General features: G+C 40.5%; 1 long non-coding RNA gene across 1 annotated transcript; it reads left to right on the top strand.

Annotated features, from left to right (window-relative positions):
- The first annotated feature begins 37,965 nt into the window (after nt 1-37,965).
- On the top strand, nt 37,966-57,893 carry LOC103888179. The gene is made up of 4 exons (XR_004178985.1): nt 37,966-40,370; nt 52,504-55,921; nt 56,402-56,463; nt 56,764-57,893. It is a non-coding gene; the product is annotated as an uncharacterized LOC103888179 (long non-coding RNA).
- Nucleotides 57,894-72,089: the final 14,196 nt, after the last annotated feature.

Consider the following 72,089-nt stretch of genomic DNA (forward strand, 5'->3'; position numbering starts at 1 on the left):
CATCATGGAGTTTTAATTTCATTCACCCAGCATTATCAGTCTAGGGTGATGGAACGATTATCGCTTAGCGAATTCCAAACACAATCGCTTTTCTACAAGTCACTAAAGCTTTAATTTGTCTAGAAAATGATAGCAACTTATTGTTCACATGCTAGAAAGGATAGCATAAAATATCGGTAGGAGTAATGGTATGAAATGGCATTTGTCTAGAAAGTCACAAGTTAACTTTTTACTGTGCATGACCTAATCTGCAGGAAAGATTTTATACATAGATTTGTCCATCCATGCTCAAAGAAAACCCAGAATAAAAACTTGAATATAAAGTAGATGGATTACCAAACATGACTGAACACAGCGAGGAATTCCTCTTCATTTTACTTTGGCAATAAACCTTTCTGATTTAGAGGTACCTGGAACAATCCTCTTTTTCCTGGTGGTTGTCCATGTTTCCCAGAAATATACCCAATGGATCTATTGCCTGATCCTGATCCCCCGTCTTTGGTAACACAATGAAAACCAACATCAACAACTATGTGGAAGGGTTTGTTTGTTGTGAACTTATTTTGACTCCTGATGCTCATTCCTTTCTAAGAGATCAGAAGTTATACGATTGAAATTTTATTCTTGAATTTTCCTAGGATCAACTACAAATTTTCTTAGCATTTCCAGAATGCAGCATAATAATTCTTTGAAGAATATGGCAACATTTGCTTCTCCCTAGCCTTCTGACAATTCTCATGATTGGTTTTTCCTTTTACTTACCAAGTAAAGCCCTATGATTTCAACTGCCGGAGTTTTTCCTTTTACTTACCAAGTAAAGCCCTATGATTTCAACTGCCAGATCCTTCCATTTCCATTTAAAGTTGGATAATTTCTTAGCCTTCACCAATTCTGGATTTTTTGAATCTCTCTTTCAAATTTCCAATTTAAAAGTCACTCTTCTTGATAGATTATTAAACCTATATCCAGTAATGGGTTCGGCCCTTCTTTGTTTGTCTTTATCTAAATGTAGCAAAATAAACCCTTCTGGTGGTTCTTAGATTTTTGTTTCTTGAAAGCATCTAACTAACACCTAGTCATTGGTTTCTTTGAAACTCTTTGGTGGTGACATAGTTCTGTGTCTGTCTCTGTCCGTCTTTTGCATATTTTAAACAACACAAAAGAAATCTCATTGTCCAGACACAATCGTTTAGATGCATTTATCTTTACAAACATATATATTCCAACGTTTTTCAAAATGAAGTCTTATAATCAACAACTCATAGGTCTTACATAATTGCAAATTTTCATGAATAGGATATATACCTAATCAGCTGCCCTTGTTATTTTAAATACTTATTCTATTTACCAAAAATGGACTGAACCAACCTGCCAACATGTTTTTAAGGACACATGATTATATTATATCTGTGTATATCTCTTTCACGCTTCCCCAACCATTTGAGCTGCCTTTGATCATAAATATCATTTATAGAATCCCATAACTCTTTTGTATAGTGGTTAGCTACACGCATTGATATGAAATGTGTAATAATTTTACAACGATTCTTGTCAAACAGAAGCCTTTTCTACCTTAGCTCATAAAACTTAATTTCCAATTTCCTCCTCCCAAAGAAGAAATGATCTTTGCCCCCAAGTGGATAATTGGATCATGGAGGCAGGTGACAGCTTAACAGTTACTAGGTAATATTACCTTAGAGGAGGTGGTTAAGGGCAAGATAATAACTCTGGCTTCTGAGGGGATGGGTGCAAGGGGAGCAGCAAGAACTTCTATCTGTTGAACATTTGTGCTGTGCAGACATTGGTCTAGTGGCCTTGTTATTAGCACTTAGCTCATCCATTCTCCTCTTGCCTCCTAATTTCTTCTCAGGCCACTCATTCCCTTGCTTCTTGCCCTTTAATTGTTTCCAATAGTTCTTAGCACAAAGACCAAGCTCCTTTGAAGCTTGGTATGGTTTCGTTCATGCCAACATCGTCAGCCTCAGTTTTTTGTCTTCATCTCTTTGTTTTCTCTGTCTTGCTGCCACTAACCTTCTTTCTTTTGGCCACAGCTGTTTGGTTCACCTGGGTATCCCAAGCCCAGTCTGTTTCTGGCACAGAGTAGGTGCCAAATAAATATTTCTTGGTTGAAGGAACAAATAAGTGAATGCATTTAATCCGTTCAACCATCCTAGGATAAGGAAATAGAGAGTTTTACGGATTCAGCCACATGCCTGAGTCCCAGCTCATAACAAGGAGAGGTTAACAAGGTCTTAGCCATGCTATTTAAATTGCTCTCAGAGCCTGCATCAGATCCATGTTAAAACCCTTTTGTAGATGAAGAAGCACACGCGGATGAACTGGCTGCCCAAATGCAAGGGAGAGATAGTGGGGAATATGCCCGCTAACTGCATCCTGAAGCAATTTTCTTTCCCCTCAGATGTGTTTACCACCTACGGTGTTCCTTTAGAGGTTTTATTTATCTGTGGATTTTCTTTGAAAGAAGGCAGCCAGAGGAGGTTTCTTAGAAGCCAAGGTGAGAATTAGTAAGATGCATTGATATGGCACCTTTTATAACATTGAAAAATGATCATTAGACTCGCTCTCAAGGATGAGGGATTTGCATTTGGCTTGCGTTGTGCAAACAGGGCTTTTGTTGACTTATCAACAGGACTTCGCTTGGGGTTTTGGATTGGATTCCAGAAGCTGGCACCTATGCTCTAAAAAATCTAAACAGAAGGAGAAAATAAATCACCAACTGGCACTTTAAAGACAAAGATTTACACCAGATTTAATAAACTTCCTGTCTTGCTGAGCATGAGGAAAATGTCGCGTTTACCCCAATGCTCTCTGCTCCCGGCAGTGTGTGTGCTGAGTTGGAAGGGCTGCAGAAGTGGGTCACACTCACCCAACTGGAACTCAAAAGACTCATAGAGAGCAAGCACTGGACAATGGCCTGATGTCCGTGATGTTTCCCTGCCTGTAGTTAGTAACCCTGCTCAGGGCCAAGCTGGAGAGAAATGTGAATCAAGTCACATTGTCTTGTGTGGGTTCCCTAAAAGCAGACCCAAGTCAAGGATTCAAGCACAAGCTGTTTATTTTGGGAGCGATTCCAGGAAACAGTGGTCAGGGATTGGGGAAGTGAGAGAGGAAGGCAGTCTGGGAAGGTTATGCCACGAGGCCAGTTTCCACCATGGGTGCAAGCAGAGCTTAAACTTGCTGGGGACCTCTAGGAGCCAGCATCAAGCATGTGCTTAAGATTTATCTCAACCAAAGGGCGAAGGAGCTCATGTGCTTATCTGCTAATTCTCTCAGGGACTGCTCAAAGGCTGCTCCCAGAAGCGTTAATTCCCCAGGACATTCAGTCTGTAGCACCTTTGGACAGTACAGATGCCAGCACCAGACAAAGTGCTCGAGCAAAGGGATGCAGTTTGGAAGTGAGGGACACTCACTGAACTGTTACAGATCTTGGAGCAACAGTGACTCTGACTCAAAACAAATCAAACATCCACCACAGTTAAATCAAATCCTTATTTCTTTGTGACTTCTTTTAGTATTTATGGTGGTTCACACACATTGTCTGGGAGGTGTAAACATCTTACCGTATCTCCCATCGTACATAGTTAAACTTTCTTGCACTCAATCATCATATTTATCCAAAAATTATTGACTTTCACCACTAGTATTGCAAGCAGTCCTAAAATTACAACTACAGCTCTGTATGGTGACAAGGAGCGTGCACTTTCCCACTGTCTCCAAATTAACAAGTGAGAAACACCTGGATCAAAACTGACATAAACAATTGACATGACATTGGGTTTTGAAGTGTAATATGGACCCGATTTACTTTCAGCTGGGAAATAAATCTTTTTGCCAAACTAAGTATATACTCACTCATGTACTGAAGAAGAAATGAGAAACAGGGCACATGGTTAAACAGTTTAGTAGTTACAAAATTGTTGTTTGTAAAACGACTGACTGGATGATCTGTAGATCTGGTGGCATCATGGAGACTTAGCCATCATTTGGGATATTCACTGCCTTGTGTGCAATACAGTCCCCCTAAAGTCTTGTTGCTTCCACTAAAGTAGCCTCACCCTCCCTTTCATTTATGGATGACCAGCTCTTATGAGGCTTATAGTCATTCGTTCCCCTCCTTTACCCTTTAGGCTGCCTTTTTTTTTTTTTTTTTTTTTTGATGGAGTCTTGCTCTGTCACCCAGGCTGGAGTGCAGTGGCATAATCTTGGCTCACTGCAAGCTCTGCCTCCTAGGTTCATGCCATTCTCCTGCCTCAGTCTCCCAAGTAGCTGGGACTACAGGTGCCCGCCACCACGCCAGGCTAATTTTTGTATTGTTAGTAGAGACGGGTTTCACCGTGTGAGCCAGGATGGTCTCGATCTCCTGACCTTGTGATCCACCCGCCTCGGCCTCCCAAAGTGCTGGGATTACAGGTGTGAGCCACTGCGCCCACCCTAGGCTCCCTTTAAAGCCAGATTCACTGCTTTATCTTGACACCAAAGCCTTTTTTGGTTTTCTAAACCGGTGTCAGCTTTACTTAAACTACCAAGGAGGATGATCTTTGCATTTTTCTCCTTGGAAGAACATTGAGTTCAAAATTAAGGTGTTTGGTGCTAGTCACAGGAGGTCTATCTGCTAGTTTTGTTTGTTTTTATCTTCAGTTCCCTCCTCTTTGAAGTTGGAGTGAGATGTGATTTTTCCAAAAGTGCATTATTCTGGATGATTTGTTTTTAACATGTGTTCTTATTAACTTGCCTTTCCTAACAGCCTTCATTATTGTGACAAGAAGGTGGCTTTGACTATATTGGAGGGCTCTGTTCACCTATTTTCTCCATTTGGAAAATGATTCTGCTTTCTATTCTCCCTTTGTTTCTGGAGATAGATTCAGTCATGAGCATCGGTCAACTTGCAGTGATACCTTTGTAAGAGATTTGTTTCTGTTTCTCTATGGATGAATCAATTGATTAGTGAGTCAGTCTTACATTTTAGAAGGCAAAATGTATAAAAACTATGACCTTCTCTTTGAGTTAGCCATGCTTATTAAAGACATGGCTATTCATTTTATGTTGGCAAAAGTGTGCTTCACTAGATGTGTCAGGTATTACAGAAAAAAAAAAAAAAAGTACTGCTCACAGGAAATCCTGGGTTAGAGCAAGTAAAACAGGTTTGGGAAATGCTATAACCTCTAACTCCAAATAGTGAATCAAAAGAACTGCAGCCTATTTAAGGAGCTGGAGAGTCCTACGGGGAAAAAAAAAAAGGCAATCCATGTGAAGACAACATGGAAAAACATTGGTCTATAAATCGTCTCATACCCAGGAGGCACAGAGGCAGAAAAGTAAGTTCAAGAAATGATACAACACCTTTTAAACATGTCCTCAGGTCGGAAGGAAAGCCACCACACTCGCAGGGTTTTGGCATCTGGCCGACCCTCTCTCTCTGGGACTGTGAGAAAGAATTCACTCTGGGTTACGTGGTATGTCGCTAAGCATTGTAACATCCAATTTTTTTGTGTAGACAGAATACAAATTAGAGTGGAAACAGACAATCACAGAATAAATTTTCTTCATGTACGAAGAGGGAAAGGATACTCATTGGTGCAGGATAGTGAAAGTAAAATTCCTCCAGCTAAGATGTGAGGGAGAGGAGGGGCCTTACAAGGCTCACCATCTTCATGTCCATCTGTGCTGTTACACAAGTCACAACATGTGATGGTCAGAACGCTGGGATTTTCAGCCCTGGCTGGTATTTCCTTATCTTGCTATTAAAACACCTCAAAGTTGAAGAACAAAGGTCAATATTTAGGCATATTATGAAATCACTTCAGTTCTTCTTGATTGGAAGTTTATTTATTTGGATTTGTTAAATTAATAATTTCTAAAGTTGGTACTCAACATTGTGTAAGCATGACTTTTGGAAATATTACCAAGTAACATGTCACGAACAGCTAATAGAGGGAAATTGCAGTTAAGTGGAGTCTCATTCATCCACTTATTAGAATAAAAGGAAATTAAGTAGTTCCCCAAGCAGAAAGTTTTGGATAAGAACTGTAGAGAACAAAATAGATCTATCTATTAAAATATTCTTTTAGTAATATATTAATACTGAAAATTAGACACAGATCCTGAAAATAAATATAAGGTTGTATTCAAGTTATTAATATTGGTTGCATTCATGTGTACTCACAAATCTCCAATACATATTCTTTGTAATGTTGGTATTTTAATTTATTAACAAATGACTGAGTTTAATCTGACTGAGACTCACCTACGTGTTTTCAAGCCAGCATTGAGAATTGGCTCTCAGTAAAGGGATCTCCTCTATCTTCCAATTCAGCAGCTCACCTAACCCTATGCTCATCATCCTACATGCCCCCAACAGTTCCTTACAATTTTGCCCTTATTTTCATAATCACTATTTGTGAACAAAATAATAAAGCAATTGGCCTACCCTACTCACTCTCCCATCCTCCACCTCACACCCAATAAATCAAATTTCTTTTTTCTTGTCTCTCAAATAGCAAGTTGGAAATATTATAGCAAGTTAATGAAAATATGACCAGAAAAATATCCAGTAGTTCCAATGTTGCTATTGTTGTGACCACTGTTGTTGTTTTAATCTGATAATTCCACTCACTTTATGTGTGACTATCCACAGATCACATACAAGACAAGAGAAGGGCCTGGGCCCAATACTTGAAGACCTACAGCCTTGTCGAGAGAAAGACATTTGTTCTCCACCCTCCTTAATATATTTTTTGTTGTTGTTGTTGGATGATACCCTTTTCACATCTTTACTCAGGTCAGAAATTTGGGAGCCCTCGTGACAGGCAACCACTTTCCTCTCTGGCCGCACCACCAAGTCAACATTGTGTTCTAAGTGTGCCTTTATTCCCATCTCTGGAAGCTGTTCTCCCTTCTCCGCCATTCTCTCTGCCTTGGTTCTGAGCCCCGCTATTTCTGCTTGGACTGCGGCAGGAGCCTCTACCCTTACATCCAAGCACACCCTAGGATCACCTTTCTCCAATATGTCCTTCAAAAATGCCTATTTGGTTATTTTCCTCCCCTGCCAATGTCTTCAGTGTTCCTACCAGTGAGCAGTCATGGCTAGACCCCTGCAAGGAACTCTGTTCCCCCTCCATCCTTTTCCCTTATTCTGGTTAATCTTGCCACCATCCACCCAGGGTCTCTGGACAAACCTGTGAGAGCCACCTTTGATTCCTCCTTTTCCTTCACCCTATTCACCCAGTCTATCAGCAAAACCTGAGGCTCTACCTCCAAAACACTTTCAGAGCCCATTCGCCCTCTTCAACTCCTAACTGGGCTCCATGTTTCCATTATTCTTCCACCCACAATCCTTCCTCCATGCAGTCCCAGAATAAACTTAAGACCTCGATATGCCTCTCTTCCATTTCAGAGTTCTCAGGGATTCTCACTGCGTTTTGTATCAAATACAATCTTTTTAAAATGTCCATCTTGGTCCTTACCTGACATTGTCCTGTTCCACTTTTGGAACTTCACGTCTACCTTTCAAAACGTTGCATTAGGTAGATTCTGACATAATATAATACGAAGTACACTGCATGTTCTCAATGCTCTGGTAACATTGGCCTCTTATGCTTCCAGAATGGCAGATTTTCCTGTCTTGGATCTTTGCCCAGCTCTTCAATCTTAAAAAAGTTCTGCCCATCCAACCCTACCTCCACCTCATCCCCACTTCCTAAAACTTACATAGCTAGCAACGCCTTAGCCACCACCTTTCCTCTCTGGGAAACCTTCTCTGTACAGTTCATCTGACTCCCACCCTAGTTTATTAAAAGATGCTATTTATTTATAGAAATGTCATTATCTGAAATTAAGTTATTCTTCTGCTTGTTTATTTATGTATTGACTATTTCCTACTCAGTAATGCAAGTTTCTTAAGGACAGGGAATCGACTTTGTTCTCAGCTATGCTTAGAATTAGGGCTGGTATAAGCTTAGGGCACAAAAATATTTGCCAAAATATGAATGAATGATTATTATCAAACTATGCAAATTTACCAATATGGCAGGATAAAAACAGTATCTTAGTATTTTGATTTGCTCTGTGATTATTATTGAAACTGAGCCTTTTTCATACTCTTATTGACAATTATTTTCCATTTGTCTGTTAAGATCCTATTTACATCCTTTGCTTACTTTTTAATTTAATCATTTTTCTTTCTCTTACTAATTTGCAGTTACTTATGTCTTAGATTATTTGTCCTACATGTTTAAAACATTTTGTCCTAGTGTGTCATTTGTTTTAACTTTATTTAGGGGTGGATATGTGTCATTATAAAACTTCAAATGTTGATGTGATAAAATATATCCATTTCCTTTCTTAAAAATACATAAAACACAAAAGCAACAAAGACTTCACATTCCTCAAAACATAAACTCCCACTTGAACACATTAGTCAGTATTAGGATTCATAAAAGTGTCACAACTGGATATTAGGTAAGTTCTGGCATAATATAATATGAAATACATAGCACAGTTATGAAGCATTCTTGCAAAAATTTTTTAAAAAGCATAAAGAAATGTATATTTAATGAGGTCATTGCATCCAATCTCCAGCCTTTTGGATGTATCAGGGATGTAGGAACAGGTAAAATGACACCATGGGGCACAGGCAGGTAAACCCAGACTGTAACAGTCTATGGGCCCAGTGACTTCAACAGGACAATCGCAGAAAGGGAAGAGTGGGGGAGAAGGGGACAATTTCAGGTGAAAAGAGACTTAAAAGATAAAACAAATATAGACAATTAGTAACCTCTTAAAAATCTTCATTCAAACAAACTGTAAAATGGCATATTTGAACAATTAGAGAAAACGGAAAATCGTCAGATAGCAGATAATATCTAGCAATTTTTAAATTTTATTTAGAGTCATACGGCATTGTGAGCACATCATTTTTTAGATACATATTAAATATTAAGGAATGAGAATAGTTTTCTTTAAAGTATCATATTTTGATGTCGAATTCCAAAAAAAGTGTTAAAATTTCTTACCTATAATTTTAGAATGAGAAATTTCTTATTATTCTTGATAGTTTTGTTTTACATTATTTGAACCTAAAAGGTTCCATGAGTAATACATCTTCTTGATACAGTGTCCCTTTTATCAATATGAACTATTATTTGCTTTTAAAAGGCTTTTTGTTTAAATGCTAGTTATTTATCTGGCATCAGTAAAACTGCTTTTTTTGTTAGTGTATGTTTCACACTTTTTTTTTCTATTTATTTTCAACATTTCTATTTATTTTGTCTCATCTGTTGTGTGTGTGTGTGTGTGTTATGTGTGTGTCTATGTAACAAGATGTGGCCAGATTTTTTTTCTTTTTTAAAAAATCCTATCTAAGCATCTTTTGACTTCCAATAGATCAATTTTATCCCTTCATATTGGGTGTGAATACTGATTTATTTGGACATATTCATGCCATCTCATTTTTCAGTTTTCTTTTCACAGTGCTCACTGGAAACATGCAGGTTTTTATTGGATTTATCAAGTTCTCTTATGTTTTATATATTTTTTGCAGTGTTGTGGAAATTATACATATAATTTCTATTATTTGGTGATTATCCTTTTTTTCTCTTGCCTCTTTAGTGATTACTCTTATGATAATTTATATTGTGTTTTAACATACTATAATGTTACTTTTATCAATGTCTGGAATGAGTTTTCTCTCCCCAGTAAGACTTCAGCAGGCCAGGCACGGTGACTCAGTCCTGTAATCCCAGCACTCAGAGGCCAAGGTGGGAGATCACTTGAGCCCAAGAGTTTGAGACTAGCCTGGGCAACAGAGTGAGACCCTATCTTTACAAAAAATTTAAAAATTAGCTGGGTATGGCAGTGGTGCACACCTATAGTCCTGGCTATGCAGGAGGCTGAGGTGGGATGATGGCTTGAATCCAGGAGGTTGAGGCTGCAGTGAGCTATGATTGTGCAAAAACAAAACAAAACAAAACAAACAAACAAGAAAACCTCAGCAGAACTTAATTTTCCTCCCTTCTTCCCATGCCTACTACTTGTTGAGGTCATCTAGAACTGCTGACCAGTACAGTAGGTTACTGAATATCTCAAATATGCCTAGTCTGAATGTGGAGGTGCTCTAAGTGTAAAATACATGCCAAATTGCAAAGTGTAAATATTGATTATATCTTGAAATAATACTAAATTTATTTTAAATAAATTTAATATTTAAATTTATTTTATATTTTTATAAAATATATTTTAATAAATATATTTTATAATATATTTTAGTTTAAATAAATACATTAAATTTATTTTACCTTTTCATTTCCCTTTTTTATTTTTATTTTGTTTATTTATTTATTTTTTTGTGATGGGGTGTCACTCTGTAGCCCAAACTGAAGTGCAGTGGCGAGATCTTGGCTCACTGCAACCTCCATCCCTGGAGCTCAAGCGATTCTCATGTCTCAGCCTCCCAAGTAGCTGGGACTACGGGCACGAATTTTTTTGGATTTTAATAGAGACGGGGTTTCACCATGCTGCCCAGGCTAGTCTCCAACTCCTGAGTTCAGACTATCCACCCACCTTGGCCTCCCAAACTGCTGGGATTACAGGCATGAGCCACCGCACCCCGCCTCATTTGCCTTTTTTAAAGTTGTTACTGAAAATTTGAAATTACAGATTTGGCCCACGGTATATTTCTATGGGTCAGAGCTGCTGTAGGATTTTAGTTCTGCCTTGGTATTAGTTCTTTTGGAAACACTAAACAGACCTTCCTCCTTTTACCATTTCTTGTGTCCCATTTTGTTTCCTCTCTTTGTCTCTGCTTTTTTGGTTCACTGTTTAGCCCTCGAATTATACTGCCCAGTAGGTAGAAAATTCTGGAACTCATGCAATTACTGCCTCATTTTTAGTTTCTTGCTTTCTCTGTAGGCAGCCTGTTTTTCTTTCTAGAAGATTTTAGGAATTACTCTTGACTCCTAGCGTCCTTCAGTGACCCTCAAAGTGGAGGGTTCCTCCATTTTCATCCCTACCGTTTTACTCTCATAAAACTTCGAAACTTCGTGTCTTTTTTGTTAAACTCTGGAAAAACTTCTTGCACTATCTTTTTGTCCGTCTTTTGCCGTCCACCAGATCTATTTTTTTCCATTCTTTCCTTTGTGTCTCCTTCTTAAAGGAATTTGCATCTTTTGGATCCATTGCCGCATTTAAACTTTCTTTTATGCCTTCTCTAAGTTCATCTTTCCTCCGACTCGTGCTCTCAGCTCGCTCATTCCTGCGTTTATTCCATCTGTTCTATTCAGCCCGTCTGCCGTATAGAAGAGTTGGACTCTCATTTTAAAGTCTCCGTTTGGTTCTTTTCCATAACAGCCCATTCTTGTGTCACAGAAGTAATGTCTTCACTTGTCCTACTGAAGATGTTACTTTTACCCTCATAAATGAGCCAGCTTTCAGTTACAGATTCTGTCTGCAGAGTTTGGTGTCTTTCCCTTCCTTCCTTCCTTCCTTCCTTCCTTCCTTCCTTCCTTCCTTCCTTCCTTCCTTCCTTCCTTCCTTCCTTCTTTCCCTCCCTCCCTCCCTCCCTCCCTCCTTTCCTCCTTCCTTCCTTCCTTCCTTCCTTCCTTCCTTCCTTCCTTCCTTCCTTCCTTCCTTCTCTCTTTCTCTCTTTCTTTCTCTCTTAGATGGAGTCTCACTCTGTCTCCCAGGCTGGAGTGCTGTGGCGAGATCTCAGCTCACTGCAACCTCCGCCTGCCTGAGTAACTGGGACTACAGGTGTCTGCCACCACGCCCGGCTAATTTTTTTCTATTTTTTTTTTTTAGTAGAGACAGGGTTTCACCGTGTTAGCCAGGATAGTCTCGATCTCCTGACCTCGTGATCCACCCGCCTCAGCCTCCTAAAGTGCTGGGATTACAGGCATGAGCCACCATGCCTGGCCCAGAATTTGGTGTCTTTCTAGTGACAAATGAGACCAAAGCCACCATCACTCCCAAAATGAATAAACTGTGGCAAGTCATGTTCCACAACACAGACACTCAGATCACCAAACTCCAGCTTGTTCAGGAGCAGGTGCTCAAGATAAGACCACGGGCAAATATTTGTCACCCCTCTGTCAGTTCTTCAGAGCTTGGGACCCTAAAAAGGATCTTGGTTTCTGTCTTGCAACAAAGCCCCCTGCCTTTGCTTAGGGTAGCACTCCCCACTTTCATTTGACTTTATCTTTACTAGGATTCCTCAAAACTTCAGATGCACTGAGGTTTTCACTCTTATTTTCTAACACTATTATACTTTTTTTTGTTGTTGTTTGTTTGTTTGTTTTTGTTTTTTGTTTTTTGTTTTTTTTAAACCCACTGTCTATTCTGTCATTTTTAGGTTGAAGGGCAGGAATTGGATGCCGTCCTCCACCTTCTCCACGTTGCCAACTCCTATTCATCCTTCAAAACCCATCACAGGACAGACTCTTGCCAAAAACCTTTCTGAGTTTCTCTAGGTGGATTCAACTTCTCATCTCTGTGCTACCTGAATATAACATACATATTTTTAATCGCTATTTTTAATTTCTTTATTGTTTTAGTTCATCCTATCCTATTTTAACACATTCATTTGCACAGATATTTTTTCTTTACTAGAATGTATATTTATTGAATAAGCATATAACGACCTAATCATTTCATTTTCTTTATGTGGGCTCATTATCTAGCTCAGATTGGGGGATAAGCTGGAGTATTTGCATTATGCCCCATAAATATGTACACTTATTATGTGTCAATCATAAATTAAAAAAACTCCAGAGTATCTGACACTTTTGGTTCCTTTCACCCACTGTGGCACAGGGGAGCAGCAAGAGTCTGCCTTGTGGCATGAGGGGCCCCATCCTGGAGACCGCTTCATAGTCTGACGTCATGGGAACTGGTCACTCTATTTTGAGTGTGCAATCCAACCTATATCTTCTCTCTACTATTTCCTTCGTTTCATATTATTTGAAATGAAGGGCATGGATGTTTCATTCTCTTTTAAGAAAAGAAACCATATTCTTCCTCTTATATAATAATGAGCTTCCTTTTAAAGGTAAAAATATCTGCTGAAAATTTCAATAGCATATTCCACCACCACCACCATAACACTGACTCTCTCTCTTTGTCTGTCTTCTCTGCTTCTCTTCAAATTGTGGAAATATTAAATGAGAAAGCATCCAAAAAGAAAGCATTCTGAGTACTATCCTGATTTGTCCTTATCTGCAATATATATGCAAGCCAGACCAAGTTGATAAACACAGACAGCCCACCTGACTTCAAAAAACAAACAAATAAATATACAGGCAGACGTTGATTTCCCTGTGGAAATTTTACAGGGGAGTTAAGTTATGGAGTGTACACAGACCTGAAATTGTCATGCAAACTGGGTTGGCAGGGATTTCAGTGTCTATACGTGGGTTGAGTAAACCAGTTCAAATAAGGAAACCCTGGGACTAGATGTTTGAAAAAAAGCAGCTGGAAACTTAGAGTTGAGATGTTCTCCCTTTATCTGTACATATGCATCCACTATTTCTGGCTGCTTTTGCTTTTAGCAAGAGAAATTTACAAGCCACTGTGAAAATGATTGCTAATGGTATCTGGATCTGGTTGAGGAGAGAATATTACATATCACATCCAGGCTCTCCTGAGATCAGAATTCAAGTCCAATTGTTCATTTGGGAGGTGGCTCCAGGAAGCACTGGGAGGTGTATGAGGAAGGGAAACGGCTAGTACAGGGAGTGTTAACCATGAAAATAATCACTGTGGGTCCGGGAACCTCATTCCACCCAGGGCCTGTGGGGGCAGCATAGACCACATACTTTGAAGCTATCCCACTTGAGGAGTGAGGGAGTGGGGGCATTTATCCACCAACTCCTGTCTGACATTGGCAAAGGGCTGCTCCAAGTGGGTGTTAAATCCCAGAAACTCTGGTCTGCATTGCCTAACAGACTGAGTGGGCCCCAGGACCCAAGGAAAGACTTCAGGCTTCACAGGGTCTGTCTGTGAATTCAGACCAGCATAAAAAACTGTGGGAAATTGCAGTAACAGCACATTTTTTTTTTCCATTCAGACTAGTTTTTATCATTTTGAGAAAATTATAAAAAAAATTATAGATAATTCATGTTTATTAATTTGTTATCTGGAAATTTTTATGCCCAACCTCTAAAAAACTTTCACCTGTTTCAGCTGTTTGACTTAAATCATCCATCCACTAATTCAATAAACTTTATGACTGTTGAGAAAGTTCTCATTTTAAAATAAACTTCTCCAGGCAGAGAGAAAGACCAGGATGTGTGATCTTGGAGAAGCTTGAGGAACTGAGAAAGGAAAGGAAGGAAAGTAGCAGGAATTACATGGGACCGGAAGTCAGAGGCTTTGCCTTTTGTTTCTGCCTTGCTTCTGCCTGGGTTGCTGTTGGTAAATGCCTCCCTGTCCCTTGGCTCAGCCCCCTTATCCATAGACTGAAGAGCCTGTGCTAGATTATTTTGACACTTTCTTAGTTTTCTTCCAGCTTCGACCTCCTGTAAATTCTATACTGAAAGGCATTGGAAAAGAGGGGGTTACTTAGGTTAGATTAAGGCAGAGTGGAGCAGGACTTATTGATTGTATCAATCATAGTAGCCAAGGATGGCCTCTGAGTAACCTTCCTTATTTTTAAAGCTCCCTCTCCATATGCTTGTTGGGGAGGTTATCGTTGTTCTTCCGTATTCAATGCTCCGTTCACATGGGAATATTGTTTGCTTACCAGTGGGCTATACCCTTGGGGTCTAGTACATCGTGGGTATGCAGAAAATGCTTGAGAGCTTTTTTTTTTTTTTTTTTAGTTTTAGAGATATGAAAAGTGTTCTATTTAACCTTTAATCTCTTCTTCAACTGTGCTCTGTCTTATTGACCCTCCTGTTTTCTTAATAACAGTTTGGGTAGATTCACTTTCTGGTCAATTTTTAATTTTAATTTTTAATTGTAGTTAAAAATATATAACATAGGAATTATCATCTTAACGTATTTATCAGAATTTTTTTCTTTTTAAGGCTAAATACTATTTCACTGTAAATATATACCACATTTTGTTTACTCATTCATCTATTGATGGACATTTAGGTTACAAATGTTTGTGTTTTCAATGAATGAAAAAAATGATTGAAAATCAAATCTTACCCATTAATGGTTGGCTTTTAACCTGTCTGTTAGGATATGTCAAACAAGTATTGTTCTATGTATATAAAACCCTCTTTTAAAAACTTTGTTTATTTTGAAAATTTAGGAGGGAGAATTTCTTCTCCAGTGAAAAGTCGAAAAAGAAACCAACCTTTATTGAGTGTTTACTCTGTGCCACACAGTCTTGTAAACATGTCATATTTTGCAAGTGAGTAAAGAACACTCCATAGAAGTGAGATTATTATAGTCTGAGAAGGTTCGGGGGAGGGGAGAATAGGGAAATGTTGGTTAAAGGATGCAAAATTACAACTAAATAGGAGGAGTGGATTCCAGTGTTATGTAGCACTGTAGGCTGAATGTGATTAACAGTAATTTATTATATGTTTTTTAAAAGAGAAGATTTTGGGTATTCCTAACACAAAGAAATAAAAAATATTTGAGTGACATATGTAGTAATTACTTTGATTTGGTCATTACACATTGCATACATGTATTTAAATATACCTGTGTATCCTTTAAGTATGTATGATTATTACATGCCAACTAAAAATAAAAGAGGGGAAAAAAAGAGAAGAATACTCTTCCATAATTTGATCAGTGACACTATGAGTGATACTGAGGGGTTGTCAGGTGCCAGGCATTGTGTAGTTGCTGAAACTATGACCCAAGCAGAGGTGTCCCATCCAACGCTTTACATCACTAACAACTTTGCATGTTGATTTTTGACTTATTTTTATTCTGACATTCTTGACTCCCAGGACAGGTGAGTTGTATATTTGTTATGACATTTTTCTAGCAGGTAGCCAAAAGATATCATGGTCTTGTGAAATCAGTATATTACAAAAGTTCTGACAATGGATGTAAAATAACTTTACCTTTTAACTTAAAGAAATAGCACAACAATCTTGTTAATCTAATAACATCTAAAATAACCCTTACTTCTAAATAGATTCTGTAAGTAATAAACTCGTAAGGACTTTTAGGTGTAACATTTGAAAAAGAAACCTTATCAGTAATGCTATAGTGGCAATATTTAATGCTCTGATTGATGCTCATATTGTCTACTGTTTTTTAAGGTACCAGAATGAAATTGCTGGGTCTCCAGTTTAAAGTGACAATTACTTTTATTAAAACACAAATCATTATGTAATAACCATTAACTGTTTATCATAAATAATCCATAAAGTTTTACCTAAATGTGCTATAAATATTTTATATGTTGTTATGGAAAATTAATCCAGTAGAAAATAATTGACACCAACATTTAAATGTAGAATTTAAGTGAAATATAAATGCAGAAATTATTTCAAAATGTGAAAAAATTCTAAGATAAAATGTTAAGCTGTCATAAAGTTTAGCCCAATCCGTAAATGATAATGTAAAAATATTTTAGTTCAAAACAGAAAATGAAAACTATCAGAGGGGAAAAAAAAAGAAAGCTAATTGTTCAATCAAGTATTGGAGAAAACAAAAATGTCAGAAAAAAAGGAACAGGCACCAGAGTTGCTGTCCGGGCAAATTCCAGCCAAGGCCCTTTACTTACAGAGCAGGGTATGCATTTGCTGTCTATTCCCATGTCAGTAAAGTGGATGGATTTCTAAAAAAATTAGAAGAAAGAGACCCAAAGAATTCATTCATTCATTCAAATATACTTTCTGTCTTATCAGGCAGTGGCCTAGTGATCCAAATATTCAACAAAGGGAGACTCAGCCCTTATTGGAACTAGTCTTCCTCAGGGAGACTTGCTGGCTTTCCAAAGACAGAGCAGGAAGGACACTGCCAAGAATTCAGTGCATGTGACGCGTTCTAAGAAGTAGGGAAAAATCACGACCATTTAAGTTCTTTATCATCCTCAAAACTCAATATTTCTTTTGCTTATTTTGCAAATAATAGGGGAAGAAAAATAAGTAAAAATATGAATGGGTCAAAGATTGGCACAAGCTAGCTCCAGTCCCGGAGATGGGAAGGTCCTTGAGGGTCATTCTGAGTTGACCAAGATGTCCAGGCTTCAGGTCATTCACAGCCACCAGTCGTTGGATATGGGAAGCTATGACCTGAGGCCAGGGGCTCCAGGCAGCTGAGACTTCCCTGAAGGGCCCACCAGCAGCCAGAGCGACGTGTCTTACCTTGAAAGGGGATGAGAGAGCGCATCACAGCTTCCCCCATAGGCTGCCACCACACCCCAAGCTGATCTGATTGAGCCTAAAACAGAGCCGGAGTGGGAGCGGACAGGTAGGATCTTTATGTAAAGAGGCTTGATTTTCATTAGTGGTAGCAGAGACTAGAGAGGAAAGACAAATGAAGCCATTGAGAGTCGTTGGAAATCCATGAAAGTTTCTGAATTTAGATAGCAACTCAAGTCTTTCCTCAGAAGTGAGAATTGTAATTTGATTTTTCATTTAGCAACAAGTTTTCTTTTTCTTTTTAGGCAATTAGTTAAGATTGGATTATTTGATTTTGAATATATGAATAGTAGCAATTGTATATAAATTTGTGCAATTTGTATCTAAATGAATACATATGCTTCTATTGTGGGAGAGAAAAGTAAATTGATTTAACGTTAGGATGTGGGTAGTGGGGGAAATGTACTGTATATATCTCAGCAAACTCATCTTTACTTCTTAACAGCAATCCCAGACTTTTTCTGGTTAACCAGTTACATAGGTCTTAGGACTTTTGGAAAGAAACTTTTTGCCTTTTAAATTTTATTTCACTAACTTCAGATTTGTTGCATGGGGGATGGGAAGACACATCATCAAGGCTGTGGTGTGGCCAGAGATGCCTCAGTTCTCTAAGTGGAGGCTGCCAAGTGAGGAAAACCAGTTTACTTCTGCTTAATCTTCATGGCCTCCTGAAAAGTTTGATGTGGTGAAGGTTAGCTGCAAAGTTCTAGTAAAAACAAGTCTCAGAGCAGACTCTCTCCTGCAGACTCTCATTACCATTTTTTCCCCCTGTAATTAGTGAGCAGCCACAAGACAATTCCTGCTGCCTCTGCTGTGGGCTCTCCTTGAGGTCACAGCTCACTGCCTTTTTAGGTGCTCATTCCTCTGTGCTGCAGAGTGCAGCCCTCAAGGCAGGCGTGACAGTGTTCCAGGAGGATTCTGTCATCCCAAGAACCTGCCCAGGCACCCAGAAATCCCCGTGTAAATGCCTGACACCAGCTTAATTTGGGAACCACCCCTAAGAGCGTGGAAATGGGCTTTGCTAGGCTAATAGACCCTGCAGGGAGGTTGACCATCTCTACATTTTCTCGTATCTTGAGTCCCACTGACGTCATCAACAGAATCCCACCTCTGACTCCCAGTGTGCTGTTTGGCAAAGCTTCTGGCATTGGCGGAGGTGCAGATAGCAGGAGCACTTTCAGCAGCTTCTGCTGGCCTGCCTCTGGCTGTTTAGATTCTGGCTTTGCACCCCTGGAGTGTGATGATCAGGGCCACAAAAGCACTGGGGTAGGACTTAAGGTCCGAACTCCCTGCTTGTGATCATGCTGCCCAGACTAAAGTACAGTTCGTTTCCCTCATTCACTGTAGTTATGTTCTATGAAGTTGCTGTGAACACTGTATTAGCAACCCACTGCTCCTAAAGGAAATATAGAGTTAAGTTCCTGCAAGCCTCTGGTCACAACATTTCCTCAATGGATCCATACATAGCCCTGCATTATGAGTGTTTCCACTTACTTAAATGAGAAGACACTTTATTTCCTATATAGGATTGATTCATTTACCATGACGTCATAGCAAACAGCAGTTTGGAGAAAGCTTGTCTAACACATCTTGTTTTCTCTGTAAGGTGCATCCCAGCTTTCCCAGGCTTAGGGACAATAGCCAGCACTTCAGCACCATGTTTGAGGGCCATATTCAATAGCAAAATTACCATTAAAAAGCACAAAAGTGTAACAAAAATCATATCACTGAATGGACTACAAAAGGACACTCATATATAGTCCGAGAGCTAAAAGAAGAAGGCAGAATGGGAGCTTGTTCCACCTTATCTGAGAATGGGTGCTTTGGATGACTCAAATTTTTGCCACACTATGCATGTCTGTGAATGGGTGCAAAGGGGCATGAATGATGATGTGGGGTTACAAACAAACTTTAGAGAATAGGCCAAAAATATGGAATTTATAATGAAAATTCATAATGAAAATAGACTTTACCAAAATAATTACAGACTTTAGAGCAGTGGGGAAGAGGGCTCAGAAACAGCTGTCAAAATACATGGTAACAGGTATGATTACCCTCTTGAACAATAAGAAAAATTCTATTAAGAACCTAACTTATATAGCCTCACAGCACATGGTGGTTTGAAAATACGATGGCTAGGTGACAGCAGTGATCACTAGGTATTTTCTGAGCTAAGCAACAACTGTTGAATTTCTTTTTTTTTTTTTTTCTGTTAACAGTATGTATTCATTAAGAAATAAAGATTTACAGAATAAAGGCCAACATAGCATAGACAGTGGATATTTCCCTGATCCCAACCCCAGAGGTGACCATAACTGATTGGAGAATTTGCTTTCAGAATGTTTTCCACGGATAGCCCTATGTGATGATTATTTTATAAAATGGGGATGTTTCTCTACGGTTCTTTATTCACTTAAAATATCATGGAGAATTTTCTATTTTAGGCTAAGTGCATGAATTTTGGTACTTTTAGCAGATATCTAGCATATAAAATAGTTTATCTCAACAATCCTCTTTGGAAGGGCATTTGTGGTGTTTCAAGAAAGTTTGAAACACTGCTCTCTCATATAAAACTGTAACGACTGGTTGAATAGATCTTTGCAAAATTGTGTGTTTTACAATAGAAGGAACACACAGAAGTAGAATTACCAAGTGAAAAGGGTATGGCCATTTGAATATTACTAGTTTCAAAAAAAAAAAAGGTTTTATCCACTTTGCTGTATTCAAATTCTGCTAGCCGCTAAATACTCTCTAGCTTGAGTGTATTTCAAGTTTGAGGAATATTTTCAGAAACTTCACGCACCCATCCCAGTGGTCAGAGGGCAATGTGTCCCTGTTAGGGTTGCATCCAGAGTCCTGAGGACAGCCCCCTGGATTGTTAGAGGACAGACCACCTGGCATATACTTGACCTCTCTGTGCCTCAATTGCCTATGGTGGAAATGATAACATCCACTTCCAAGATTGTTGGGAGGATTAACGTGAACGTGGAAGACTGGAAGTGCTTAGTGCATAGCCCACAGGAAGTATAAGAGATTAAAGTGTCATTCTTTCACTGTTATCTCAAGTAACTAATAAGAATGGGCTTTTACAGAAAAAAAATTCTTGTTTGTAACTTGGTTTCATCTGCTAGACCATTAAGAGTTGGTAGGAGGAGCTCAGTCTTGCTCGTAGCTTTGCAGGCTGGCCCCAGTGACAACTGTGCAGGAACAGGAATATACCTTCGATTCTTGTTCTTTCTGAGTTACTCTCTGCCCTCTTCTCGGAAGCCCTGCCTTCCTCCCTAGCACTCTTCACCCTGTATCCTGATCAATTTCTTCTTAAATACTCCTTCGAGCCTTATTTCAATGCAATGCAGGAGTGGGGATGTATAGATGCCATCTAGATTCAAAGCATGAAGTTATAATAGGGTTATTGGGGTGGTGAAGATACCATGTGGTGGTCCTACTCAAAGCCCCCTCGATTGCTAGACTCAACTTTCCTCTATGCATCTGAACCCAAGGAGGGTGACTATTAGGATTTGGTCAGCTTCAGGGCCCAGATAGGCTGTCGTCAGCAGTCTTTCCACAAATTACACTGATTTCTGCTTTCTCTTAATAAATTCTGCTGCTTCATAACAAAGACTAGAACCTGGTTTCTGAGTAAATGTTTGAAATATTTGTTTTCTAAAGACAACTTGTAGGCTTAAATGCATCTTCTTCCCATTCCTTCCCCTCACTTGTGCAGCAGCTAAGCCAGCTCCGTCTCCCTTTGTTTGGTATTCAAAGCACAAGAATAGTGGTCATGAATATCAGCTAAAAAAGACTGAAGGGATTTTAGGTGGAATATCTTAACCCCAGGAGTGTGGCCCACGCCAGGGTGGTCACAATGTTTGTTTAGTAGGTTGGGCTGGGGATTGAAAACCAGGGACTAAAATGCTATAACAGCCTGGATTTGAGGGGCTGAAAATATTTTACATTGGGTACAAGCACCAGGAAACTACTTATTTTGCTTGAATATCTTATTGTTCATTTGGTCAAGTGGGGTTAGGAATCAGGATATACTGGGGAGATCATTTTTATGCATAGATTTGAAATTACCTCCAACAGCTCATAATACCAGCTGCATGATACCACATCCTGCACCCTACTCCTGCCAGAGGAATAGACAGCTCCCTTAGCACACCTGCCTTTCTTTCCTGGTTTTATTTTATTCACCAAGATAAGTAGGCAAGCAGGCAGGTAGATAGATAGATAGATAATCAGATGGATAAATAAACACATAGATCAATGGATTGACAGATAAAATAGAAACATATCAGAAGATTTTTTTTTTAAATTTTATTTATAAGAATAAGACACCCTGAGTTATTTCTGTAAAGTTCAGAATGGGAAGAGAGTTTCTCATTCTTACATAAGAGACGGGAGCTGAGAAACTTCTGTGCAGTAAAATGACTGTTGGTACTAACAGTTATGGATAATTTTTAAAGCATAGTAAGCTAACAAAAAGTTATAAGAAACTGTTTGGAGGGATTTAAAATTTCGGGATTTTAGATACAAGAGAAGTATAGCCCCCGCCCCGAATGCGCTATGGGTGCCTCTCCATCAGGGCTTTCCAAGAGAAGCAGGCCAACCAACGCTCCCTTCAAGCCAGCATCTGCCTCCAAAATTCGCCTGGAGTTTCAGGCACCCTCTGCCACCAAAAGGAGCCAGGGTGGCGTGCACAGCTCTCATGAAAAGGTGCCAATCTGGGGCTTGGCCCGGACTAAATCCGACTGAGATAGAAAGCGGTGACCCTGTAATTGGACGACTTCCCCTGTGTCCAGACCACCATAGAGACTGCTGGGCAGCGCAAGCTTCCCGGATCGCAGTTCACCAGGGGTCACCTTCATGCTGTGAGAACAAAGTCCGACTGAGCCCAGGGCCCCAGCTGCGTGGTTCTGCTGTGTAAACACGGCGCAGACAACAGGACGACCAAATGTTAGGGTCCCCGTGTGATCCATTGTTGGATTATAGACACGGCCATAGACTCCGTTTCCAACCGCCCCTACATCTCTGTCTTCCCTTCTCTCTCGTCTTTCTGTCTCCTCTTCTACCTCATTTGTTGGCTTCTAAACATCCTCTAACGGGACAAATCTTTGGCTGTTTTGCCCTTTCTGTTTTCCAAGCCAGGGTTCCCACTGCACCCCAAACAAGCCCAATACTTTTAATAGGCACGGCCTCAGCAGAGGTGGCCTCACAGAGACCTGCATGGTCACATGATGAATATTTTCTCGTTTGTCCCCATGAACAAAACTTGCTTAAAATCAGGTGCAGGTGGAGGAGGTTAGGAAAAGATCTGCCTCTCCTCTTCCTTTTAATCAACCAACTCATCTTTAACTGCCGCCATTCCCCTCCTCTCTGCGAGGGCCCGGTTAATAGAAACTCGAAATGCAGGTTCATACCCCTGCTCTTAGGTGTTCAAGGATGCACTCTGGGAAGCGCCACTGCATCCATCACTGTCGGTGGCTACTTGAGAAACGCCATGATGGACTGGCTGGGCAAAGCCCCTCCCCACTGCCCGCAGGCTGCAATTCAATTAGTCATGGTCAGAGGGAGGCATTATTATTCATACACCGCCGATGGTTCCCAAAGTAAACAGAGCTGGGATGAGGTCTCTGATCCTCCCAGTGCCTTTAGCTGGGACACAAAAGAAAAAAAACTCCAGAGACACTGGGGTGGGACATTTGATCTGAATTCTGATCTCCTTTGCAAGCTTCCCCATCAAATCTTGTTGATTTCTTTCTTCACTTCTTTCTCTCTTTTTTCACAGTCTTTACAGATAAGTGCCTTGTGTGTGCATACGCAAACTCAGCAGGGCCGTTTTATTCCTTTATTGCCAACAATGCCAGAAAGTCTCTTCCCACCCACGACACCCCCCCACCACTTTACAATAGGGACATGGATCCCTTAACTGGAGTGAATGATCCTGTTAGAATATAACAGACCAATAACTTCCTAATTCACGATAAATAATCCCTGCAAAAATCAAGGATGACATTTGTATTTTGTAAAGTGCTAACCAAATTACCCGTGGCCTGGACAGACCCCGTCTGTTTATCAGTTTTGCTGAGTACAAGTGAACCCAAGATAAATGCCAGTTTTCCTCGGATAAATTTTACAGCCAAGCAGAAACTGCCAAAGCACACAGGAGAGGTAAAAGCAGAGCTGTGTTCTCATTGACAGAAAAGTCAATTTTGCAGGATGGACTTAGGCAAGAGCCTGTGACCCCCGCCCCAACTCAAGTTCGTATGTTTATAGTAGGGCTGTTTTCTCTGGGAGGGAATGAGCCAATTCAGGGAGCTGAAAGTTCAATGGAGCAGGCTGGCTGGGGCGTCCCAGCTGCAGGGGGAAGAAACGGCCCCGCCTGCTCACTCTGTTTTGCAGGAGCTTCATGCACCCTGGCCCAGACAGGGTGATAAACTTGGGGTGTCTGGATAACCCACATGCTTGTTTTCACTTTCACTGCATCTGACCCTCTGATGATCACTGCACTGGGATGCTTGACCAGGCCAGGCATTTAGATGCAGCACCTCAGCACCTCATTCTGCTCCTGAGAGCCTCAGAGCATCCAGCTGGTATGACGGAAATCCCCTGTGCAGAGTCACCTGGAGCCTTTGAGAAACATGAATTCCCAGGCCTGACCCCAGACCACTGAACCAGAATCTCTAGGGACCAGGGCCTTGTCATTTGTGATTCACAACAAATCACTATGGGAGGCTGTCCAGACCTCCCTTTAAAGAAAGACTTTAAGGAATAAATCTCAGCTGCTAGGAGTTTCACTGGCAGACAGTTTTCACTATCAGCCCCTTCAGAAATGGGTCAGCTGTGGAGAGCCACCTGGAGCCCATGCTCAGGCCCCTTTGGGCAGGTCATCCAGTGGCTGATGAATGGATGTGCACATAGGCTCTGTAGCTTGGCCCCACTCAGGACTACTCTGAAGGAACAATCCATTTCAGAATGCCCAATAGTATCCACTGTGGCTCCCTTCCACAGGTATTAGTCCCAGAGCCTCTCCTGAATAAATATCCTTCAAGTTAAACTCCATCTCAGAGGGAGAACCTTATTGCCAGGTTTGGAGAATGATGCTCTAGAAAACACTTCCCTTTTCCAACACTCAACCCATCCATAAATTCTCTCCATAATATCACAAAGAGCTGGGCACCTAGCCTCAGCCTGGCAAGCCAGAGGAAAGAATCCATCAACTCCTGACCCAGTCCCTCTGGACAACACTGGGAGGAATAAGTTGGGCCCCTGAATTCTCTTGCTTTCCATAGAAAGTTGAAGAGCCCTGGAGTTCTACTGCTTGCTCCACTATTAGAGATGAGTTGAATGATTCAAATTACTTGGCCTCAGTTTTTCCTCTGTAGAAATACAGAAATGGTAAGGGATTTTGGAGACAGAATGAAAAAGCAATTACCTCTTAGACTTTTTCCTGTTCTACCGCCTATAACCCATGGAAAGAAGAAAGGGAGGGAGGACCAGAAGGAAGCAATGTACTGAACACCTGCTCCTCTCATCAAGAGGTGGCATCAACTTCCCTCCCATGGATCAGGGCTGGGTTTAGTGACTCACTTCCAATGAGTAGGATGGGGCAGAAGTGGCGCTGCATGACTTCCAAGGCTAGATTGTAAAAGGCAATACAGTTTCCACCTAGTGCTCTCTCTTGGGATACACACTTGAAAAGATTTGAGCCCCCAGGTAAGAGACCATATGGGGAGACCACATAGAGACAGGGAGGCCCAAGGAGGCCGGCTGTTTGAGTCTTCTTGTGAGCTAACATCAGCCCCAGTCACTGTCCAACTGTTACTACATGAGAGACCCTGAGTGAGAACTGCCTGGCTAAACTTAGTCAACTTGCAGAATCATGATCAATAATAATAATAAATGGTTTGTGTGGTTTTGCAGTAAACTTGGGTGGTTATTCCATAGCAATAGATGAGCTGGAGCGAATGAGAGATCTTAAAGCAAAGATCTATCTTTATTCATAACTTTGAGAATAACTTGACAAATATACATACCTACATATGTGTGTGTATATATACACACACACACACACACACACATATATATATATATAAATTTAAAAGAAGGTAAACCTGGTTCTAAAACTACCCAAACAAAACAAACTCAATTTATAGTCATGAGATTTTTCTCACAGGCCTCAGTGAGGACAGGCCAAGCACTGATGAAGCAGAAACTGGGCCTTTGTCCACACACCAATGACTGGCCTATCTCATCTGTCTGAAGATATTTAAGAGCTGTAATAACCAAGCAGATGTCACATCTACATGCTCAGCATATTCACTCATCTCCACAGGGATGCCAGTGATGCTCACTGGAGCCTGTTTTCTCCGTTTGACATTGTTGTTCTAGGCCAGGCACAGTGGCTCACACCTGTAATCCCAGCACTTTGGGAGGCTGAGACCAGTGGATCACCTGAGGTCTGGAGTTTGAGACCAGTCTGGCCAACATGACAAAACCCTGTCTCTACTAAAAATACAACAAATTAGCTGGGATGGTGGCAGGCGCCTGTAATCCCAACTGCTCAGGAAGCTGAGGCAGGAGAATTGCTTGAACTCAGGAGGCGGGTGTTGCAGTGAGCCAAGATCACATCATTGCACTCCAGCCTGGGCAACAAGAGTGAAACTCCATCTCAAAAACAACAACAACAACAAAAGACATAGTTGTTCTAATTTAGGTTGCATTTGAAATGGTAATTTTCAGCATGGGCAGAGGCTGCTTCCTATAAGCACTGAAAAATATTCACTAACACACTGCTCTTGTTAAGCTACTGTATAAAAAGCACCATAGACTGGGAGGCCTAAACAATAGACATTTATTTCTCACAGTTCTAGGGGCTGGGAAGTCCAAGAACAAGGTGCTGACCCTTTACTTCCTGGTGAGGGTCCTTATCTTAGCTTGCAGGCAGCCACCTTTTTGCTGTGTCCCCACAAGGTGAAGAGAGATGGAGCTCCAGTATCTATTCCTCTTCTAATAAGACCATTAATCTCATCATGGGACCCCTCCTCATGACTTCATCTAAATCTAATGACCTCCCAAAGGCCCTGCCTCCTAATACCATTACTTTGGGGGTTAGGGGTTCAACATATGAATTTGGGGGAGCACAAATGTGCCATCCATAATACACACCAAAAGCATAATTATTAAAAGTTTATTAGAATGGCCCTGAAGCTTTATTTTTAAATAATTCACATTTGAGGTATTGTGTTTAAAATAACAGAATTCTGCTTAAGCCTTTAGAATGATAGCCACCCATAATCATTAAAGATTTTGAAAGTCTCACTGCTTGAAAAGGGGTGACTTTTCAATTGTCTTGACAATAGCTCTCCACGCTATCTCCAGACACTGTAATTGTAAAAGGCTTGCCATCATCCTTGCTGCTGAGTTTATTGTCACCCCAATAGACACTTGATTTTTTTTGGTGATGCTGCTCCTAGTCACGAAATGGGAAGAAATCCAAAATTAAGGGCTTGGGAAACATGGGTTTTAGTTCTTTCCTTATGGTACCACCAAGGAAAGGGGTGAGAGGAAGATCAGAGAATAAAACTTTTAAAGCCATTTAGGGATGTTTTAGTCATTTAGTTCACAACAGAGAGGGAAACTGCAACATGTGTGGATTGTGTGACCAGAGCTGCTACAGGCCTAATCCTTCCCAAGGCAGAGCTGCAACAATGGCGTCCTGACTCCCAGTCCAGGGCTTTTTCTATTTTGTGAGTCTCACTAAAGCCGCAGTCAGAAATGAATGCATTCTCTGTGTCCTTTATGACAGGTCAGGCTAAGGACAAAACTCTGAAATTCTGGGAATAAAGGGAATGTGTTAGATATTTTCTTATTATTATCTGCCTTATGCTATCTCCCCATTTTCCACCTCAGTAACTCACACGTTCCCCAGTCCACTCTTTCATCCCTGGTGATGGACATTGGAAGGTGTGCAAGTGAAGTTGGGTTGCCTTGTTGTGGAGGGAGGGCTCTAGAGGAAACTTACAGAGCCATTGTGAGTATCTCAAGCTCTGTCAGTGATTAACTCCTGACTGAGCATTCTAGACTCTCAGTCAGCTTAAATATGTTTCCTAAAGTCTTCAAACAGCTTGACGTTCCTAAATCACGAAGGTGACTTTGCATTTACTTCCAGAGTCCTAGTTTTGTTTTTGTTTTTGCTTTGCTTTTTACTTAGCATTATTTATTTACCTTAGAAGTAGAAAAATATATTCTAGAATTTGTCTCTCTTGTTGCTGCAGCAAGGTTACTCTGTCCCTCATTAGATTTATGGACAAATTTGTAATGTCAACAAAATGTGAACATCCTTTAACATCATTAGAGTGAGTTAGTAAAACAATCTAGTTGCTTTGTGCTTCTAATTTGCCTTAGTTGAAAACAGTTTGTGGTCTTCAGAAAAGTAACTGGCATTTGATCTATAAAAGCAGAAAAGTTTTTTCTTTAGTTTATTAGAAAACTAGGCCAATTTTTTCTGTAAAATGTAATTTGGGGATGAATATGGGAGTACTTGTAAGTGGAAATATCTGTATCTGTGTGTGTGTGTTCATGTGCATGTGTATACACATATGTAGATCAGAGTATTTTTATTTATTGAAGAAGACATTTAAGAAAATATATATGTGTGTGTATGTGAAATATAAATATATATACACATTGATTTTTCCAATTGTTCTGGAATTTACTTGCAAGTAAACTTCAGATCTATTAAATGTTAGCACTCTCCATTCCTAAAGCTCAACCGTCAGCCTAGCATTTTTTATAGTGATACACTGATATCAGCTTGCCATAACCCTGGTAGTGGTCCAGACTTACATTTTCACTTAAAGTGTCTTTTACCCCTGCTCTGAAAGCCAGTGTTCTGTTTGACTGGCTCGTCATCATTTTTTCTAGTTATTTCTCACCAAAAAGTGAACCTATGGTCTTTGGCTAGTGTCAGCTACCCAGAGTGCAGGAGAGAGAACGCTGTAAAGGGGAAGGCATGCAGAAATAGGAAATGGTAGACTGGAGAGACAATGGATTCAAGGTTGAAATATAACAAAGAAACCCAGAGCCAGCATGCGATGGCTGTTTGACTCTGGGCAAGCTTTCCAATGGTTTTAAGACTCAATTTACCTGTATGACTCATCTGTATCTGAAATAAAGCCTATCTCCAAGGCTACTGTGATATTTAAGTTAATATTTTGTGTGAAATAGTTAGCTTAGCATGTAGAGGAAGCTAAGCATTCCATTGGTGTGTACATATGCAGCACCTCCTGAGCCTCTTTCACATACGTATGCCTGCATGCCTGCCTGTGGGTAGCGTGGGTGTAAGTGTGCGTGCACGTATAACTTCATGTATCGTAAGTACACAGATAGATGCATGTATGTGTGTACCTGAGTATATATGTCTTCGTGTGTGTGTGTGATGAATGTGTGCATGTCTGGTTATATGTAGCGATCGCTGCAGCTGAAAAGAATGTGAGCTTGAGGAGGACCTTAGAGATTGAACAGAACAGAACTGTCATCGCTTCTTAATTTATCCCTGTTTGGCCCTGTCATCAGGAGATTCATAACTTAATTCATAGAGATGTTAAAAATGCTCAAAGGATAATGCAATAAGATTACTTGGTCTTTTTTTTTTTTTTTTTTTTTTTTAACAGTGCATGTAAGAGTCGTTGAGGAGTTGGTGCTTTTTAAAGAAAGAGATGTGGAAATGCATTTATTTATTTATTCAATCAGGATATTTGGGTTGCCCATCATACGCCAGGCACCAGGAAAAGAGTTGAATCAGTAAAATAGGTTAAATATCTGGTCCCACCTCAAAAAGCACACCTTTCCTGGGGAAACAGAGAGGTGTAGATAAACATCTACCCCATCCTGCAATATGACCTATTATAGCAGCAAAATGTGCAGCAGTAGCAGAAAAGAGAGAGTGATTAGTTTAGCCTGCTATGGTCAGTGAGGGCTTCTGAAGACATGGTATTTAGGCTGAGACATCAGGGATAAGAAGGCTCTGTCCAAGTGGAGGAAAGTCAAGACAGAAGGGAGAAGAAATGCAAAGACATGGGGGCTTGAGAAAGTCAGGCAGTGTTGAGAAATGGCAATGGTTTGGTGCCACTGGTGAGTATGGAAGAGGTGATCAGAGGCCCAGCCACGAAGGGCTTCCTCAGGCCCGTGGTAAAGGGTTGTTGCTTTCTTCCTGGAAGAGATAAAAAAAGAGCCAGTGAATGTACCAAGACTGAGTAGACTAAGATGAGATCAGCTGCACATTTTGGAAGGATGAGTAGTGGTGGTGTGAGGATGAAGCGGAGTAGGAAGTGAGGAGTGGAATCACTCCACAGTGCGGAGAAGGACTGGACCATGACCAAGAAAAGAGAGGAAGGAAGAACCCACCTGAGATGCATTCGAGACATAATTGTTAGTAATTGTTGACAAGAAAGAGAAATCATCAGAGCCACTCACGTTTCTGACTTGTACAATTTGCCAATGGTGGTGCAACAAGCAAAAGGAATAGCACATGGACAAGACAGTGTGGACACTGGACAGTGAAGCGAAACTCATGAATTTAGTTCAAAATATTTGACTTAGAAACACTTTATACATTCTGGTAGAAACCCCTAAATTTCCTGATATTATCTCTATGAATTGGGTAAGCATTAGAACAATGTAAGAATCATTTGAAATCCTGGGACTGAATTTAACCAATCGTAAACCTGTGGCATAAAAACAGACTTTCTGAAACTCAAATTCACTTAAAAATGACATTTGTGTATGTGTGCGCACATACACAGATATATTTGTATATATTCGGTCCCTTGCTTTCCCTGACTAACCTTCAAATTTAGCAGTTCTCCCTTCCTATGTTGAACTGTGTGTATTTGTATGTGCACCTATGTATGTGCTTGTCTGTGTATGTGTGTCTGTGTGTGTGTGTGCTTGTATGTAGGGCTTATAATTTAAGGCTTAAGGACTATGGGACACAAGCTTTTCCGAAACTCTGAAATTACAGCCCTATTTTATGAATAGGAACAGATTCATATTGTGTCTGAGGAGGAAGATCACAGCTTTCTTAAAGGAACCATAAAAAAAAAATTTCAGAAACACTGTCTGGAATCATTTTGTTCATTTCACCCTTCAGTGTATGGGAGAAATTGGAATCCCACTGGGGAGTGGAGATACTTGTTCAAGGACAAAAAACAATTATATTAACCAGAAAAATCTCATTCATTAATCCCAAAAGACTATTGATCCAGATGGGACCTTTTCTTTCATGGAGTATGTTGAACTGTAACAAACTCAACTATGGCTGATTATTGCTTTTGACAGATTCTACATTTCTTCTCATGGCAAATTGGTGGAAAGAATTCCATAATAAAGCTCAAGCAGATTTTTATTTCAGTAGTTATCTCAACACATTTCTAGAGATAGACTCTTCTTGTACAGTATTTATATTTTAATTTTTCAGTGTTTGAAGCATGTTAGAATCTTTAAACATAATCATCTAGAATTTGAGTGACAAAATAAATGACCTTGTACTACGTGAATTTGGATAACTGAAAAAAATTGTGTTTGGCCTTTGTTTCAGTCTCTCAGGGCCCCGGCAGGCACACTCAAGTTGGCATAGGGTCTGGGAAGTGCTGGGAGTGATGGTGCAGTCTCCCAGGGACAGTCGCAGTGGGGAGCTGTTAGGGAACCTGAGCCTGATGGGCCAGGGAAGGAAGGAGCCACCAGAACCCAGAGCAAGTAGCACCCACTGATAGGTGCTGCGGACTTCAGTAGACACCATGGTGGCTCAGCAGGGAGACAGCAGGAAAGAGCACCTCCCCAGCTTCAGTCTCTCTCACTGTCACATCTTCTGCTTGTGATTTCCATTGGCTGAGCCCAACTGGAAGCCAGAAAGGAAGCCAATGATGCAGTTTAAAAGGCCTGAGTAGGTGGAGAAAGGTGGGTGCTGCATTCAGAGGAAAGTGATCCAGAGTCACTTAGCACAAGGTCATTAATTTTGTCAATCAAATTCTAAATCATTAGATTTAAAGATTCTAACATATCTCAAGTTACTAAAGAAGAAAAATGTAAATACCATACAAACAGATTTTCCTGTACAAGGAAGGTAGCTGACATAGATTCTTTTTTTTCTCAAGAGGGTTAACTACATATACTTGAGTATAAATATAATGTGAAAATATGAGCCTGGTGGATTTTTTACCTACTCTTTCATAAGCTCTGTTCACATTCAGCCATGTTCCATCATGGCTCTGCTGACCAGGAACTGAGAGATTTATTGTGAGCAACTGCAAATGGCAAAGTGGAAAAAAGCAGGAGTTGAAAGGGAGAGCCTTCAGACCATGCTGTGGGGCTGAGACTAGCAGGACAAGAAGGGGAGAATGGAGGATTAAAAGGGAGGACTCTTAGAGCACAACATTGCTCCGAGAAAGCCCCCCGAGACCAACCAGGAGCTCTGCCACAAAGACCGCCCATAGAGCGGTCCCATGTTGGGAGGAGATGGCCTTGCCTTGTACCAGTATTTTGCTCATTGTTCGAGGGCCACCCAAGAAGAGTACCATGGCTCAAAAGCAGTGCCAGACCTAGGGGAAGTTCCTCCTCGCCACTGGGTAACCAATCTTTTCTCGGAGATCTGAGGTTGCGTCTCCATGTCTTCCACAGATACCATGACTTTCACCCCAGAAGGAGCACACCATGAGACAGAGGAAATCCTGGGCAGGCATGAAAGGGAAACTGTCTCGTGTCTCCAGAGAAAGGCCCCTGTGGAGGAAAAAGAGTAAGGCAAGTGGAAGCAGGGGTTCAGGGACCTGTGACCTGACCTCCTTCGTCAGGATGGAAATCTTGAGCAAGGTGAGGTGTTGAAAAAACCAGAAACTAGAAACGCTGGTTGGAGAGCACTCAGAGGGTGGCCCTGAGTTTACAAGGGATGCTGCAGTTGATTGACAATGGTATGATGGCCTGATTAGGCTGAAATAAGGCCTCCATCAGCCTCTAGAACTACCTTGGCTGTTGGATGGAGTGGAAGGGCTGCAGGAGGGCCTGCCTGCACACAGCAAACACGAGAGGCAGCTGTGGGTGCCGGCTGCTGGTCCTGGTGGGCCACACCAACTATGGTCGGGTTAAACACCCTGTAGCCAAGGTTAATATCTGAGCTGCAGACCAAATTGGCGGTTAAAGCCAGTACTCAGGGCATTCTGTTGGTCTAGAGAGGGAGAACCACTCAGCTGGCTTAATGAGAGAACAGACATAGATCTGGGACTTTGTCAGCAGATGCAAGTCTGGAGCCACCTCACAGCAGAGAGGAGCAGGAACCCAGATTATGGAAGCCCCTTTCTCTCCTGCACAGCACCTGCAGCCCAAGGTACTCACAGCACCATCGTGGGCAGCAGTAGATGGATTAGAAACCACACGGCCCTGATAGGAGTTGAACTTTGCTTCAACTGACTCTTAATCTGACACGAGATTGTGCTAATTGGAAGATACCAAGATACTATTAAAAAAGAAGATGAAGTTCTCTTGTTTCAACCCCTATTACTATTGACTGTCAACTTCCCAAAAGATCTCAGAAAAACCTGTTAATGGAACAAAACCAAATTTATTAGATTTACTGTAGTATAAGAGAATACCACCTTGGTAGAGTCTTGATAGTGTCTCAGATTGACAAAGTCAGAGTCTGCACTGGGGGACTTCTAAGGTAGCTTCTGCAAGGTGGGGAGTGGCTTGGGACTGGGCAGGGTTTCTACCCTAACAGTTCTCAATTGGTAAGCCCCACAAGGCCAAGGGTCTTGAAGCAACCCTTGATAAGAAATATACTGGATTTGATAAGCTAGCTATTTTAGTGGATTTACTGCCTTATTTTTGACAAGCAAGTCTTCCTGAAGCAAGCAGGTACGTGATTTTTGCTTAGTTCCAACATTGTTTAATACAGGAACAAAAAAATGACTGACCCCAGTGTTGTTTTAAGACACTGACTGGGAGCTATGCTGACTTCAGTTCTCAAGGGGTGAAGAATTGTGAGAGGAATGGTATAAATTTGTTTTAAAAAGTGGCATTTTGGGGGGTCTTTCTTAGCACATATTTTTAATATGTTTCCTTTTAGCACAGTTTTAAATTTCAGAAAACCTTCAAAGGTAGTACAGAGAGTTCCCATATATCCCCCACATCCATTTTCCCCTATCATTAAAATCGTAATGTGGTACACTCATCACAATTAATGAACCAGGATTAATACATTATTACTAACTGAAGTTCATACTTCATTCAGATTTTCTTAGTTTTCACCTTATGTCATTTTCCTGTCCCAGGATCCCACCCAGCTACCACGGATGTTTAGTTCTCAAGTCTCCCTAGGTTCCTCATGGCTGTGACAGTTTCTGACTTTTTCCTTTTTCTGATGACGTTGACAGTCTGAGGAGTGCTGATGGAGGAGCATTTTGCAGAATGTCCCTCACTTGGCATTTGTCTAATGTTTTACTCATAATTATCCTGGACTGATGGTTTTTGAAAGGAAGACCACAGAGAAAAAGAGCCATTCTTAGCACATCATATCAAAGGCACATTCTACAGGTTGAGTCTCCCTTATCTGAAATGCTGAAGACCAGAAGTATTTCAAATTTTGAATTTGTTCAGATTTTGAAATATTTGCATATACATAATGAGATATCTTGGGGATGAGACTGAAGTCTTAACAGGAAATTTATTTTTGTTTCATATACACCATATACCCATAGTTTAAAGGTAATTTTATAAAATTTTAAAATAATTTTGGGCATGAAACAAAATTTTGAATGTGTTTTGACTTCAATCTGTCACGAGATCAAGTGTAGAATTTTCTGCTTGTGGCACCATGTTGGCACTCAAAATGTTTCAGATGTTGGAGCGTTTGGATTAGAGAATGTTCAACTTGTATCAGCATGACTCATGATTGTTGACATTGACCTTGATCACCTGGCTGAGGTGGTGTTTGTCTGGCTTCTCCACCGTAAGTTTCCTTTTCCCCTCTTTTCATACTATGCTCTTTGGAAGAAAGTCACTACATGCAGTCTAGTCTTCAGGAGCAGGGAGTTATGCTTTACCTCCTGGAGGGCAGAATTTCTGCATAAATGATTTGGGAATTTCTGCAGAGACCTTTGTCTCCTATCCCATTTATTCATTTATTTTATTATTTTTATATCAATATGAAATCATGAATATTTATTTTATACTGTGGGTTATAGTCCCATATTGTTTTATTTATTTTGTTGGTCTAATTGTTCCAGCTTTGGCCATCAGGAGCTCTTTCCGTTGTTTCCTTTGTCCCTTTGACATTTCTCCACCATTGTGTACTTTTTTTTCCCCCCAGTCACTTCCTTGCTTCCTGGAACTGCAAGCTGTGCCATGTTCATTGTATATATTTTGTGACGCAACCATGTCTCCAAAGAACGCTGGTTCCTTTTATTGGAGAATGGTGGAGAAATGAAGATCTGGGTGCTAGGTTTACTCATTGCTACTGGGGTGTCATTTTTTCTAGTGGCATTTCTTTTTTCCATGTGTGTACTACATTTGTGACCCCTTCATTTGTGAATCTACTTTTATTCTTTCAATAACAAGGTCACTTGAGAAGCCATGGAAGTCAGCCACAGAGTGACCTGAAAACTTGGTCTCTCGCAGTAAAGATATCTCACTGTACAAAAACGGTTTAAACTGCAGAAGACTCTTCCATGCACTGCAGCTCTAAAAAGTTAAACACGATCTCTCAGATGGTTTAGAGCTTTGTCCCCACCCAAATCTCATGTCTAATTGTAATCCCCAGGGGGGGCCTGGTAGGAGGTGATTTGATCATGGGTGCAGTTTCTCATGGTTTAACACCATCCCCCTTGGAGCTGTAGTCACGATAATGAGTTCTCAGGAGATCTGGGGAATTTTTGGTTTGTTTGTTTGTTTGTTTGAGACGGACTTTTGCTCTTGTTGCCCAGGTTGGAGTGCAGGGGTGCAATCTCAGCCCACTGCAACCTCTGCTTCCCAGGTTCAAGCAATTCTCCTGCCTCAGTCTCCCAAGTAGCTGGGATTGTAGGTGCCTGCCACCATGCCTAGCTAATTTTTTGTATTTTAAGTATACAGGGATTTCACCATGTTGACCAGACTGGTCTCGAACCCCTGACCTCAGATGATCCACCCACCTCGGCCTTCCAAAATTCTGGGATTACAGGCATGCACCACTGCGCCCAGCTGATCTGGTTGTTCAAAAACGTATAGCACCTCCCCTCTCTCTGTCTTTCTCCTGCTCCACCCAGGTGAAGTGTTGGCTTCCCCTTTGCCTTCCACCATGATTATAAGTTTCCTGAGGCCTCCCAAAATGCCAGCATCATTCTTCCGGTATAGCCTGTGGAACCATGAGCCAATTAAACCTCTTTTCTTTACAAAATACCCAGTCTCAGGTATTTCTTTATAGCAGTGCAAGAACGGACTGCTACAGTCTCCATTTGTTACATACCAAAAACAACAGAGAAGTTTTCATTTTTTCAATGCAAATTCAAAGTTTTGAACAAGGCAAATTATAAGTCTGGCAGGCAAAGTCCCCATCTTGGTGTGACTGATGACTGCTCACAGTGCTGTGATGAATGGGTCCCTAAACCAAACACATCAATACCTACTGGGCGTGGGAAGGACAACGTTTGTTACCTTCAGCGAGGTTAAACCCTTTTCTCTCAGACATCGTGTTAAAACAGGCTCCATAGTTACAGTTTGATCCCAAGACAAAGAAAGAAAGGTCAATGATTAAAGGCAACTCTTTACCATCACATTAAGATGTGACAAATTTGTCTCTTCTTCACTGACAATATTTTGCTTCTTCTGCAAAACCAAGATTAAAGAGAGAGAGAGAGAGAAAAAAACCAGAAAAGTAAAAGAAAGACTAAGATTTTTAAAATTTTCCATTTCAGTTTCCTGGTTGTTTCTGTTTGTTCATTTAGCTATTTTCCCTAATTGTTTTGAATACCGTAAAATCTCATACCATAAAAACTTTTTAAAAAATAAAATAAAATAGTTTTGGTACGGAGAGTTGGCATTTGATTCTAGTGAAGATTTGAGCTTCAGTAAAGGAAGTAAGACATAATGAGACAATTTCTAAAAACAAAAACTTCATGTAATTGAAATGTTAAAATATTTTATAATTCTATCGCCTAGCATATATTCACCCTGGGCAGCTTATGGGTCTTTGGGGGTCCATCTTTCCCAAGAAGCTTTCAGAGCAAGATGCCCCCGGTCTTTCTCATACACATTGTCATGGGAACTGTTTCATGAACCATAGCTGAGTGTGGCAGGACTGAGCGATACATCCAATGTCACAACTGAATCCTGGCACTGATCCAGGGGACAGCATTGTCTGTGAGCTGCTTGATGAGTTGGCCTGGTATGAAAACCTGGGCAGGTTGTGGTATACCATACTGGATCGTGATTGATCAGCCAGTCAACTCCTCTCTCTCTCTGGAAAGGAGATGGACCCCCCCAGAGTGATTTTAGGATCACCAGAGTTCCAATAATCACCTGAATTGTGATCAAAAATGTTTCTGGTCTCCATAAGGCCTGGCTTTTGGCTGCTGAGATAGCTTTTTGTGCTTTTTAACATCCTGGAAAGCACTTTTAATAAAAATTATCTCCTGTGGTTATCTGAGCACATCTTGGCTCCTTGAAACTTAAGAATCTAACATAATGGTAACACATTAAATGACCAAGAGTATATACAGTAGGTTTCTTGAGGGCAGTTATCAAGTCTTATCTTTATATCCTAAGTGGGCACATTTAGCAAGTACAGACACTCTCAGACTTATAATGGGGTTACTTTCCCATAAACCCATCATAAGTTGAAAATGCATTTAATATACCTAATCTCGTGAGCATCATAGCTTAGCCTAGCCTGCCTTAAATTTGTTCAGAACACATCAGCCCACAGTTGGGCAAAATCATCTGGCAGCACAGTATACTGTAGAGTCCCAGTTCTTACCCTTGTGATCGTGGCTGACTGGGAGCTGTGGCTCACTGCCACTGTCCAGCTTCAGGAGAGAGTATTGTATGGTATATTACTAGCCTGGGAAAAGATCAGAATTCACTGATATTCTCATCAGTTCAGAATTCACTGAACTATGGTTTCTATTGAATGTGCATTGCTTTCTCACCGTTAAGTAAAAATTTTAAGTCAAGCCATGGTAAGTCAAGAATCATCTGTACTCAAGAGTGAACATGATTAGTGAATGAATGAGTGAGCTAACAAGAGCCAGAGAGAGTAAATGAATTACCCGAGGCTACTGAGAAAAGAGGTCAACATAATGTCTTGTCCCTGTGTTAAACAGTACTGAAACTAGTCATTCTTTCCTGTCTGTATGTTTTTTTTGTTTTTTGTTTGTTTTTCTTTTTCTTTTTTTTTTTTTTTTTTGAGACGGAGTCTCACTCTGTGCCCCAGGCTGGAGTGCAGTGGCGCAATTTCGGCTAACTGAAAGCTCCGCCTCCCAGGTTCACGCCATTCTCCTGCCTCAGCCTCCCGAGTAGCTGGACTACAGGCGCCCGCCACCGCGCCCGGCTAATTTTTTGTATTTTTAGTAGAGACGGGGTTTCACCGTGTTAGCCAGGATGGTCTCGATCTCCTGACCTTGTGATCCGCCCGCCTCGGCCTCCCAAAGTGCTGGGATTACAGGCGTGAGCCACCGCGCCCAGCTCCTGTCTGTATGTTAAATAATACTAAGACCAAGCAAAAGTAGCTGAGTTGCATGTTCCAGGGATACCTGTTTCTGAAAATTAGACCATAAATGAGCTAAACAATTCATGTATTAAGGCAAACCATTTCCTCAGAAAGACTGACTTCTTAGCCTGGCCTTGCTGTGCCCAGCTAATTGAAAGCTGTAATAACATAAACTCCGTGCAGTTCAAACCAGCTGCCTACATGGAAAAGAACATCTTAAAAATCACTCAGCCTAAGTCCTAGGGCGCTATTGACACCCTACCCTAATTTTCATTTCCAGCCACTATTAAGACCCATCAAGGTGGTGTTCTATCTTACTATGGTGTGACTTACAGTTTTGTGTGATAGAAAGATTTTTCTGGTGGTCTTCAGGGGAATCGATGGTCAATACAACACAATCAGTTTTCAGTTCCCTTTTTCTTCTTTTTAAAACATGATTTCACATTTCTCTGAATGTGCATAAATCTACTAAGCACAGGGAAGTACGGGTGTCATTGCTTTCCTACAAGGTCTTGGAGCATGAAACAAGCAATTTTCTTTTTTGTTATTTTGCCTAAGGAATAAAATTATTGGACTAGAAGTTATTTCAAAAATCTTTCCAATTCTAAAATTTGGGTTTCAGTAAATCTAGGGAAGTGCTCACTAAATTCACTTTTGAATAAACATCATAATTGTTCTCTACCGTGTTGAATACAGAAGAAATCCAACATTGTCTTGATTCTGAGATAGAAAGTGGTTTGTGGCACATGGCAAACTGTGTTAAGGCCCTCTGGCCCCTTGAACACTGAATTTAATTTCTCAAATATACACAAAAATGCACAGCTTCAGACTTGCAGTAAAGTGTCTGTTGTGAGAGTTGTTTTAACCCAAATGGCTCTAAAACATGGCTGTCAATTCCAGACGTTTCCAACTGGATGAGACAACAGCCACCACATGTCACACAATGCACCACACGCAATGTAAACATACCATTCACGTTCACACTCAGATATTTATGGCATTTTCCGTGGTTGCCATGTCAACCCATGGAGCAACCAGGCCATTAAATCATGCTGTCAGCAGGCCAAGACAGTAACACTACAAAAAAATTCCAGTTGCTGACATGAAACATTACATTTATCATTTCAAGACCTGTTTTTTTCCAGCTGCCTCTTGCTTTATGCTCTTCACTGCTTTCGAGCTGGTCTTTTAGGGTACAAGGAGAATACAAATGAGCTGTTTAAAATGCAATGAAAATCCCAGTCAACTCTTGAGTATTTTAACTTTCATAGAACTTATTTTTTTAGGGTGATAATCTTGAGGTCACATGTCAAGAGAAGGGACGGGCTGAGAACTGACATATTATTGATATAACTGGCCAGTTTTTAACTTTCCAGCCTGGATTCAGTCTTTTATTTCCCTCCTCTGCATGAACTTGTTCTCAGCAAATGTCTACATTTCAAGCACATTCACTCTAATTTCTTCTGAACTCTGATGTCTTCTGAAACTCTGATTTATCCTTAGGAGTTCTCATTAAAAACATTTTCAGGGTCATATAGAAAGAAGGCATGCAGAAAGACTCATCAACAGATCGAGAGGTCGGCTCTACAATCAGTAACAGAGACAAAGAACAGACTTTTTAGGGCAGTCCTGATTTTTCATGATTATATTAATTTCAGAAAAGGTGAATCATTGAATGTATAACTGGATGTAATTTAAATGTTCTACCACTAGAAGGCTTTTCATATAAATTCACAATCAGAAGAAGTTTTTCCTGTCATACTATGCATTAAGAATTTTAGAAAATAAGGACATTGTGACATTTTGGTGTATGTGATGATGCAATTGTCATACCATGACGACTGTACATGAATAGAAGGACGACGCAAAGCCAACCTGCCTTGCCTCGCGCTGTCTCTCCTCTCCGGCAGCTGTGCTTCCTCCTCTTCCCTTTGGCCACATCTGAGCACATTAAGCTTGCAGGATTGTGATGGGAATTAAAGGCATTTCAGCTACTCATGCGCACAGCGCTCTTCTCCTCATTCTACCTGGAGAACAACACTAAGAAGGTACAATCAGTGAGAGCTTTCAGAGGAGAACAAGCCTGGATGAGAATCTTCTCAAACTGGGCATCAGAACAGCTTTCTCCTCCTCACCCATCTGCACACAGCCCTCGAAAGGCATGCCATCCCACAGACATTTTTCTTGAAAAAAGAGACAGAATGTAATCAGGGAATGTGAAAATAAAAGAAGAAATGATGGGTTAGAGAACATCCAGGCTATTCTCGTGGAGCAGATGCCTGGGGGCAGAGGTGAGAGAGGCTGGGAACAAACCCCAGGTCCTCAGACACCTGCTAGCTCACGGGCAAGTGGAAGGGGCAGAGCCTTACAGAGCTGACTTTGAAACAGGCAAACTGGGGACCAGAGCTGGGACTGGATAATATGAACTGGGTCTTCAAAGATGGGTTAGCAATTTCTGACACTTGTATATGGGGGATAAGAAACTTCTAGACTGAAGAAACCCTTGAACATATGCCCAGGGCTGGAGAAATAATGATGCAGTCCCAGAAAGAAAAAGTAGATCCTGTGCTTTCAAAGCAGATTAGGCAAGATATAGGAAAGGGCCAAGCCAGGGAGGGCGACGAGTGCCTGGGTGAGGAGACTGCAGCAAGAGAAGTTACAGTGGAAAGGGATGTGGTCAGATCCATGTTCTTGGGTGATGTTTGTAAACAAATCTGATGAGAAAGGAGATGAAGTCATGAAATCATTGGACGTTCATTAGAATAATTGGATTTAGGAGACAGCAAAGATAATAATAATGATAAAAGAGAATTTAAAATTATCATTAAAAGTCTGAATGTATTGGGGTGTGGCGAAAACTCCTCTCCCAGAAATTTGAGTGTAAAAACAATACCTTTAGAATGAATAAATAATAGTATAGTCACACAAAGTAACAGTATACCGCAATGAGAAAAGAGTGAGCTATAAACACAAAAATATGGTTGAATCTCACAAAGATAAAAGTGGAGAAAAAGAAGCCAGTCACAGAACAGTCAATATGATGTGACTGCAATTATTTAGAGTCCCAGAACGAATCATGCTGCTGGCTAGATGGTTGGGATCTTGGGGAGGGTAAAGTCATTGACTGGAAGGGAAATAGCCCGTGGTTTCCAAGGGGCTGGTAGTGTTCCGTCTCTTGATTTGGGTGCTGGTTGCAGGATGTGCTTGGGTTGGGGAAAATCACCGGGTGGTACATTTATATGTTCACTCTTCTTTTCTGCCTGTTAAACTTTGATAAAAGTTTTTACAAAAATGCTTTGGGGATCTTAGTTTAAGGAGGTGGATTGACTGACAGATGATCTTTAAATGTCCAGCCCTTGAATCTAAATACAAATCGGGGTAAACAAGGCCATGTTTCTTGGATTCCAGGAAATTAGGAACTATGATTCAGCAAGTTAGAGCATTGCATCATGTAGTGAAACCCCACATCTCTCGGTCGTAGTCCTCCCACCTCTCAGCCAGACTTGGACGCTAGCTTAGCAGCCACAGGCCTGGAAACAGTCCGCACAACCAACTCATTGTCTCATTCATTTCAAGGATGTAGAAAAATAAAAAGTGATAAGGGCAAGAGTGGGAGGCTATCTCTTAGCAGCTTCAGAATAAAACCAGTAGAGCTCAGTTCCTGCCAAGAACTCAAGAGAAATCCATCATTCCTCTTGCCTGGCCTGTGGTCAGCGCCACTGTGGTGATAAGCAGAGAAGCCTGTAATGATTAACTGGGCATGTACGTACAATGGTCACCCACACACACAGACTTCTTATCATCCAGGAGCCCGGCACTTTAACACTGACTCATACCCATGTTCGGAGAAGGAAGTTTGCAGCCACTAACACACTTCAAAATTTGGATTCAGCTTTAATTCCTGTAGTTCACTATAACCCTTCCCAACTGCTTCCTACCTAGATGAAAAAGAAGTAATTGAATTAAAAAAAAAAAAAGTCCCAAGTTGTTCCGTGGGTGGATTACTAAGAAGCATTTCTTAATAAGAAGTTTCCATAAATGCATTTAATAGATTGTTTGCAGATTATTAACCCCTTGAAAAGGAAGAAGGAACAAAGAATGAACATAGTGTTAGAATAAGGCAAGTACTCAGAAAAATAATGCGATCTATATTCAGAAAAATCTCCTTATATTATCCACATTACTTCAATAGTACATATAAAATTCCTGTAAAGTTGTGGCTTATAAGCAATTCTTTCAACTTCCCATCAGAGCTAGTTTAAGCAGCAACATAGTTTTTAAAAATATTTTTTGGAAACTCTGATATAGAATGCATTACATTTATTATATAGAACTCAGTACTATTCAGAGCTGTTTTCCTGATATGAACATACTTGAGATCTCTCCCCCTTCCTCCCTGCTTTACATTTCTGTCATTCATTCCTTCAGCAAATGTCGCTGAGCACCTTCTGTGTGCCAGGCCCTGTTTAGATTATTGGGGACATGGAGGGCAGTAAGTTAGGCCTCATCCAAGCCCACTGGACCTGACATTCTTGTTGCTGTGGCCTGGTGCAGTCTCATTCCCTCTGGTGCTGACTTTTGTAAATTCCTCCCAACTTTCCCCACTTCTAGTCTGTCAGCTTCCATCCCTTCCACAACTCTGGTTATTAGAGTGCTATCCTTACAGATCAAATCTGTTCATTTCACACCATCCTTCTTGCTTCCTTTCTGTCCTCCATTCCACAACAAAACAATACAAACATGCAAATTATTCCCCACCAAACAAAAGCAAAAGGAAACAAAATCTTTAATGGGATAAAAGGAAAGTTCATAGGATAAGAAAGGCATTCAGGGTCCTTTGAAATCTCATTCTAGATTTTTTCCCCAAGGTGCTGCATGTCTTTCTTGGTGTCCTCTGTAGGCCTTTTGATGCCTCTCTATGTCAACAGTTTCCCTATTTTGCCTTCATTTAAGTGTGTCTTTTGCCAAGAACGTTCTCTCCCTCCATTTCTGTCTATACAAAGTTCCCCATGTTTTACAAGTCAAATTCAAATGCTTCCTCCTTCGTGAGACCTGTAGATAATGGTATCCTGCTGGCACCTCTTCCCAAATTCATGTTGATGTTGGTAGTTTGAATTCATCTGTGATGAGAATATTCACACCATGGAAACTGGCAAAAACTGCAAATCAGAGCTGGATTTATTGTTTCGTTGATTGTCTAGACTTAAGAAAGTGGTGGAGAAAATGTTGATATAGCAGGTTAAACTTAAGAATGGACTGTGTTTATAGCCATTGTATTATGAAAACACATAAAGTACACTTCAGGAAATAATTTTTGAGTATTTGAAAACTGTTCTCCAATTCAACAAAGAAGCCGTTCATTCCACTGATGAACAAATGAAGTCCCAACATATGTCCTCATTGTTTCACTTTCATTTTACTACTTAACATCAACAAACACATCAACTAACATTCATGTTGGAGTTGCATTTGCTCATCATTGAGGTGAGCAGCTTCTTTGCGGAATCTGAGAATGATCAAGAATTGATTTGTAGCCTGGGCATGATGGCTTATGCCTGTAATCCCAGTACTTTGGGAGGCCAAGGCGGGCAGATCACTTAAGGTCAGGAATTTGAGACCAGCCTGGCCAACACAGTAAAACCCCATCTCTACTAAAAATACAAAAATCAGCCGGGTGTGGTGGTGCCCACCTGTAGTCTCAGCTACTGGGGAGGCTGAGGTGGGAGGATCACTTGAGGTTGCAGGGAGGTGGAGATGGAAGTTGCAGTGAGCTGAGATTGCAGCACTGCACTCCAGCCTGGGCAACAGAGCGAGACTCCATCTCAAAAAAAAAAAAAAAAAGAGTTGATTTGTAGTTGGCTATAAGTGCAAAAGTTCAGCAAAATCAACAAAAGAATTCTGTTAAAATCAATTAGCTATATGGAATTTATAATTAATATTTTAAAAAATATTTAATTGACAAAATACATATTCAAGGTATACTATGATATGATATATATTTATATATATATATATATATATACATATATATACACACACACACATTGCATAATGATTACCACAGTCAAATTAACTAGCAGGTCCACTACTACTCCAGTTGCTATTTGTGTGTGTGTGTATGTGTGTGTGTTAATCCTTAAAATCTGTTCTCATATATCCAAGTTATCAATACATTCCCCTATTATGCATTAGATCTATAGAACTTCTTCATCTTATGACTGAAACCTTGTGTCCTTTGACCAGTGTCTCCCTATTTCTCTCACCTCCCAGCCTTTGATCACCACTATTCTACTGTCTGCTTCTATGAATCAGACTTTTTAGATGCCATGTATTAGTGAGATTATGCAGTATTTACCTTTCTGTGTCTGGCTTATTTCACTTGGCATAACGTCCTCCAGGTTCATCCATTTTGTCACAGATGACAAGATTTCTGTCTTTTTAAGGGCTAAATAGTATTCCATTATATTCTACATTTTGTTTATTCATTGATCTCTTGTCAGTGGACACTTAGATTGTTTCCACGTCTTGCTTATTGCGAATGATGCTGGAATGAACATAAGGGTGAAGATAATTCTTCAAGATTCTGGTTTTGTTTCCCTTGGATATATTACCAGAAGAGGAGTTGCTAGATCATATGATAATTCTAGTTTTAAATTTTTGAGGAATCTCCATACAGTTTTTCATACTGCAGCACAAGTCTACATTCCAAGCAACCACAAAGGTTCTCTTTTCTTTACATTCTCGCCAACACTTGTTATTTCTTGTCTTTTTGATAATAGCCATCCTAAGAGGTGTGAAGTGGTAACTCATTATGGTTTCGATTGTCACTTCCCTGATGATTAATGATGTTGCACACCTTTTCATGTACTTGGCCATTTATATGTCTTTTTCGGAAAAATACCTACTCATTTTTAATTGAGTTATTTGTTTTTTTGCTATTGAGTTGTGTAAGTTCCCTATATATTTTGGATATTAATCCCTTATCAGATTTATGGTTTGCAAATATTTCCTTCCATTTCATAGGCGGCCTTTTTGTTTTGTTGATTGTTTCCTTTGCTGTGTAGAAGCTTTTTAGTCTGTGTCGTCCTGCTTGTTTATTTTTGCTTTCGTAGCTTGTGCTTTTGGTGTCATACCAAAAAAAAAAAAAAAAAAAAAAAACACCATTGCCAAGACCAATTTCAAGGAGCTTTTCTCCCATATTTTCTCCTAGATATCTGTAATAAACACACACACACACACACACACACACACACACGCACACACACTTTTTGCCAGAGAGCCATTTGTTAGACATTTACCAGGATATAGTAGTCCCTCCTTGTTCATGATTCTACCATTTCCATTACCTGTGGTCAACCACAGTCTAAAAATATTAAATGGAAGATTCTAGAAATAAACACTTCATAAATGCGAACTTGTGTGCCATTCTGAGCAGCATGATGAAATTCCTCACTGTCCCACTTTGTCTTGTGCGAGACATAAATCATCCCTTTGTCCAGCTGTAGACACCACCATCCATCAGTCACTTAGTGGTCGACTTGGTTATGGTATGTAGGATTTGGTGCTATCAACAGTAGCAGGCAACCAGTGAGGTCTTGGAATGTATTCCTCAAGCATAAGAGGGCACTACCGTACCACTGTCAAGCTGTAGGCAAGTATCCTCTGGGATTGCTTAACACAGGAGGTAGAGGGAGGACTGTCCAGCTTACCTGCTCACCTGCCCCTCATGTGGCTCCTCGGAGGCCCCTGCACTACCATGTACATGTGATGCCCCAGCAGCTGCTCCTTGCTCCAGTCTCCTCCTGCGGTTATTGTGGCTGAGCCTTCCCTCAGACCTTGTTCCTCCATCCCTGTAATCCTAGATGTGTTCTTATTCTAGGCAAGTCCTCACATATTTGTCCTGTGTTGGTTAAGCTCTCTAAGCCTTAGTTTCTCTATCTGTAAAGTGGGAACAATATTAGTATCTACCTCAGAGCATTGTTGTAAGTAAAAAGAGGGTAATGAATGAGAAACTCTTGGCCCACCACCCTGGTACACAGTAGGAATAATACTAATAAGCATCTCAATAGCAAATGTGGCAAATATCTGCTGAGTGCTTCTGAGACTTCCTTTGGAATCTCTATTCATTTACTTTTCATGGCAATCCAGTGAGATGGATTCCATGTCACTCCCATTTTACAGATGAAGAAACTGAGGCACACACAGATTAAGAAATGTGTCCAGAGCCCCACAGTTGGGGATGTTCGGTAAGCTACTATTGAAAACATGGTTTTCAGATATACTCCCCTTTTCTCTTTTTTTTTTTCTCCACCCATTTTTCTTTATTGTTATATACGCTCTTATTTCCCCCTCTTTATGCATTTCTGATTCCTCACTTCAGCTTTAGCCATTTGAAAGGAAAGGGAGAAAACGTCAAAGAAGATTCTTTATTTTTCTGTGAGTGCTTCGCTTTCTTTGGGGCTTCCTTTGGAGTTTTATGGACTTTTAAAAAAATTATTTTGATGTAACTTCAAACTTGTAGAAGAGTTGCAATATCTGTGCAAAGAAGTAGCATATACACCTCATTCAGATGACACATTTATTTCGATTTTCTGTCATGTGCTTTATCCTTCTTTCTCTTTGTCTTCTCTCCACCTATTGTTTGCCAAACATCAAATTGATGCTGTCCACTGTCCTGGTTTTACAGACCATTGTACCAACAACTTGTTTCTCCAATTCCTCTCCTCTATATTCTCACGTATGGTCAAAGTTATAGTTGCCTTTTCTAATTACAATTTTCTTCCTGTCTGTTCACAGCAGAGTCCTTTCAGCCACAAGTCTTAATAGTTTGCATGAGTGTTAATCTACTTCTCACAGAGTCACCATGAAACACACCTTAGACAGGTATGCACTATGCTGTCCAAAACCCTTGGGTCCAAATGTGTTTCAGAATCCAGCAACTTAAAGATTTTTAAAGATAAGATGAACAGTATTCCATGTGTTTAATAATATACCCAGTGGGGTCTAGGGGAGCAATCCTATAATCAAACACAAATATTTCTGCAGCAAATGCATGCAGAATAAACAGAGATTTTACATATTCTCAGTTCAGTTCATGTCATGTTAAAATTTCAGTATTCAGAGTTTCTTGCTTTTTGGAATTGCACACAAAGGGTGCTGTACTTTTTTATATGGTAGGGGATAGGTTCAGATAAATACTTTAGTGACTGATCAACTATATATATAGCATCTAAATTGCCTAAAATTTAGTAAGTAGATCAATTTTATTTTAATTCACATATTAAAATTATTATAATTTCAATAGAACATAAAAAACAGGATATTGACAGCTAAATATCCCTACATACAACAGAGTAGAATTAAAGTTTTAAAGATAAAAAGCAAAGACTAATGCTTTGTTTTACAACAAAAAGGTCTTCTTTGAAGTCATAGGGAAACAAGGTCTCAGCCGTTGCAAATGGCATGGCCTTCCAAGAGAGCAGGACACATTGTAACTATGGGGACTCCAGACTGTTAATAACATTCTATATTAAAGAACAGATAGTCTGTAATCCCAGCACTTTGGAAGGCCAAGGCTGGCAGATCACCTGAGCTCAGGAGTTCGAGACCAGCCTTGCCAACATGATGAAACCCCGTCTCTACTAAAATACAAAAATTAGCCAGGTGTGGTGATGGGCACCTGTAATCCCAGGTACTCAGGAGGCTGAGGCAGGAGAATCTCCTGAACCCAGGAGGCAGAGGTTGCAGTGAGCTAAGATCGTGTCACTGCACTCCAGCCTGGGTAACAGAGGGAGACTGTCTCAAAAAAAAAAAAAAAAAAAAAAAAAGAACAGACAGGTCTATGTACCAGATCACAGTCCTTACAACACATTAGTTCACATAAGTGCAAATAATATAGTCTATTTTATAATGGCACAGCTTGTTATCACATAAAATTGCCAGCCTCCTCATTGTATTGTATTCTTCTTATGTTGACTAAATAGACAGAATGAATATTCCCTGATGTAGCAACCTCTATTGAGACTTCTTTTCTCTGAAACTTTTAAAAAATACATACTTTCTACCAAATTCCACCTAACATGAGATTGGACACTACCTCAGACTTTTCCCAAATGACTTCATGAGTAATATTCATTTGGTACCTGTAGTAGAATTTATGTATTCTAAGCTAAGAGCTGATACTAAACAAATATTTGAGATTGGTTTCAATAAATCTAAGGAAAAAAATAGCAAATTTCAGTTGGGATGCGACTTAAAAATATCCTAAATATAAAAAAGTTTTTGTGATTAATTTGCTGTTACGTATAATATATTCTCAATATTCACTTACTGACGTTGATTCACTTTATGCCATTTTAAGCATTGGGAAACAAATTTAAACCAATTGCCACAGTCATAAGTGAAATCAGAGTCCCAGTGATGTTATGTTTTACAGACTTCAGTGTAAGTAATGAATTGCCCAATACATCATGGATGATTTTAAGATATCGCATTTTGGAGTGAGAGACCAGAAATCACATTTGCCAAAAGAACACATTTTTTCCCAAGAATGCAGCAAGGCTCCCCATCCCCAAGAGCAAACATCTTTTTTTTTTTTTTTTTTTGATGTTGCCCTTAAAATATGAGGCTGAAGCTCAGAGTTAAGCACATCCTAGAACTGGGAACTCTCACCAGCACCAGGTGCAGGGAAGTAGGCAACTTTGCTGCTGGCTTATTTTTTTAAGGAGACTGTGCCTGTACTCTCTGAGCAAAGTGGCAATATCTGCAGCTGCCTGCCCGCCACCAGACAGCCAGTCCGATGTGAATTATTTAACAGAAAGTATTGCAACCTCCACTCACAATAGAGGAGGCTTCAAGATTTGTGGGTGACACTCTGACAGGCTGCAGGATCAAAGCCAGGATTTTAGAGGCGAGGTGCAGTTGAGCAGTGCCTGCTGGCCAAGGAGCTGTCGTGACCTAGGGGCAGAGGAAGAATGCCAATCCATGCCGCGAGGGCGGCACATTCCAAGGACTAAACCAGAAGAAGTAAGGCCAAGTGCTGGCAAGAGGGAGCCACAAACCAGAATGATTACGTTTTGAAAGCACTGCTTCCCGGCTCAGACATAAAATTATATTTAAATGTCCTGCCTCTGTGCAATCAAAAGAAGCTAACTGAAAGAAACACGCACTTCAAGGCTGTAAATCTGAAACTTCCTAATCCCCAAAAGTCCACACTAGACTTCTTGCCTCCATGGAAACAACAAAGCATTCAGCCAACTGATTGGCCTCCAATGAATTTTAGATAAGACAGCTTGGAAGGGAATGGATGTGATTTTAATGCAGAAGAAAGCGCTGGAAGGGAGGTCCACTTGGTTCATATTTGAATAAAGCAAACAAGGCAGACGAAAGGCTGACAGCTGTAAATGACATTGTCAGTACAAAAATTATCAGCCAGTTTACAATCTGTTTGCTTATGTTGAACAAACAGACTGTGTGTGGCATCCTTCGGCCTGGTGAATGGCAGAAATACTTGCGGGCTTCAGAAAAGCTATCTGCTCTCCTGCAGCCTGGCCACAATTAGATCGCCATTTGACAGCCACACTGAAAAGGAAACTGTGTCCTCTGCCTTCCCCCACACTCCCTTGCCTCTTTGCTTTCCCTTTTCCTTTCTTTCTGTTTCTTGGTCTTCTTCTTCATAAGACAAGCACTGAAGTTGGGTAGAGACACTCGTCCTGTTGTATCAATGGCGTGAATTATGTTAGTTCTGTTGCTGGATCAAGTCGTTTACTGATGTGTCTGACATTCCAAGTGGGAGATCTTCAGTAACCTAGCAAGGCTCAGCGCCAACAGTCTTCATTTTTTATTCCTTACAGGAAGCAGAATCCGGGAGCTCCTGAAAGAATGCCACTTTTTTCTTCTTTGTGCAGCCTGTCTCGGAGACCGTTTGCTTTGAACTTGCTAGCATTGCATTTGGTGCCGAAACAAAACACAACGCAAGCAGGGCTGTGGAGCTCTATTCCCCCTGAGCAAGGCCCCGAAAGCCCAAGTTTCAGGAGGGAATAAAACCTAGTGGGCGCTACCGCTCCCTGGGAGCTATGCTGAGGGTGTAACCCAGCCCCCAACGTGAAAGGAGTGAGTTGTGTGGTCCCATTGCTTAATCCCCTCTGTGTTCTGCAAACTCATAACACAGAAATAGCTCCTTTTGTTCAAAAAGAATGGAAAGCAAACACAGGTACTAATTTTATCCCTCACGTTCTCAGAGGCTCCCTCTTGTTTAACTGCATCAGAGAGATTTAAGCTGCTGGGAGTGGCTTTTTTCACCAGGCCCAAGGCTATTTGGGCACTGGGAGCTTTTTACCTAAGAGATTCCAGTTCACCTTGGAGTAAGCGAGTGACACACCTCCTTGCCCTAGGCGACAAGTCACCTCTGTAGAGTGCACACACTGGAAAACAGAATAACCTCATAAGAAGACAACTGTCTACAAAACCTAGAGTTTTGATTTTCATCTTCTATCTTGTGTGTTGTCATTATTGATTGTGTCTTCTTGCTAGAGTTAGCCAAGAAGTTATTCATTTGAGGAGAGGATCAAGTCTTTCTGTTATGCCTTCCTTTCTTTTCTCCTTCTTTAATATAAAGAATCTATTTAGAGGGACTTGGTTTATTTGACCAGAAAAAAAAAAAATGATGATAGGTGAGTAGGGTGTGTTTGTCACAGATAAAGGGCACATCACAGGCACACACAAAGCCGGAAGACTGTGGTAATTACTGGTAAGCAGCGAAGCATCAAAACACCTCTTGTATGAAAGTTCATCCAATTACCACTAACCTAGAGAGAAGAGTTATGTTGCACTGTGCTTTTCATTTTAATCTAAATGGCTGTTTCTTTTTCTCTGATATGGCGATCGGTCATAAAGAGTTGACCATCATTAAAACTGTTTGATTTGGAAGTCTGTAGTGTTTGGCTAAGAGGGTAAATGCAAATTTGATGAAAGAATAAGGATAAATTTACATATCAGCCTCAGCTCACATGGAGAGAGTAAACATTCTGTTTATCTCAAGTGTCACTTTATGATTTCAGTAGAATATAAAACTGACCTTGGCTCAGTCATTGCAAAAGGCCTAAATGAAATATACAGTTGTCTAAATACGATTTACTCAAGTAGAACTTGTCAGCAAACCTTGTGGAACTCAGCAAACAGGACTGGAGAGCACAGCGAAAGAATTTTGTTCTGATAAACTCCAAAATGAAATTCTGGAGCAAGGAGTAGGTGAATAAGAAAGGTTAAGAAAAAAAATCCTACCTCATGAATTTTATGGTAATCATGGTGAATTAAAACATCCTGTTTAGCTGCAGTTTTAGGCTTTAGTTAACTAAAAATTAGAAAATGAAAACAAACAGAAAATTTTAAAAGCCAATGTTAACACTATAATATATAGTATTCTTTTACCAAACCTTTGTTTTATCATTTGGGGACAAGAGTAAGATCATGATTGGTTTGGTTTCTAGAAATTCTAATTGATTCCAGGAACTTTAACACTCCATAGGTAGTTTACGCTGCAGGAGGATAATTCCTTTTGGCTGTTTAAATCAACCATGTTTGCATTTTCCACAACATTTTTAATTAGTTTTTTCTTGGGCTAAGTCAACATTCATCACTGTGGTGAAGGAACATCAGACTTTGTTCATAATGGAGGCTTTTGCGTGTGCAGAAAAATATTCCAAGACAATTGCAGGCATCTGAACTGATATTTCACCCCCACTTTCTTGTACCCAAAAGTTCAATGGTGGAAAATGAAGGCATAAAATGAGATTATTTTATGGAGAAAAGTTGATGGCATAAATAGAGTAAGGGGGTGGGAGCTTATATACATATTTTTAATTTGAGCTATTCTAGAAATTTTGCCCACAGTAGAGCAAATAATAACAATAATATTCTGAATGAAATAAAAGAAAGGTGAAGAAAATTTGGCAGAAATGAATGGTTTTAACTACAAAAGTAAAGAATATTCTTGTAGGACTTATTTATGCATTTACCTTTATAGCCCACAAAATATTTTTTTAAATAAATAATTATCTATTTATATCCACATAGAATAATACAAAGCTTTAAAGAAGACCCCATAAGAACTTCATATCTGAGTACCATTTGCAACTGATTTACAAATAATGCCAGCATCCTTAGCGACTTCTTCAGGCAAGGTTATAATGGAGGGTTTTGTGGCTAAGTAGGTGAGAGTGCTAACATAAATGAGGAGAAAGTACCTCATTATTACCAAAACTGTAGCCAGGCTTTCCATGTGGGGTTTGAAAAGAGATTGACATGTTGCCTTCACTGCAAGGAGAGTAAAAACAAGTTTGTGTGGAGTGGGAGGGGAGGTTGTATATATCTGAGGAAGTCAGGCTGTTGAGACGCTTTTCCTCAGTGTCCTGTGTTCACATACAGGTGAACTTGGAGTACTGCACACAGCATTGCTTCCAGTCTGAAGTGACTGTAAAACGCCAGCGAACAGAAGCTCAAGGCTGAGTAAAGGATCCTGCACACTCAACAGGCTCATCCTTCTCTGCACCCGAGATGTTTAGAGCCCCAGTTACAGAGCTTTCAGAAGGCGGAGTTCGCCCACAGCACACTGTTGATGCCTATCTAAGGAAGGAAGTTAACTATCTAAGGAATCTAAGGAAGTTAACTGAGAAGGGAAGGAATAATCTCCATAGAAAAGGGATTTGAGAACACAGAAGAGGATATGGGCCTGGCAGTGGGCACACTGTGAACTATGCACCATCATTGGCCTAAAACGCACCTCTGTGTGCATCATTTACTCACGTTTAAAAATCACCCTCTACTTGTTCTCCTGTGACCCTCATTGGTCTATATCCAGACAGCACTGAAAGTGATAGCCAGAAAAAGTAGAAACAACCCACGTGTTCATCCACTGACGAATGGATCAAAACATGTGGCGTGTCCATCCATACAAGGGGATATTGCCCAGCCGTCAAAAGGAGCAAAGAACTGATGCATACCACACCGTGGCTCATTCTCAATAGTATGTTCAGTGAAAGAAACCAGTCACAGAAGCCCATGTACTGTATGGTTCTATTTATATGAACTGCTTGGAGGAGGCACTTAGTGGTTGCCAGGGGCTTGGGATGGGGGTAGAGGGCAAGAATGGGTAGTGCTTCCCCCCTCAATGGGATTTCTTTGCAGGGTGATTAAAGCTTTCTAAAATTGGCATGGTGATGGTTGCACAAGTCTGTGAATACACTAAAACCACTGAGCTGTATATTTTAAACAGGTAAATGTTATGGTATATGAAGTAAATCTCAATGAAGCTGTTAAAGAAAAAAAAAAAAAAGGAAGCAAAATCTGACATCTAGAGTGTTATGGAGCCAAAGACGAGCTTTCAAAAAGAACTGCGTAGGCCCCTGAGGAACCATGGAAAGCAACATGAACGTGAACTCCAAGCAGGCCATGGGCCATCTCTGACCATTTCCACCCAGGTGAAGGGAGCTGGTGTCAGAATCATATCCTAACTTAAAATTGGTAAATATTTGTTGGTTATCTATGCTGTGCCAGGCATCGTGGCCCACAAGGGAGAGAACAAAACTCTTTGTGGAGCTCACAGTCCAGGAGAGAGGCAAATATATACAGTTAGCCAGACCACAAGTGGCAAAACTGTGCATGTCGTTAACAGTGGGTTTGGAAGTGCAAGGGGTATCCATATACCTCTGGGAATCCCTGATGCAGAGCAGAGAAATCAGACAGCAAGGTTTCTAAGTTTGGATTTTATTCTGCAGGTCATGAGGAGTCTCCAAAGTTTCTTTAGAAGAAAAGTGACAAGATATTTAACAGAATCCAATGTTAGGATCTGTGCTGGATCCCAGCACAAACGCACGAACGCAGGCCTGAGGAGCTGTGATTCAGCAAAGCTTCAGGTTCAGGGAAAGCACCTGGAAGCTTCTCCCTTTGCAAACTTGTTGTAGGTTGAAGGGATTGTGTGGTTTTCCAAACACCTAACAAGATTCTGGATTGCATGAATACTGTTAAGCCTCAGATGCAAGTTGGAGTAAGTTTAGCATTCTGAGATCTGAAGATCACATCTGAAGGGCAGCATTCAAGCCCAGATACCTCATTTCAAAAGTACCACATATAGAGGAATATGGGCAGGACTTGGAAAGAGCCACCAATTACATAACATACAGAAAGGTGGAAGAAAATGTGAAAAACTCACCTAGCCAGGGCAGGTGTCCAGCCTTACCAAGCCCCTACTATGGACTGGGTGCTGTGTATCACTACCAGCATTACTTCATTTAATCCTCAGAACCCTAAAAGGGAGAAGATGAGTAATGATATTATCCCCATTTTACAGATTAAGAAACAAAGCAGTAGAGCAATTGAGGAATTTGTCTGAGGTCATTTAGTAAGTAGTGAAATTATTCCAACACAGATGTGTTGATCATCCAAGGTTGTACCTTTAATCACCGTGTTATTCTGCTTTCTTGCTCCAAATATTCTCAAAATATTTAAAACTTGCCAATAAATAAAAGCTTCAAGAAGGCAGCAAGTTCATTTTCTGAACTCTGGAAAGAAGAGATAAACTTTCAGAAAGAGTTCCCAGTCATTGAAGATGTTGGTGCAGGAGCCAAAGGCCATTTGTCAGAAATGTGGATGATCTGGCATTTATGTGTTCTCTCAGCCTGGTTATTCTGATGTGGGATCCTATGAACATAACCAGAACCCCTGCATATGACCATGAAGGTTGGATATTGCATGACTCCAGGGGAGGGATGCTTCATATTCAGAGATATTATGGATTTCCATATAGATCATGACTGTTATCCTGAAGATTTTAGTCAAAGAGTGTGAAGGGAGAGCTGCTCTCTATTTCTTATATGCTCCAAGTTTCCATCTGGGCTTTTAAAGATGCCAACCATATCTGACATAGAAAGATAATTTTAAAGGAGAGGGATGGATAGGCATGAGGCCAGAGACAGGAATATGAGTTAGGGGGTTATGGTGATGACTTCAGCAATAGGTAAGGAATGAGAATAGAGAATTGATGAGGATTAGGAAGCTATTTTACATTTGTATTAGTCCAGGAGAGAGATGAGCTGGAGACACAAATTTAGGAGTCACAAATATGAGAAGATAGTTGAAGATTAAGGGAACTGGTAAGTCTACATGAGAAAGACCAAGGAACAAGAAAAGACAAGCACTGAAAACTTGATCACTGTGCAAATCTAAGTCACTGGTCAGGAAACAGAGCATTTTCTGCAGGTAGCAGGTGATTGGCAGAGAGTGTTTCAGAGAGCGGGATGATGGAGAAGTTGACAGACCTCACAACTTGGATTGCTGTCAACCTTTACCAGATCACTTTCAGTGGATTGTTGATGGAGAATGGTACAGAAGTCCAACTGACAAATTATGGAACAATGGCTACTTAGAAAGTAGAAATAGTGAGTGCAGAAGGATGGTGTTGGAGGAGAAACCCAGGGAGCTATAATTTGAGGGGAAAGGAGGTTTTGGGAAGTTTTTTCATGGAAGCATTGGGAAGACCTGTTGACACAATAAGTAATCCTTTGTCAACAGGAGCCATATCTTACGTATCACCATAATATCTAAGGTAAATTTGGTGCTGAATGATCATGTTCCATAATTCCTATACTGGCACATAATGTAAAAAGACATTTATTTGTGGGAGGAAATCTAAATATTTTGGTGTTGAATTGCTTAGGAGATGGCTCTTCTCTTGCAGTATTGAGAACCTACACTTGGTGTTTTAACAAGGTGTGAGAACGCTAAAAAGGAGGGAACAAAGCTTATAAGCAACTCATAAGGCACAATTCCAGGGTCCAGCCTAGTTTTGGTGAGTCCCACTTCTACATTTCTCTCAAATGCACCACGTGACAGAGAAACTTGGGAGAGTCTTGATTTGGAGGGCCCAGTGTGACTGGTAGACTCAGAAGCCAAGAGACTCTGAAGCCACTGCCTGCACTTTAAATTTTTCCTTCTGCTGTTTCTGAGCCAGCCAGGAAGCTGTGGCTGAAACCCTGGTCATGCATCAAAGCTCTTTAACTGGCTTGGGGCAATTGGTTGAAAAAAGAAAAGGGGAAAAAAAAGCAGCTGGAACCATTTTGCCACCCCATTGTATCATTATTATTAAACTCTTAGGAGAAGGGATTTTGCAAAATAAAAAGCATGACATATCATAACCTATGGGGAAAAGCATGACTATATAGCATGACATGTTGAAAGAGCATGGCATGTTTTTAAAAGTATGATATGGTAAAGCTTGACACCTTATAACTTCCTTATTACTTTCTGATTTCTTACATGTTTATTACAGTGAACAATAGTGAAATGATGGATGATTTCCGTCAACTTCATTATAATATTCAACACTTAAAGGTAATATTTGTTATTCTCCTTATGTCTGTTCTGTATTTTCTTTATATATACACATAAGCTATTATTATTTATATAATTAAGTTCAGCACTCAATGTGTTGGCTAAATGAACGACAACATCTACTTTGTCATAATTTTTCCCTTAGACATACACTGCCAATTATTTCCACAGTTTAATGTGTTTGTCTACTACTTCATTTGTGTCATCCTCATATTATTCCAATCCTGTGCACATATTTCATGATTGGTTTGGACATTTTTGCTGCTGGATACTTAGATTGCCCTATCCTTTTTTTTTCAGTTACATATGATGCTGTAGAGAATATCATCTCCTCAAACCCTTGGTATTACCCCTAGGAAAATCTGATATCCTAACATATATCCTGCTTCATATGAAGACATTTTAAGGCTTTTATATTTATTGCCAAATTGTGGATTAGAATGGTTAGTCCAACTTATATTTCCATGAGTTGGCATGAATGTTCATTTTTTTACATTTTTATTATGTGCTGGGCATAGTCACGAAAAATAAAAATGTTGACCAGTTTTATAAGATAAATGTGGAATATTGTATATATATATATATATCACATGATAAATGTGTTGGAATTATTGAAATTTTCATTTGATCACAAATAAGGTTTCAAAATTATTTCATATATTTACTATCCATTTTATCATCTATTATTTCTAGCTCTTCTTCAGTGAGTTGCCTGTTTATATCTTTTGCCAGGTTTTCTATTGATCTATTGATGTATTTATGTTTTTTATTATTTATAAAATATCCTTATATAGTAAAGATATTAGTCTTTTCTCTGTCATGTATATTGTGATGTGTGTGCGTGCATGTATTTTGAAATGTGATATTTTGTGTAATCATATATAATGCTTACTTACTTGGTGGGATCTTTCTTTGCTCTTACGCTTACACAAGACTCTCTACAATAAAATTATTCCTCCATTTCTCTGATTTTGTTCTAATTCTACCACATGAAAATCTTTATCTTTAAACTTTTAAAAAATCAAAATTCATCTGGAAGTATGTGAGTGCGTGTGTGATACTATATGAGGCTCTAATTTTGATTTTTCCTTAAAGATTTAACGAATTGGCTCATTAGCATTTATTTTTTCCTTTTCCTATTGTCTTGACAGCTACTTTTATCAAGTACCAAACTTTTACACATACTGAGCTTTCTGGATTTCTATTCTGTTCCATTAACGTATTTTTATATTGATATCATGCTGTTGTAATGATATATCAACTTTGCCCAGCAGTAATGTTTAAAGAAGAATGACCAGACAATAGTAGTAAATTTAATGTAACTTATCAGTAAGGTCTGAGAAGTGAGCATCTAGTTCTAATTTTGGCATTTTCACTAGTTTGCAAGGTGATATTGACTGAGTTGACTGAGTCACCTAAAATTTTAAATATATCCCTTTATTTATTTATTTGTTTATTTATTTGGCAAGTCTTCCTTTTTTTTTAATTATACTTTAAGTTCTAGGGTACATGTGCACAACATGCAGGTTTGTTACATATGTATACATGTGCCATGTTGGTGTGCTGCACACATCAACTCGTCAGCACCCATCAACTCATCATTTACATCAGGTATAACTCCCAATGCCATCCCTCCCCCCTCCCCCCTCCCCATAATAGGCCCTGGTGTGTGATGTTCCCCTTCCAGAGTCCAAGAGATCTCATTGTTCAATTCCCACCTATGAGTTAGAACATAACTAACTCATGTGTTTGGTTTTCTGTTCTTGCGATAGTTTGCTGAGAATGATGGTTTCCAGCTGCATCCACGTCCCTACAAAGGACACAAACTCATCCTTTTTTATGGCTGCATAGTATTCCATGGTGTACATGTGCCACATTTTCTTAATCCAGTCTGTCACTGATGGACATTTGGATTGATTCCAAGTCTTTGTTATTGTGAATGGTGCCACAAAAATTTAGATCCTGCATGCCTAAAATTGGGATTGTAACACTTCTGTGGCCAATGTCATTCCACTGTTGCAGAATCAAATGAGTTAAATTATATCAAATCACTTAAAATTTCAACTCTAATGTTGTTGTTTATGAAATCTTTTTTCTTTGTGTGGCGGATTAAATGAAATCTCAGATTTTGTAACGTATCTTTTAAAAATGAGTAGCTCTGGATTGAAATAGAGGAAGAGTTATAGGTTTCATTTTTGACCCTGATTCACAATTTAGAAGAATCACCATTAGAACTTGCCATGTAACCATAGGACCTGCTTAAAGAAAGAGATGATTCAGAAAGCAATTTGAAGCATATTTTGGGATTTTCTGGTCTCAAGAGGAAAAGCCTGTTTCAAGACAAACCTTCCTCCTGAAGGCATACATTGTGTCTGGCATCATCCTAAAGGAGACTCAGCTACTACCAGTGTAGGTGATTCACTACCTGGTGAGCTATTTAAGGGGAAAAGGCTGTGTTCCAATAATATTTTATGGGCAGTAGTCGCAATAAAAAATATCTAAATGAATACTTCCTCTGTGTTCACATTTGGATAAAATCCCTCAACCATAGAATAGCAAGTTGGGCAGGAAGGAAAAAGGCTCCCAAGGGCAGAATGCACCAGGTGCGGGACCAGGAGCACTGGGTTGGGACTCAGGAGCTGGGAGATGTGATCTTACCCCGCCTCTAACTTTCTGTGTGCATTGGCTGCATCTGGGCTTCAGTGTCCATGTTTGAAAGCAAGGGTGCTGGCTGAATTCTACATTCTCTTCCAATCCAAGCTTCCTATGATTTAGAAACCATCAGCATTTGATTCACTGGTGTCACATGGGAGCAATGCCCACCGGCACCTGCTCACCCAAGGTTTGAGAATTACATCACATGAAAAGAAAAGCAGGTGGAGTGGATGACGTTTATTAAACTCTGGAAGCAGAGTGTGAGCTCTCTGAGAGTAGAGACCATGCTGTGTTATTTTTCCTCCCAGTATCTAGCACGGTTCCTGATGCACCCAGTGAATGTTGGTTGAAAGAATGAACAGATGGAATTGAATCAATGGGAAAACAACACAGGTGGTCTGCAATCAGGGTAGGAACCGGAAAAAGATGTTTACCCTTGCTGATAAGGATCAGAATCTTGTTTCTTGCTCTCCCATTCTCAGCCTCAGTTTCATGTCTTCCATCCCTGGCGCTTTCCCCTCAACCTTCACCCAGGGATGAAAAGAGATAGGGCTCCTCCCACAGGCAGACCTCCAACTTGGCCATATTTGTCCACACAAACAACCATCCCTCCTTGTTTGTTCTTCCAGCAGGGTATGAGCCTGGGAGGCAACACTTCAAGGCCAATGCCTCCTCTCCAGGGGCAGCGTCCCAGCATTGATGTGCAGCCTCTTCCCACCCACAACACTAGGGAGTTATTTCCCCAGTACCACGACAGGGTTCCTACTGTCAGAGCTGGAGGCATTGTCCGCTACCTCGGCTTGGTGGAAAATGTTCCGTTTAGACGGGTGGTTGAGTTTTCTACCAACTGGCAGAAGTTTTCTTCTTCTTTTGCTACGAGCTCTATCCTCCTTGCAGTTGGGCTCTGGCCAGAAATGGGGGGTGGGGTGGCAAAGGGATGGGGCAGAGCAGGAGACAAGCCCATTCGCTAGAGTTACCTTTTGATGGAATGGTATTATTCTGCCTTCATTTGCCAAGAAATGGAAGCGAGATTAGGGACAGGTGCACTGATCAAACATTCCCAAGACCAGCCCAGACCTCCAGAGGTGAACCTGGGAGCCCTGGAGCCAGGAAAGTTCAGAGCTGGTAAGAAACATGGGAAAATGACTATGCCGGCTTCTAGCAATACAACCAGTCACCTGTCCTGACTGCCTCGTGGGTGCTGTGCTAGAGGTTTGTCCTTTAAGCCTTGTCCTTAAGCGTTGGGCATCCACGGATTCACAACATGCAGGCAAGACAAGCAGCGGTCAGACTCACCATATCATCCTACTGCATGAGCTTTGCAAAGAATAGCAGCCTAAAGTGGCAGATGTCTTGGAAGCCAACACAAAAGAAGTAATGGTAAAACTAAATTATTTACTTCAAGCTAGAACTGCACAAATTGCAGTTTTCAGGGAGGAAAGGTGCATTTATTTTCCATCCCAATAATGAAGTTATTTATCATAGTCTCTTCACATCTGATAGAAATGTGTCCCAAGGTGGTCAAACATCACTAAATTTGAAAATACCACTCTAGCAAATAATGTTCCCCAATATTGGTTTTAATGGAGTACTATGTAACTCAAAATGTAAGGTGATTCCCATCACTTCCTTAATAATTCTGATAGAGAGATGGAAGTCAATGAAAATAAAACATTTTTAACGATCACTTCTTTAAGAGACCACTGTTTCCTGTGTCTAGCCACATGAGGTCAGCACTCCACTTCTGGGGAGTTTGTAAATGAGCCAGGCAGGTGAGGACACTTGGTGAATGGCTGGCTTGATTCAGTAGTTTGGGGGTTTGCTTCTGTACACCAGCCTCTTACTTTGTTCTATTCAAATTTGTCCCTCTGCAAAACGAACAATTAATGCATGGCCACTTGTAAATGTTAAATCTGCAAATACCAGGGCCTCCCATATAGGACGTTTCCAGAAATTGCAGGCTGCTTGCCATGTTACCCCCAGTTCTCTTGGGGAGGTGGGAAGATCAGGATGAGCACTTTGCTTTTAGGGAAGTAAAGGCACAGGAAGCTCAGGTAATGAGTTTGATAGAATCAATGCAGAAACCCTATCACATATCCCTGGGAGGGTAAACAGTGGGGAGAACTCCTCATGAACGTTTTCAGCCATAAATACATTCTAATGCAAACATATTTCAAAATGTGAGCGAGAGTGTACAGCCATTCGAATGAGGTTTTATTCACCAAGCAGAAGGCTGCATTGTCATACGTAGAACTCAGTGGCAGAAGAAGATAAAACCATCTTCCATAAAAATGGGATCATGTAGGTTATGGCTCCTGGAGCATTTATTAAAAAGGAAATAATTCCTACTTCTCATTCATTGAAAAACTGGAGCATTCTCAAGAAAAAAATGTTAACTATAAAATATAATGATATGATTTATTTTATACCTAGACTGTATGTGCGATTTTATAGAATTGACATGCCAAATGCATCTAACAGGTTTATATCTAACAGTCTAACAGGTTTAATGTTTCATGTTAGTGTTTTTCTTCCTTAATAAGTCAAGCACTTTTTTATTCACAAATCCTTTCTGAAATTTCACATTCTAAATGAAACTAGGGGAAAAACCATACTTTTAAATTTCCTGAAATGGGTAACATTCTTTTCATTTTACTTTTGTATTTTTGTGCAGGTGATCTCATCTTACACCTGGATGTTTGAAATGAATGAGTTTTTATGTAAAATATAGGCAGAATTTCTCTGTAGTTTAGTAAGTCAACGTTCATAACTAGATATTGTCATGCAATGAACTAACATGTTCTTTATGAGCAGATCTTCAGAAAATTGATTATCATAATTCTCTTTATATCTCTTTAAAATCAGAGAACATTATTTTCTGTTCTCTTCTCTTTATACAAGTACTGAGACTATAGCTCAGTTAACATTTTGATATATAAATACACATGTATTTTTATAGATTTTAAGTTCATGTTGTATGTAGATTTTGATTTTGTTTTCTCCTTTGTTCCCTCATACTATACGGTGAGCATTTCCCTATGGCACTAAATACTCTTGAAAAACATGTTATTTAATATTTTATGACCATAAATAGTTTAGGGTACCACATATGTGATCTCTTAATATGTTTTACGATATACAACAATGTCTATTTAATTTATTGGAAAAAAGGTAAATTCCATGAAATCAGCCAATTTAGTAAAAAGAATAACATATATTTAGTATGGTGTTGAATTAACAACCACACAATTTGATCAACAGTTTGGCCTGTCAGCTGCGGTTGTAATAGATCTTTGCAGCAGATCTGGTGGCCATCAGGGTCCTGTCTCTTCTAGGAGTCAATTCACTGTTACATTTCATTTTAAACAGAGTTCACAGGCAGAGAGGCAGAGAATGGGGTATGGACAGAGTGCGATGAAGAACAAGAGGGTTATGCTTTGGATAACACTGACACCTAGGCTTCTCATGAGCTCCTGATATCTGGGTTTCCTGATAACTGGATTTCTCATGAGCTTCATGCAGGGTATTCAGTTTCAGTCAATGAGAAGAACGAAGACCCGACAAGAAAAGCAAATAGCTCATCAGGGAGAGGTGGAAAAAGGTAAATATTTTTAAAAGCTAATGTTTTTTATAGTTCTTAACTAGTCATATCTTCCTAACTGAAGTTAGTCCCAGCCTTGTCACTCTTACCCGGTGCATTGCTACTAACAATCAAAGTTGTATTCCTCTCTTTCACATTTCTTATCCCTTGGGTTGGCCAACGGGTCACTCCAGCCTTTAAAACACCTCTTACCGAAATGATCTTTTGCATATATTAGAATACAGAAATGTGGAGTTTCATATGAGGGTTTAAGCATCATTTAATTGGTAGGACTATAATAAAAGGCCCAGAGAATCCTTGTTGTTTCTTACTCTAATACTGTGCAGGATCTTGGAGCTTTAATGATATCAAGCATCATAGAAGATTACTATGGGTATTTAGGGGGGGAATAAAGGGTGATTAGAAATCTGGGTTTATATTTAAACTTCAGTGAAGAAGTTTTATCCATTCCAAACTCCCACTTTATTTCATTTGCATTCTGAACGTTTTCCTTGAGTCTCATTGGAACCAGCTCATGGTTTGTTCTTGATCACACATCGGCCTCTAGCATCCACTTTTAGGTAGAAAGTTATAAAATGTCCCCTCCTTTAGAAGATGTGGAGCTGCATTTTCTTTCAATGACTAAGTAGCCCGTTAGTGCCTACATAGTGAGAACTAAAAGGGAGTTAGTTTCATATGATGGCATAGCAACATAAAGGAGGTTAGGAAAACACCTATCAAAAATGAATGAAGTAAAAAGTTTGCCTGGCTTCCTCTGACCTGAAAACACACCATTGCCTTGGGAGCAACTCCCGTGGCAAAACATTATCGGTGAGTCAAGCTGCACGTTTCCCTTTTTCTTCCCTTAATCTCAGATTGGGCAGCTCAGGTGTATGCCAAGAATCCAGTCCAGCAAACCACCCCCTCCAGCTTGTCAGAGTGGCCATTGTTACTCAACGGAAGCTCATGATTCAGCAGGTACTCAGCGTGTGGTCTCTTAGGAAACGGCTGCAGAGCACCTGAACGATTCACTGCTGACTGACCACAGCTCCAGTCAGCAAATGCCTCCCACAAATGAGCAGTCAACTTTCTCCAAGAGTAGCAGGGTGGACACGTGTTCCAGGGCCAATAAATGGAATGACATCCTCAATTAGGTTGGTCCCCTATCCCACCCCAAGAAGTCTTAGGCATTTATTTGGGAACACAGGTTGGCGTATGGACATTGTCTTCAAACTAAATTACAGGACAAAAGTGTCTGCCATTGCCATAATGAAAAATGTCTGGCTTTCTGCCCCTGGTTATTTCTTCATAACCACTCCAGCATAAAGGACTAACTCAAGAGCAAGACCCTCCCAACATCCATGCATGTATCCACCTGTCCATTAGCTAACAACCAGTTACGTTATCTAGTCTCACCTGAAAACCTTGTACCAAATGCTGAGGATACCAACATGGCTAAGATCTAATCCTGAAGCACTCAAGAACTCATCAAGAACTCAGTCAAATGGGTGATCAGCTTTTTAATCTGTGAAGTGTCCTATAGCAGTAAATGTCATATAGAGGAAGTATGAATAAAATACTGTAGAGGAAGGACTGGGTGTGAGGAAAGAAATAAACCTTCACAGGGGGAGAGGTGTGTGGGGTTGAGTGTTTCTTTCTCTGTCTCATTTTTAAAAATATTTTTATTGTGTATATTTAAGGTACACAACATGATGTTATGGGATATATAGAGGTAGTAAAATAGTTACTGTAGTGAAGCAAATGAACATATCCATCATCTTAGATAGTTACCCTCTTTTTGTGTGTGGCAAGAGCAGCTAAAATCTACCAATTTGGGAAAAATCCTGAGGACAGTACAATATCATCAGTGTGGTCCCCTTGTTGTTACTTAGCTCTAGACTTGTTCATTCTGTATAGCTGCTGCTTTGTTCCTTGGACCTACATCTCTTTATTCCCACCTCATCCCTGGCCCAGATAACCACTGTTTTATTTTCTATCTCTGTATATTTGAGTTTTTTTTTTTTTTAGCTTCCATGTATAATTGACAGAATGCAATTTTTTGTGTGTGTCTGGCTTATTTCATTTAGCATAAAGTCCTCCAGTTTCATCCATGTTGTGGCAAATGGCAGGATCTCTTTCTTTTTTAAGATCAAATAATATTCCTGGCCAGGTGCAGTGGCTCATGCCTGTAATGCCAGCACTTTGGGAGGCCAAGGTGGGGGGATCATGAGGTCCAGAGATCAAGACCATCCTGGCCACACCACAGTTTCCTCATTTATTTGTCTGTCAAGGGACACGTAGGTTGTTTCCATATCTTTACTATTGTGAATAGTGCTGCAGTAAACATAGAAGTGCAAATGTCTTTAAAGGTGGTGATTTCATTTCCTTCAGGCATGTAACCAGAAGATAGATATGTAGGCCATAGGGTAGATCTATTTTTAATGTCTTTAGGGACCTCCATACTGTTTTTAAGAATGGCTGCACCAATTTACATTCTGACCAACAGTGTACAAGGGTTCCCTTTCCCCACACTGTTGCCAACACTTAGTATCTCTTACATTGTTTGATAACAGCCATCCAAACAGGTGTAAGGTAATATTGGACTTGGATCTTGAAGGGTGAATAGGAGTGTGTCTGGCAGAGGAGGAGGTCAGGTGCATCTCTGCCTTAGAGACCCGCATGATCTTTTTTTAAATTTTTTGAGACAGGGTCTCCCTCTGTCACCTAGGCTGGAATGCAGTGGCACAAACACGGCTCGCTGCAGTCTCAACTTTCTGGGCTTAAGCCATCCTCCTACCTCAGCCTCCCAAGTAGCTGTAATGTAACCAACATTCAAATGTCACTCTTCTATGTGGATCGGTTCAAATATGTACCTGAGACATGTCACCACTGCTGGCTAATTAAAATAAATTTTGTAGAGACAGGGTCTTGCCATGTTGCTCAGTCTGTTTTCAAACTCCTGGGCTCAAGCAATCCTCCCGCCTTGGCCTGCCAAAGTGCTGGGATTACAGGCGTGAGCCCGGCTTCAACTGATCTTTTGTTGCTGCTCTTTGGGACTCCTGCTCCACAGTGAATTGGGGCGTAATTCCTAGTCAGTAGGTTCCATCCCCAAGCAACTTAAAAGGGTACAGACACATTTAGTTACAGACATGGTTTTGTTATACAATAACTTTCTCAACCTCTTCAACAGTGGTTCCACTTTTCCATGCTGATGTTTTTGGGTGAAAATTGTCCTTCTCCAGTCACTTACACTCTGAAACCTCAGTGACCTCCTAAGTTTCTGCTCCAACTCGCTTCACTGAATAATGGGAATTACTCCAAACATCGCCATAGTGGTGCATCTTTTCTCTTTTGTGACTTTCCTAACTGACCAAGCTGTGAGTGACAGCTCCCATCCTCTTCCTCATCATTTACTGCAGTGCTGCAATCTAGAGTCAACTCTCCTTTGTGATACACCTTACCAACCCTGCTTTCTCTGCATAACTTCTTTCTGCTACTCTGCTCCAACTATCCCCACCTCCCTTTGGGCAAGTCCTGCCTAGCTGAGGCTTCCTGGTGATCCATCTTGACTTACAATTAAATTGGCATTTCAAGATCTAGCTATTTTTTTTAATGTTGGGAAATGGGGATTGCAGTCTGAAGCCAACACAAGGAAGAGAAAGGAATTGTTTTCCACATCTGTGTCAGTTTCATAGAAGTAATTCTACTCCCGTTCTCATGACTCATCTCTGAATACCCTTTCAAAGGCATCACATATACTTTTGGGGAGTAGCACAGACCCACAAAACCTGTGTGTGTGACTCTTTCTTTCCGTCTTTCTCTTCTTTCTTTCATCTGTGAGCTACTCATTTGCATACTTTCCAGAAGCTGCCCAAGAGGGAGAAGCAATCGATTAACTCTGGCTTGCAGCAAGGATTGGTGCTACCAGAGGTTTGAGTTCAAACCTTTTCTACTTTCTGGAAGCTGGAGTCATTGATTAATCATTATATCTGATTATCTGGGAAAATTGAGACTTGACTGGACATATTATTAAGTTTTGAGTTGGTCTGAGACAGAAGTTATTGTTGCAAATGGTTTTGTATTGTGGTTACAATAGAGTGTGCAAAATTTCCAGTTCTCTCTTGAATAAAAGCCACTTGATCACAGACGCTCTCCCTCCTCCTCTCTGTCTCTCCTGCAAGGCTTGAGGGGCTTCTTGCCATCCCAAGTAGTCACCCTCTACACCCTGATATTGCCAGTGTCTTTCTCTTTGAGTCATCCACAATTCAAATCCAAGCCAAATGTTGAGACTGAAAAAAATTTTAAACAGTAAGTTCAAACTTACTATTTGACTAGAAGTGAAAACATAGCAAGTAACACTGGTTTATGGGCCGCTCATTGTATAGCTGTGTCCTCCTCCAGAGAAAGTCTTCCTTTGTTCTTCTGGTCAGGATCCTCATCTCCAGCAACTCATGCTCCCCTCTTGCAGGGTCTTTCTGTCCTGGCACCTAGAAAGTACCCAAAGTCACTGCAGATGCATTTCTATTGCGGTCTTACTTCCCATTCCAGGATGCAGGAGGTCTCTGGAAACCCAAGCATGGCTCCTTAGAGGTGTAAATCTTAAAAACATTTCTTTTCTCTTATAACTGTGACCTGCTTGTGTTTTAATCCCAAATCTGCCTTTCAGTCGAGCAAACTGGTGTCATTTAACCTCAATAGGAGCTAACAGCAGATGGAGAGAGGTTGGTAACAAACATTCAAATGTCACTCTTCTATGTGGATCGGTTCAGATGTATACCTGAGACATTTTAGCCTGATCACACAAAGTGAATATAGATCAGGGAAACAGTATTATTGATAAAAATCTACGACTTTGCTATTTTATGTTAATTCACAAATTCAAATTTTAATGACATTCTCTCAGGGATTGAAACAGAAAACATTTAAGTAACTACCAATCTCAAATTATTTTCAAAGGAAGGAATATCTGTGCAGATGGAAGAAAGCCAACATTGATTTGAGATTTTATTTTGGTTGGTTCATGTAGAAGCCGGGTGTGAAAATGTCCAAGTATTTTTCAGCAGACTGGGAAACCCAATCTGACCATATATTTTCCTGGCCAGATAATTTTGTGATGAAAAAACAGGATGCATGATTTGATACAATGCCTGATAACAGGACAGAATACTTGAAATATCGATTATTGCGAAAAACACAGGAGTCTTGATGTGGGCCCATGAAGAAGGCGATTCCAGATACTGTGAACATGGGTGGCTGAGGCCTTCGACAAGGAGCCCTCACCTCTGCATTCGCTTTATGACCGAGTTTCTTCTGAAACAGTGGAGAAGAAAATGCAGTGAGGATCTAGGTGATTCCTAAAGGATGCACTGTGGATGAAGTTCTGCTTAACTGTTGCAGATGTTACCTTTGCCTTATTGTAGCAGGTTTGACCAGAGACACAAAAAGTAGAAGGCGATAGAATAGATCATCCATCATTCACATCTCTGGGAAGATAAATTTCAAAATTAAAAAGATTATATTCCTCTTTGGTGTCCATGAGATATCTTTCACTTTTTGCATTTTATTTTAATACAAACTGATACCTTGGTGAAATTACCAAAAACCTAGATAAAGTCCTAATTCTTTTTTGGTCACACGGAGAAAAAAAAATTCTTAGACTTGACATATATAATTAGGAAAAAGACAGACCCTCTAAAAGCTAAATGCAATGTTTATTTTTAAATGTCCTAAGGTTAAGACCTTGCTAGCAAGTTTTTATTGCTGAGCGACAACCGTAAGTGAGAAATGGGGTTTATAATGGAAATGCAGATGCACCGCCTTAATTATCAGATTGCCACCAGGCACCAGCATAATGAAGGAATTTTCTTATTTTTGCACAATGAATACTAATTGAGGTAGCAGAAGGGAGTGTCTGGGTGGCCACACTGCAGTAAACTGGTGCCATCTAAAGGAGAGGAGAGCAAAGCCACCCCAGTGGCACTCGCAAAGGAAACAGGATAGGTACGCTCTTCTAGTACCTGGACAGCTGGATTTCTGCACTTGGATTTTTAACACAAAACACAAAATTGAATTCTACCATGTTACTAACACAACAGGTTATCAGGTGGAGTTAGGAATGGGACAGATGTTGCCAGGTTTTCTGAAACCCATCTCTCTACAGCGAACTTCTCATCTGTCAGTCTGTAGAGAAGTGATTAGGTACCATTAATTAGGCATGCCAGATGAGAGGGAGAAGAGGAAAAAGAAGAGGGCAGAGAAAAAGGCTGGAGGGGTTGGGGGCACAGAGAGGAAAAAGGGAGGGAGAAAAGAGGGTTGGAAAGGTTATTTTGTGCAGGATATTTTGCTTTCACACATGCAATATGAAATTTCACCTTTAGTTTTCACAAACTGTTGCATTTGTCCATATATACAAGGAAAGTGAAACAGAGAAGTGCAATAAATGACCCTCAGATGGGACTGCTGGCAAGCCACAACGCTATTCTAGCTGCTTCTAGGACCATGGTGTTTCTGCAAGCACGGGGTCATGAATGGAATAATGTGTGGCTATTCTTAGAAAAGGAAGTGCTTCATTCTCGAGGCTTCACTGGAACAGAGAGTGGAGAATGCCCCTGAAGGGCAGAACCAGGCTCCCTCCAGGAGCTCTGGAGTATATGAGAAAGGGTTGGAAGGCCTTGGTTTCTGGGCAGGAGTGGGGAGATTGCCCAGGGGCCCATGTCTCAGATGAGAAAAACATCTCAGATGTCTTTTGTTTATTTCATAGAATCAACCTCTCTGGGCTGGAAGAGACCCTGACATGGTTATCACTGCCCAGGGAGCCAATAAGCTGAAGCTGCTAATGTGAGATCAAGCTGGTTAGCTTCTGGTCAGCCTGGGGCTCCAGGCCCAGGCCCTGAAAACACGGTGTTATTTTCAAACCTGTATAGCCTGCATTGTGGAAGAGTAGAAGGTACTGCAGGTGGGGGCAGCTAATCCTTAAGTAATCTGTCTCCTTTCCCCAGGCAAAGACAGAACTCCCTATGCTCAGCCTGCACTCCCTTGGTGACTCCATGGGCCAGTCCTGTGCTGTCTGTTGGTGCCTCTCAGTGCCAGGAGGATCCCTGGCTGCCTGGACCTGGAACCCAGAAAGTTCTTGGTGAATGTTTTTGGAACGAATGAATGAATGTGGTGTCTCCCTCTCATTACTAACTGGAGTTTTTCCATAGAAAGTCTTTCACATGGGAGTTAGACTTGGCCACTCACTCATTCACCCCTCGTATCTGGGTGGGGGATGGGCAACAAAGTTTCTGTAACCCACTGGGGCATAACAAGGGAGAGGATTTGGGCCACATACCCCAGAAACCAAGGACACTGCCTACCTGGGAAAGGAGGGTCCAGGTAGACCTCACACCCAGGAAGTGGAAAAGGGAGAGAGAGCACCTGAGGGGTGGGTTGGGGTGGGGAGAGAGCAGAGCTGTGTCTCTGGCTGGACAGAGTCGAATGAGACCTGAGTCATCCAGCCTGGAAGCACATTCTCAGCCTGGTCTCTAGATCTGACATGATGACCTGAACAATTTTAGAGACAAGCTGCTGCCAGACAGCAGATACTCCAATTGATTCTGCATCCAGAAAATACCTTGGTGATCTGAAAAATGGGTGGATTAATAAAGAAAGAGGTAGAGATATTTTAAAAGATTTTAGGTTTCAGCAGATGGCTTGGAATGAATCAGCACGGTGATGAGGTTGGCATTTTGGGGAGGGTGGGGGTTGTGGGAAGGGGGCAGGTGACCTGAGCCAGGCCCTTAAGTAACATGGTCTAGTTGGGGGATTGCTAAGTGACAGGGGGAAGGTGCTTGAGAGAGACCCCTCTCTTAAGGAGAGGACCCCCCAACCCCTCCTCACCCAAGGGGCCCTTGGGGTGAGATGAGGGCCGAGAGCAATTTACTCGAATAATATCTTCATGGTCTGTCATCCTCCCCTTTCCCTATCCACCCCTCCAAATAAGTCCAGTGGGTGGTTTCTATTCACTGAAGCATCCAGATAGTCGTGGTATGCAGTTGGCACTCAAATCCCACTGAATGAATGAATGAATCCATCAACAGGGTCAGGTTAGGCTGCCCTGCACAGATTCTAATCTTGTGATCCCTTTTGGTTTCTAAGCAACAAAACACTCTAGGGACGTACCCGTGTATGCAGCCCAAACATGCTTGCTCAGACTTCTCTAGAAATATTAGTTTTGCATATTACTACCAGAAAATGAAACAGTAAGTTATATATATGTCAAAAAAGGGAAGCACATATTGTATTTATGTGAATATTACCCTGTGTAAGTTCAGGCACCCCTGGGAGACTTAACATTAAGTATTCCCATTAAACAGACTTGGAGAAACAAAACACACACACGCTCTTTCAGGCTCACAGTTCTGGTTAAAATTGTTGCTTCACCCCACTTTCATGCCTTTAAAATGTGATTTTCTGATGCATCAAAAATTCATGGGAGGACAGGAGGATGAGAAAGCCCTGCTGGGATTTTAACTTTAACTTTGACAAACTATCTCAGTACGATGAGGTCCTTTTCATAAACCAGGGCAAACTTGGCCCTTGCTGTTCTGTTTCATGGCAATATACAGGAAACAAATGCCACTTGGTGACCAAAAGGTATTAATAGATCTCAAAATATATGGACTTGCACTGTTGCTACACCCTGGAGATCTGGTTAACAGCATTGAATGGGTGTGGGATTTGAGGCTAAATACATTTCCAGAGTAGCTGAGATTTCCAAATGTGGCAAACCACAAAAACATTCCTTATGTGAAGGGCATTTTTCTACAACCGGAACAGGGGCAACTGAATAATTTTAGTCATTTTTGCCAATGCAATGCACCCGTCATAAAAGCTCAGGTGAAGGAATGCACAGTTATTTTGCGATGATGGTCTGCAATGCTGCCTTGCGTGTTCCCCAACTGACTCAGTTGTACCACCTAGACACAGACAGCCTGCATGGAGCTGGGGTTTTCACCACAATTCACTAAAATAATGGGTGACAGGCATGAGTGACTGGGGCAGGACTTCTTGCCTTTCACACGGGTCAGCCTCTCTGACCAGTGAGCCCAGCTGCACTGTCTCCTACTCGCTTGGTAAAAGGAAGAAAGAGGATATAGTATTTCAGCTTCTTACAGATCTAAGACGGAAGTGATTCAAGTCACAAGAAAGTACAAACACGTTGCTTAACCGAGTGAGTATATTCTAAGAAATGCATTGTTAGGCTATTTTTGCTGTTGTGTGAACATCTTGGAGTATACTTGCACAAACCTAGATGGTAGAGCCTGCTACACCTCCAGGCTGTGTGGCATTAGCCTATTGCTCCTGGACCACACACTGGGGCAGCACGTTGCTGTACCAAATTCTGTAGGCC

This window comes from Papio anubis, chromosome 16 (assembly GCF_008728515.1).
Source record: "Papio anubis isolate 15944 chromosome 16, Panubis1.0, whole genome shotgun sequence".
Lineage (NCBI taxonomy): Eukaryota > Metazoa > Chordata > Mammalia > Primates > Cercopithecidae > Papio > Papio anubis.